The sequence below is a fragment of the Aquarana catesbeiana genome, linkage group LG02 (assembly GCF_042186555.1).
Source record: "Aquarana catesbeiana isolate 2022-GZ linkage group LG02, ASM4218655v1, whole genome shotgun sequence".
Classification (NCBI taxonomy): Eukaryota; Metazoa; Chordata; class Amphibia; order Anura; family Ranidae; genus Aquarana; species Aquarana catesbeiana.
Window position 1 is genome coordinate 716,288,737 of NC_133325.1, and position 72,089 is coordinate 716,360,825.

General features: G+C 42.4%; 1 protein-coding gene across 1 annotated transcript; it reads right to left on the reverse strand.

Moving 5' to 3' along the window:
* Nucleotides 1-1,891: 1,891 nt before the first annotated feature.
* Nucleotides 1,892-56,985, reverse strand: LOC141129168 (uncharacterized protein C3orf38 homolog). Its single transcript, XM_073617005.1, has 8 exons — nucleotides 56,719-56,985; nucleotides 52,574-52,746; nucleotides 50,591-50,782; nucleotides 34,099-34,141; nucleotides 29,938-30,005; nucleotides 24,786-24,828; nucleotides 21,180-21,247; nucleotides 1,892-3,303 (listed from the first exon to the last, which is right to left on the reverse strand). The coding sequence occupies exons 1-8, from the start codon at nucleotides 56,840-56,842 to the stop codon at nucleotides 2,878-2,880; spliced, it is 1,137 nt and encodes a 378-aa protein (XP_073473106.1). The 5' UTR covers nucleotides 56,843-56,985; the 3' UTR covers nucleotides 1,892-2,877.
* Nucleotides 56,986-72,089: the final 15,104 nt, after the last annotated feature.

Here is a 72,089-nt window from a genome sequence, read left to right on the forward strand (position 1 = left end):
AAAAACTATATCAAATGCTGCCGGTCATCATCTAATCCATATTTCGCTATGTTGGTAATGCACAATCTCTGCCTCTGTTCTTACCACATCCTATTTCTATTATTCACTAGGCAGCAACCAATTTGAATCCTCTTCTAATTTTTGGACAGGCTGTGGCCAATGCTGCAGTTTCAATCGCTAGTATTGATTGTGCTGGCGGAGTACCCTCTGCTTCAATCCCCGTTGTTTGTACCAACCATCATTGTTTATAGGCCTTTTGAATTACTGGTAAGCACCTTACTACAACTCTATTATGTGGTTTGTTTACTGCTTTATAAACTGTTTAGCATATAACAAACAGATTTATATATAGATATCCATTTATATCTATTGGATAAAACGAAACATTCTGCAAACATGCAAAGGTCCTATTACTACCATTTTTGCATTTCTTTCTTTTTTAGAATTATATCAATACCCCATTAGTGAGGACTATTTGCTTAAAGTATTCCATACTTTATCTTCACAATCTATTATACAAATCTACATAGTGTGTAAGTATCTATTTCCTTAAAGATATATTTTTTATATGCTATGGTGATTCATCATTCTTTTGTATTTCCTGTTTCAAATCTACCGCTGTGTTTAGCTATGTCCCCCTTGGTAGGTTTATGCCCCTTTATCCCCCGGTGGTCACCGGCCATGGGTCTTTGTTTCGGATGGATGTCATTTAAATCAGTAGCACCGATCACTGTATTTGTGTCACTGGTCCCCAAAAAGTGCCAGTTAGGTGTCCGATTTATCCGCCACAATGGAAAAAACTATGAAATTTACAAGAATGGACTTTGTAGGCACATATGTTAGAGTAAAAATATGAAAATGTATTTAATTGGGTAAGGTTAAAAATCTTATGTACAACACATAAAAAAAAAAAAGAAACACACGTCATAACAGATGACATAAAATTATTGACCCTGGGGACTCAAAAAACACCTCAATTATAGTTAAAGAAAAACAACAAGTGATTGTAGTAGATTGTAACCAGTAACGCTATTCAGCATAAGTAAGGTGCATGGAGTGATTGAGTCCAAACGAGGGTCACAAGAGAACTATTCGCTCGACATGTTGTGCGCCTAACAGCGCTTCTTCAGGAGCTACAAATCTAGTAAATATATAGAAAACATAAAATAGAACAAATATACATATAGATATATAGAAAATGTATCATCAAACATATAAAACATGGTGTAAATAAAGAGACACAATCATTTAAATCAGTGGTCATCAACCCTGTCCTCAGGACCCACCAACAGGCCAGGTTTGCAAGATAACTGAAATACATCACAGGTGATATCATTTGCTGCTCAGTGATTGCAGTATTCTAGTCTGCATCTCCCCAAGGTAATACATGAAACCTGGTTTGTTAGTGGGCCCTGAGGACAGGGTTGATGACCACTGATTTAAATGATTGTGTCTCTTTATTTACACCATGTTTTATATGTTGGATGATACATTTTCTATATATCTATATGTATATTTGTTCTATGTTATGTTTTCTATATATTTACTAGATTTGTAGCTCCTGAAGAAGCGCTGTTAGGCGCACAACATGTCGAGCGAATAGTTCTCTTGTGACCCTCGTTTGGACTCAATCACTCCATGCACCTTACTTATGCTGAATAGCGTTACTGGTTACAATCTACTACAATCACTTGTTGTTTTTCTTTAACTATAATTGAAGTGTTTTTTGAGTCCCTAGGGTCACGCGTTTTATGTTATCTGTTATTACGTGTGTTTCTTTTTCTTTTTATGTGTTGTACATAAGATTTTTAACTTTTTCCATTTAAATAAATTTTCATATTTTTACTCTAACATATGTGCTTACAAAGTCCATTCTTGTAAATTTCATAGTTTTTTCCATTGTGGCAGATAAATCGGACACCTAAACACAAGATCTCCATCTTCCTCCTTCACAGAACGGCAATCTGCCTTTTTTACATAGGCAGACTGGCATTCTGCCTCTTCTGTGAATGATCCGTGGGTCCCGGCGGCCATTGCAACCGTCGGACCCGCTGATTGGCTCCCGCTGTGTCCAATCACAGTGTGAGTGGGTTGTCGGCGAGACGCGCGCACATGCCTCAGACCCACTGTACGAAATCACATATCTGTACGTGATTTCGCGCAGAAGGGCTGCCTTTCGGCAGTATATCTGCGTGGGGTGGACCTTAAGTGGTTAAATAATTTTAAATATATACGGCAATGTTCAATTTTGTGTATGCTGGTATGGCCTAGATCAGTGTTTCTCAACATTTGTTCAGTCAAGGCACCCTTTAAAATTATGAACAGTTTTGAGGCGCCCCATTCTAAAATGTAAAAAATATTCTAATAGTTTTACATAACACAGCAACATCAATACATGTAGGACACCCAACGTTAAAGGTGATCTGTTCTTCCAAAGCAAATACACTTTTGCAAACTGGTACTGACTAGTATTCCAGTGTTTCTCTTCTCCCTCAGTTTTTCTCCTTCACTTAGCTAATGGGACCCCAAAGCTGATGGTGAGAGGGAAGGGAGGGTCTAACAAGGATGCTATGCAGGCAACTGACATCCTCCTTATCAACTGATGATGTCATTGGTAGTTAGGAGGTTGGCATGGTGTACAATGAAAACCCGTGGCTTTGTGTAACCAAAAGGCAGGTTTCATCCACCCACTGGCTTGTATACAATTTTAGGGCAATTTGTAGGCATTTTGCCAAGGCACCTCTGAAGAAACCTCAAGGCACCCTGGTTGAAAAAGGCTGGCCTAGATGAATAACAGTTGACATTTTATGAGCCATTACTGCAGAAATCCAGAATATTCCTCAGGGTTAGCAAACTTGTTTATATTGCAGCACAATGTTATTTACCGATTGTGAGATCAGCATTAGTAATTTGGAATTTGCCATTGTCTGGGTGCTTAGTTAATTTATAAATGTGTTCAAACAGCCCTAGAAATGATTTCTCCTTGTGAACGGTTCCAGATACTTCCACTGTTAGTATGCCATGGTTGTTAAAACTGCTCCTTATTCCTCCAAGAGCATTATAGTTAAATGTTAGTCTTGCATGTCTTATTAAATCTGAAAAGATCCAGCTAGCCATATCAGCTCCTTCACCTTGTATGTTTTTACGTTCACCTATAGTACAGATACATTGGATAGTTACATTCTCATAGAAAACTGTAGCTGCCCAATCAGTTATATTTGTCATATGTTTAAGTTGAGGAAGCATATCATTATAAAACCAGCAACAGAACCGTTCTCCAACATCTTTCTGCTCCTGATTGACCTGCAAAAAATGATAGCATTTAGTCCAATAAAACCTATGATCTCTGGGCACATCACACATTTGTGGTCTCTTTTTGTGTCTTGCAGCAGTCTTAAATCCACTTCAGCATTATACACTTTCATAAGTATAGAGCCACCATGGTTTACACTTTACACCATTTAAATATTTACCATTATTTTTACCTAATGAAAGAAGATTTAAGCCCAACTGACCCATCAGTTTTAATCAGCTACTGTAAATACATTCCAGGTAATGTTTTATAGTTTGTTCCTCTTAAAGTAATACTAAAGGCAATGGGGTTGATTTACTAAAGGCAAATTCACTGTGCACTACAAGTGCACTTGGAAGTGCAGTCGCTGTAGATCTGAAACAAGGGGAAGCTCTGCTGATTTCTATCATTCAATCATGTACAAGCCAAAATGCTGTGTTTTATTGTCCTTGCATGTCCCCCTCAAATCTACAGCGACTGCACTTCCAAGTGCACTTATAGTGCACAGTGGATTTGCCTTTAGTAAATAACCCTCAATGTCTCTTCTGCAATAAAGTACACTTACCTGCCGGTTCGCAACCCTCTGCGGAATGTACACTGAGCTGCACATGAGTAATGTCATCCTGAACTAGCCAATCAAAACAGTAGAAGATTGGCATCTGGAAGAACTGGGTAAGAAGAACCCGGCACCAGACCGTTGGAACCAAGGTAAGTAACTGTGTCTTTAGTCCTGCTTTAAGATCATTCAGAGTTCATTGACAGGTGCATCTGACCTGCAATCTACTGTGGAGTTGCAAACCAAAGAAAAGATTTCACATATGGTGGAGGTGAGAAGGCAAAATAGGGAAACAAAAGTGTAGGGACCCTTTCTGAAGTTAGGGTCCCTAATTTGTTTGTGTTGTCCTTAACCACCTGCCAGTCGCTTACAGTGATCATACTGCGAGTGGGCGGCAGGTACAGGCACAGACTTGTGTAGGTATGTCGACTGTGCATGGGTGCTCCTGTGACCGATGTGTCCACCAGACACAGCAGAATAATGTTACCGGTACCTGACCGCTATGAGAGGCTGGTGTATCATGCAATCGCTATGATTGGTCATAGCGATCACATGCTTACTAAGTAAACACAACAGTTATGAATGGTTCCCATTACTTAGTGTTGTGAAGCTGTAATTGGCTCACAGCTATCACATGGTACCCGGCTGCCTGTAGCAAATGACAGCATGTTAACAGTAACTAAGCTGTCATGAATGTTAACCCATTCATACCAGATCCGAAGGGCATGGTATGGATTGGGGGGGGCTTCAAGCTGTTTTTTTTTTTTTTTTTTAAACCGGCCTTTCTTTTGTTTTAAATTCTGCTGAAAGCAGGGAATCTGGCAGCATGGTTGTTAAGGACGCGGCAGCCGAATGGCCAACCACTTCCTATTAACCACTTCAGCCCCGGAAGGTTTTACCCCCTTCCTGACCAGAGCACTTTTTACAATTTGGCACTGAGTCGCTTTAACTGCTAATTGCGCAGTCATGCAATGCCGTACCCAAATAGAGCTTTCTTTTGATGGTATTTGATCACCTCTGCGGTTTTTATTTTTTGCGCTATAAACGAAAAAAGACCGAAAATTTTGAAAAAAAAATATATTTTTCAAGTCGTCTTCCAGGACGGCACCCTGAGAGATGACTGGTCCACCTGACAGGAAACACAATCAATCAAGAGGTTAAAGGCCCCCGCCCCTCCCGATGCTTCTCAGTTTTTGATTGTGTTTCCCCACAGCAAAACCATTTGTTATTTTTCTGTTGACCTAAAAGCCTGGGGCTGGTGGTCTCCCCCTGGGAGCCGGACCAAATGCCTGGGAAGCCGCTGGGTCCGGCTGGATGTTTCTCATCCTTCCTGGGAGGTCTCCCAATCCTTTTCTCAGGGGGGGCAGCAGAAGCTGGACCCTGGTACAGTGACCGTTCTTTTTTCCATAGAAGAGCCCCCCTGAGTGCTGAAGAACCCTGGGTACAGTGGTGTACCCAGAACTTCAGGGGCCAAATTTCCTGTTGCCCTTCCTTACCTGTGCGGTGGCCGTGCAGTTGAAGGACTTGGTGGTTTTCCTTCTAATGGCTACAGGGACCCGTCCAGTGGTCTGGCCAGGGCTGCCGTCCGTCCGCCAACCGGAGCGACCGTTCGCGGGGGTCACGCGGCAGGAAGCTCTGCATGGAGAGTATATCTCCTTTGCTGAGTGTAGCTCAGCGCCCTGGCGCTCGGCGCCATTTTCCTGTAGATCAGTATCACTTCCTCCTCTAGTGGAGGAAGTGGAAAGACTGCAGCAGGACGTGACCTCAGCAGATCAGGTACCACTTCCGGTCTTCGGCAAGATGGCGGCGGCGGTGGCAAGATGCAGCCAGTACAAAGAGGATATAAAAGCCACAGGGAACAGGCGCCCATGTCTCCTCTGCGTTCCTCTATGCAGCACCTCCAGGGAGAGATCGGAAGTAGCATGGAACATGAGAAGGAGAGACCTGCAGGGTCTGCGCCAATGGAAGAGACCACAAGGGGTGAGTCTGACCGGCCTCCGGAGGTTTAGATGGGGAGGGTACCCCAACTCTTCTCCTCCGAGTCTCACAGTGTATGCCTGTGTGTTTTTCAGGGGAAGATGCTATTGCCCGTGAGGTTGCCAGCCGTCCTGTGAAGTCCTCCACCCGCTCTAAAAGATGTGGGAACTGTAATGACAGGCTACCCCCAGATTAACCTAAGCCCTTCTGTTTTAAGTGCATACAGAAGTTGACAGGGAAGGAGACATCTCAGATTATGAAGGAGTTTCTTACTGTGCAATCTGAGATGCTGTCCACCTTAAAGTCTTTTCAGGCCTCCCTTAAGCCTAGGGATTCAGAGGCTCACTCTAGTAAGGATGCCTCTTCCCAAGAGGGTTCCGCCTCCTCTAGGAGGTATCGGGTGGATCCACTCCCCCAAGATTCAGAGGAAGAGTGTGAGTCAGAAATCCCTAATCAGGAGTTTTCCGATGAAGGGGTGGTGGACAGCCAAGAGGAGGATGGGAGGGAGGACTCCAGGTCTAGCAGACATATATTTTCTGCTGACGACATGGAAGATCTTCTGAAAGCCATTTATGCCTCAGAAGAGATTCAAGAGCCTGCTGCGCAGGTGTCTGCTCAGGATAAGATGTATAGAGGCTTGATTAAACCTCAGGCCAGGGTTCTTCCGGTACATTCCGCCTTTAAGGAAGTCATCTTGAGGGAATGGAAAGAACCAGAAAGAAGGCTTCTGAAATATAAAACCTGGAAGCGTAGATGCCCCTTCTCCGAGGAGAATGAGGAAAGATTTTTCAAAACTCCTAGACTAGACGCCTCCTTAGCACAGGTCTCTAAGCAGTCGGATCTTTCCTTCGAAGATACCGGTAGTTTAAAAGATCAAATGGATCGCAGGGCTGAAACCATTTTACGCAGAGCCTGGAAAGCTAACTTTGCGGCTATGAGCCCCGCATTGGCCTTAGCTTGCATCGCAAGGAATGCCGACATGTGGGTCTGTAAATTGATGGACCATGTATCCCGAACCTCCAAATCCAAGGAGGTCCTGGATTCTGTGGAGGTCATAGAGAATGCTGTTGCATACTTAGCAGATGCTGCGGTTGAGACAGTGCGTACAACCGCTAAGACAGGTGCCTTACTAAACTCAGCCAGGCGAGCCCTCTGGGTTAAGACCTGGGATGGGGATAGCTCATCCAAAACCCATCTATGTGGTCTCCCTTTTGAAGGGACGCTCCTTTTTGGTGCTGGCCTAGATCAGGCTCTGGCCAGATCTACTGAGAAAGGGAAAAAATTTCCTACCAAACCTAGGAGAGAGAGGAAGCGTTTTTTTCGGGGCCCCCAGGCAAAAAATCGCTTCTCTGAGAAAAAGGTCTCCCCTAATAGACGTTGGGGCGTGGGAAAAGACAAACAAAAGACTGGCGTTCTCTTTTCCAGCCAGAAGTCAGGTGACAAGACCCCTAAATGACTTTCCGGTAGGGGGAAGACTTTCCCACTTTGCCTCTCAGTGGGAAAGGATCACTCAGAGCCCCCATGTTCTTCAGATCATAAGAGAGGGTTACAGATTGGAGTTTCTCTCCCCTCCACCCCCAAGTTTCTCTTGACCTGCCTTCCCAGGGATCCCTGCAAAGCAGTAGGAATCCTTCAGAATATAAGAGAGCTGGCCAGTCAGGAGGTTATAATACCTGTTCCAGTGGACCAGCAGGGTCAGGGGTTTTATTCCCACATTTTTGTGGTACCAAAACCCTCAGGAAGGTATCGTCTTATAAATCTAAGGAACCTCAATGTTTTTCTTCGTTACAAGAAGTTCCGCATGGAGAGTGTCTATTCTCTCAGGAGACATCTCCTCAAGGACGTGTTTATGGTGACCTTGGATTTAAAGGACGCATACCTTCATGTCCCCATATTTCAGGGCCATCAAATCTTCCTGAGATTTGCGATCGCCTCTCCAGAGGGAGTGCAACACTGGTAGTTCGCGGCCCTCCCCTTTGGACTGGCATCCAGTCCGAGAGTTTTCACAAAGGTCATGGCAGAGGTGATGGCTTTCCTTCACCTCCAGGGAGTGGCATTGATTCCCTACCTGGACGACATTTTGATTTACAGTCTAAATCGGGATCAACTACTTCTGGATCTATCCAGAGTAATGGAGACCTTAGAAGCCCTGGGATGGATTGTCAGCAGGGAAAAGTCCTCGCTGACTCCTGCTCAGACAAAGCTGTATCTGGGTTTCCTGGTGGACTCCTCAGAGCAAAAGTTAGTTCTTCCTCAGGGCAAGGTAGAGGGCCTCATATCAGCGGTCACGTCGCTGTTACAGGCAAGGACCATCTCCTACAGAGGTATCATGAGAGTACTGGGTCTAATGACGGCATCTATCCCAGCAGTTCCTTGGGCACAGCTACACTCCAGGCCCCTCCAGCACTTTCTTCTATCCTCTTGGGACAGAAAAAGAGACTCTCTGGACATAGAGATAGCCATCCCGGTCGAAGTAAAGAACTCCCTTCACTGGTGGCTCCTTCCTCAGAGGCTTCAAGGGGGCCTCCTTTGGAGCCAACCTCAGCCTCTCAGGATAACTACAGATGCAAGTTCCTGGGGGTGGGGAGCCCACCTGGAGGATCTAATAGCTCAGGGGTCCTGGGATTCAGAACAAAGAAGGGCCTCCTCCAACTTTCAAGAGCTGTTGGCCATAGGAGAAGCACTAAAGGCTTTCGAGGGAAGGATCAGGGGCCAGGAGGTGCAGGTCCTGTCAGACAATGCCACGGCAGTGGCGTTTCTGAATCATCAGGGGGTACCAGATCCACAACACTCCTATCCCTATCAACAGAGATCCTGTCTTGGGCGGAAAGTCGGATTCCTTCCATCTCCACAATCCACATAAAGGGGACGTTGAATGTAGAGGCAGACTACCTCAGTCGGCAGCCGATTCTGCAGGGGGAATGGGAACTGAATCCAGAGGCCTTTTCCCTGGTAAGTCGGCAGTTCGGCTTTCCAGAGATAGATCTCTTTGCCCACAGGAGAAGCAGAAGGGTAAAGAGATTATTTTCCCTTGCTCGAGAGAGAGGCTCAGAGGGGATAGATGCGTTGGCACAGGTCTGGGACTTCTGACTGGCCTATGCCTTTCCCCCTCTGGGGCTAATTCGGAGGGTCCTTCAAAAACTGTTCCTCTCAGAAAGCAAGTTGATTCTAATAGCCCCTTGGTGGCCCAAGAGAGCCTGGTTTCCAACCCTGCAGGGTTGGTCCATAGCCCCAACGCTTCACCTGCCTGTCCGGGGTGACCTTCTCCTTCAGGGTCCAGTCCGCCACCCAGACCCCAGCTTCTTCAAGCTGACGGCCTGGCTCTTGAAAGGCAAAACTTGCGGGAGAAGGGACTGTCGGACAGAGTAGTGGATACACTGCTCCTTAGTAGAAAGCCAGTCACGAGGCGTATTTACGCCAAGACCTGGGCGATTTTCTCTCGCTGGTGTCAGGAGAGAGGGACTTCTCAAAGAGAGATCCCGGCTATCTTAGAATTTCTCCAGGATGGAGCAGATCTAGGTTTGGCAACCAAGACCCTTAAGGCGCAGGTCTCAGCCTTGTCCTGTTTCCTTGAGAAACGTTTGGCATTACACCCCCTGATCAAGAGATTTCTCTTGGTCAGGGAGAGGTTGTCCCCTGTTCAAATATCCAGGTGTCCTCCTTGGGACCTTACATTAGTACTGGAGGGGTTAACAAAGGCTCCATTTGAACCGATAGATCAGATCCCTCTTAGGATTCTGACCTTTAAGTTGGCCTTTTTACTAGCAATCACCTCAGCTAGGAGAGTAGGTGATATTCAGGCTTTCTCTATTAAAGAACCATTTTTTACTTTATTCGAGAACAGGGTTATACTTAGGCAGGACCCCCTGTACCTCCCTAAGGTAGCATCAAAGTTCCATAGGACTCAAGAAGTAGTGCTGCCTTCCTTTTGTAGTAACCCCAAGAGTGAAGGGGAAGTTTCTTTTCATTGTCTGGTCGTCAGACGCTGCTTATTATCCTACCTAGAAAGGGTTAAGGAATTCAAAAGGTCCAGCCATCTTTTAGTTAATTTTTCTGGCCAAAAGAAGGGCCAACAGGCATCCAAGGCTTCTATAGCTATATGGATTAAACATACCATTTCGTTAGCCTATGAGCAGTCAGGTAAGGCAGCTCCTAGAAATCTTAGAGCGCATTCCACGTGATCTCTGGCAACCTCCTCGGCGGAAAGGGCCGGAGCTTCGGTGGAGCAGATATGTAGAGCCGCTACATGGTCAAGCCAGAACACATTCCTGAGGCATTATAGAGTGCAGTTACTATCCCCTCAGGACCTGGCATTTGGCAGGAAGGTCCTGCAAGCGGTGGTCCCGCCCTAAAGGTAGGCCTGAGCTACTTGCTCTTCTCTCAGGGTGCCGTCCTGGAAGACGACTTGAGAAAATAACCAGTTACACTTACCAGTAACAGTGTTTCTGGGAAGTCTTCCAGGACGGCAGGCCTACTTCCCACCCGTTCTATTTAGGTAGGATGCAATGTCTAGAGTGTGGTGGTGGTTATGTTTTTCACTCTCGTGCACTGGTGTGGGTCAATACTTTGTCACAACTGAGGAGCATCGGGAGGGGCGGGGGCCTTTAACCTCTTGATTGATTGTGTTTCCTGTCAGGTGGACCAGTCATCTCTCAGGGTGCCGTCCTGGAAGACTTCCCAGAAACACCGTTACTGGTAAGTGTAACTGGTTATTTTTATACTTTTTGTTATAAAAAAAATCCAACAAACTCAATTTTAGTCATACATTTAGGCCAAAATGTATTCAGCCACATGTCTTTGGTAAAAAAAAAGTCAATAAGTGTATATTTATTGGTTTGCGCAAAAGTTATAGCGTCTACAAACTAGGGTACATTTTCTGGAATTTACACAGCTTTTAGTTTATGACTGCCTATCTCATTTCTTGAGGTGCTAAAATGGCAGGGCAGTACAACCCCCCCACAAAATTACCCCATTTTGGAAAGTAGACACCCCAAGGAAATTGCTGAGAGGCATGTTGAGCCCATTGAATATTTAATTTTTTTGTCCCAAGTGATTGAATAATGACAAAAAAATAAATATTTTACAAAAAGTTGTCACTAAATGATATATTGCTCACACATGCCATGGTTATATGTGGAATTGCACCCCAAAATACATTTTGATGTTTCTCCTGAGTACGGGGATACCAAATGTGTGGGACTTTGGGACTTTTTGGGAGTATAGCCACATATGGGGCCCCGGAAATAAAGCACCGCCTTCAGGATTTCTAAGGGCGTAAATTTTTGATTTCACTCCTCACTACCTATCACAGTTTTGAAGGCCATAAAATGCTAAGATGGCACAACCCCCCCCCCCCCAATGACCCCATTTTGGAAAATAGATACTCCCAGCTATTTGCTGAGAGGCATGTTGATTCCATGGAATATTTTATATTTTGCCACAAGTTGCGGGTAAATGACAAACTTTTGTTTTTTTTGCACAAAGTTGTCACTTAATGATATATTGCTCACACAGGCCATGGGCATATGTGGAATTGCACCCCAAAATACATTCTGCTGCTTCTCCTGAGTATGGGGATACCACATGTGTGGGACTTTTTGGGAGCCTAGCTGCGTACGGGGCTCCGAAAACCAAGCACCGCCTTCAGGATTTCTTTTTTTTTTTTTTTTTTTTTTAACATAAAGTTTATTTAATTTTTCAGACAGACAGAGAATAAATCACAGTTCAATACCTTTTGGCATAGTCATTTAACAGTGGAATAGGATAGGTGCCAGATGCTGTCCGCTGAGGGCATTGTAGTTTGGATGCAACAAAACAGAGGAGAATGGTCTGAAATACCTCAATGAAGCATACTGATATCCTGTATTTTGGGGAGCATACTGACACTTGCGTATAGGAGGTCTATACGGGATAGTGAGTTATGTGATGAGGAGTGACAGGTATACATGCGGTCTGAGGGGTGCTTCCACCACCAGACATCCACCAACCCAAACACCTGCGCCCATCTAGAGAGGGCAGACTCTGTTTGAGGGTCTGACGAGAGCTTATCCAAAGATGGGTTAGGTGGGATATTAAAATCTCCAACTAGGAGAACATTATCTGTGGGGAATTGTGACATCAGAGAGGCAATAGATTGGAGGAGAGATAGAGTAGCAGGAGGTGGCAAGTATAAACCAACAATCACCAATTCAATCATGTCAATAAGCACATGCACCAGCATGTATCGTCCCTCCGGGTCTAGCTTTCCCCCAAGAATCTCACAGCCCAGGGATTTATGTATCAAAATACTAACCCCACGGGAGTAACTCGAGTGGGAGGCATGGTAATGATGTCCCACCCAGGGACGTTTAAGACTCATAATTCTACTGCCTACTAAGTGAGTTTCTTGAAATATACAAATTTGGGGGTTATATTTTCTTATATATTCGAAGACTAAGGAACGTTTGATTTTATTGTTGAGACCTCTGACATTCCACGATAGGATTTTCAATGGAGCCATATTATAGAAAATTGGGGGGGATAAATATCAGGAGGTCCTTGTAGCCAGGACCCGAAGAGACTGACACACCCACCAAGCCCAGAACCACAGAGAGCCTACTGATCCATAATATCCAGATTAGTAGAGTAGAGCCCCACAGATTATGCCTATTTACCATTACTATACTCTGTCCGATCAGATGTGAGCAAACAAAACAAAGATGTAGAACGAAAAAAAAAGAAGAAAAAAAAAGAAAAAAATTGAAAAACCAAACAAAAAACATAAAACCGCACCCAACCCACCCCACACCCTGATAAACATATCTCAGGGTGTCTGTGTACCCGAACCTATCCCAACAAACACTTATATATCTATAGTTTAGGAAAGATTCCTGTGGGGGGAGTGCGTAAGAGGGAACACACCCAGGACATCTTCCTGAAGGCGGGAACAGGACACTCCGCCAACCGTTATGTCTGAAGGCAACTTGTGATAGTAATACACATATATAGGAACATATCTATCTAGAATACTCAGCATGTTACACTTAGATCAAACTAAGGGCTCAAACTTAGTTACCATTTAACCTGTTGTTACCGATTAACTACTCTGTAAAAAAAACTAAAACTCAGAGTAAAGAGGAAGGATAAAGTCTCCCAAAGTCCTCCATGTACACCCCCACCTTGAATTCCCGGAGAGCCACAATGTGTGACAGTGAGTCCCGACATAGCCACAATCCTTGAACAGGGATTAAAGTATAGTTACATGTGAGTCCTGCAGCTGTAGAGGTAGTAGGTCCGGAGTCCATCCCTCACCTCCCCAACCGATCATTATGGGTAGGGGGGCCATTAAAAATTCCTTCCAGGAGATTAAAAAAAATAAAAAAATAAAAAGGGGGGAGGGGGAGGGGGGGAGGGAGGATCCCCAGCTCCATCTTGCAGGGGAGACACAACACAGAAGATGTCCAGTGAACCAGTCTATAACTGTTTCCCAAACATTTTCTACTCAGCACATAGAAAACAGTCCAGTATACGGGGGAGAGTGTGTCTCAACCGCTTACCGTAAGGCACCTCATCTCAGCACCCCCTGTATCTTCCCAAATGTCGGGTCGGAAGTCTCCACTCGCCGGATAACATAAACCTCCGGTCACCGGGGGGGGCGCCTCCCGCTGCAAAGTCTCACCAAACAAGAAGGGATTATAGCCACAAGGGATCAGTGAGCATAGTGACGTCTATGCGGGCAAAGACAGCATGTGACCGGGAAGGAGAAGGGGAGATGGACTCAGGGCGGAGAACCGGATCAACGAGCTCTAGGGAGGGATTCCAGCCAGCGGGTTGCCTCTTCAGGGGATGTAAAAAATTTAGATGACTCACCATCCACCACCTTAAGTCTGGCCGGGAATAACATATTGTACTTCAGCCCCTTCGTACGTAGCTGGGCTTTTACGTGGTCAAAATTACGCCTTTGCCTCTGAGTTTCCATAGAGTAGTCTGGGAACAGCATCATTTTTACATTCTCATAGCGCAGCTCCTCCAGTTTACGTCCCTCACGGCGCACCAGATCACGGTCTCTGAAATTGAGTAGCCTGAAAATAAAGGTCCTTGGTGGAGCCCCAGTGGGCCCCTAACGGATGGCATCCGATGCGCTCTCTCCACCGCAAAGTAAGGGGAGAAAGGAGCCTGAGGCAGTAGCTCGCGCAAGAGTCTCTCCGTGTATGCAGCTGGGTCGCGGCCCTTGGCACCTTCAGGAAGGCCCACCAGGCGGAGGTTGTTCCTCCGATTCCTATTCTCTTGATCTTCCGCACGAGATTCCACGGCCTTCATTTTAAGTTGCAGAGTACGGAGGGAGGCATCATGCTCTCGAATTGTGTCCTCTGTGTCCCCAATCCTTCTCTCAGTCTCCGATAACCTGTCACGGAACTTGTCCATGTCTCTTCTCACCAGCCCCATCTCCAACTGAATCTGTTCAATTTTCGCCGTAAGCATTGTCTGGCAGCCCGTGATGGCTTGCATTAGAGCATTAAACTGCTCACTCCCCAGTGCGGACGGGTCTGACTGATCAGTTTGAGACGCCATGTTGATCGTGTCGAGAGCACGTGTACCCCGGGGCAGCGGCGGGGATTTAGGGGTAGGATCCCGCTTGCGATTCGATCCGGAGTTTCCCTTTCTCATGCCCGAGATCAGCCTGCACCTCTCGGTCAGGATAGGAAGCGATAGTCCTATGTAAAACGGATAAATTAGCCTCTCAGATGCGGAGCGCCCGACACACACGTCCTCTCAGGTCGCCATCTTAACCACGCCCCTCCATGATTTCTAAGGTCGTAAATTTTTGATTTCACTCCTCACTATCTATCACAGTTTTGAAGGCCATAAAATGCCCAGATGGCACAAAACCCCCCCAAATGACCCCATTTTGGAAAGTAGACACCACAAGCTATTTGCTGAGAGGCATGGTGAGTATTTTGCAGCTCTCATTTGTTTTTGAAAATGAAGAAAGAAAAGAAAAACATTTTTTTTTTTTTCAATTTTCAAAACTTTGTGACAAAAAGCGAGGTCTGCAAAATACTCACCATACCTCTCAGCAAATAGCTTGGGGTATCTACTTTCCAAAATGGGGTCATTTGGGGGGGGGGGGGGTTGTGCCATCTGTGCATTCCATGGCCTTCCGAATCTGTGATAGGCAATGAGGAGTGAAATCAAAAATTTACACCCTTAGAATCCCTGAAGGCGGTGCTTGGTTTTCGGGGTCCCGTACGCAGCTAGGCTCCCAAAAAGTCTCACACATGTGGTATCCCCGTACTCAGGAGAAGCAACAGAATGTATTTTGGGGTGTAATTTCACATATGCCCATGGCATGTTTGAGCAATATATCATTTAGTGACAACTTTGTGCAAAAAAAAAAAAAAAGTTTGTCATTTTCCCGCAACTTGTGTCACAATATAAAATATTTCCTGGACTCAGCATGCCTCTCAGCAAATAGCTTGGGGTGTCTACTTTCCAAAATGGGGTCATTTGGGGGGGTTTTGAACTGTCCTGGCATTTTATGCACAACATTTAGAAGCTTATTATCACACATCACCCACTCTTCTAACCACTTGAAGACAAAGCCCTTTCTGACACTTTTTGTTTACATGAAAAAGTTACTTTGAACTCCCAAACATTATATATTTTTTTTTAAAGCAAAGGCCCTACAGATTAAAATGGTGGGTGTTTCATTTTTTTTTCACACAGTAATTGCGCAGAGATTTTTCAAACGCATTTTTTGGAAAAAAACACACTTTTTAAAATTTTAATGCAGTAAAACACACTATATTGCCCAAATGTTTGATGAAATAAAAAAGAAGATCTTAGGCCGAGTACATGAATACCAAACACGACATGCTTTAAAATTGCGCACAAATGTGCAGTTGAGACAAATTACATACATTTTTAAAAGCCTTTAAAAGCCTTTACAGGTTACCACTTTAGATTTACAGAGGAGGTCTACTGCTAAAATTACTGCCCTCGATCTGACCTTTGCGGTGAAACCTCACATGCATGGTGCAATTGCTGTTTACATTTGATGCCAGACCGACGCTTGCGTTCGCCTTTCCGCATAAGCAGGGTGGGACAGGGGTGTTTTTTATTTATTTATTTTTTTGCTTTTTTATCTTATTTTTAAACTGTTCCTTTAATTTTTTTAATCATTTTTATTGTTATCTCAGGGAATGTAAATATCCCCTATGATAGCAATAGGTAGTGACAGGTACTCTTTTTTGAAAAAATTGGGGTCTATTAGACCCTAGATCTCTCCTCTGCCCTCAAAGCATCTGACCACACCAAGGTCGGTGTGATAAAATGCTTTCTCAATTTCCCAATGGCGCTGTTTACATCTGGCGAAATCTAAGTCATGAAATGCTCGTAGCTTCCGGTTTCTTAGGCCATAGAGATGATTGGAGCCATTCTGGTCTCTGATCAGCTCTATGGTCAGCTGGCCGAATCACTGGCTGCATTCTCGGGTTCCCTGTTGGGACAGGAGAGCCAGAGTAAAACATGGAAGACGGTGGGGGGGGGAACATTCCCTCCCCCTGCTTGTAAAAGCAGTCTAGAGGTTAATTAGCCACTAGGATTGCTTTTACATGAAAGCCGACCGCTGGCTGAAAAGAATGATACCAAGATGATACCTAAACCTGCAGGCATCATTCTGGTATAACCACTCAAAGTCCAGCAACATACCAGTATGTTGCTGGTCCTTGTTGGGCATATATTGTAATTTTTTTTTCATGCAGCCTGTGGGCTGAACAAAAAAAAGAGATTGATCGGTGGGTATGCCCACCATTAGAATACCTCCCTTCATCCACCCACTTCTAATGATGGGCATACATGCACCATTTATATATGCCGAAGCATGGGGGCATCCGCCCAAAAGTTAGGAGCAAATCGCTCCTCTGCCCCTGCTGCCCCCATGCTTTGGCATATATGCTCTTTTTTTTAACTGTGGTGGTGAAATAACCCCCTACAGCGCGGGAGTCACGGCTTTATGTATCGTGGGAGCAAACGCTGTTGCAGTCAAGATAAATAAATCCGCGCTGCAACTGAATGGCGTACCTGCTAAGCAAATGACGGTTAACAATAAAACAAAGTAACATTACAGTATAACAGTAAGGCATACTATACCTGCAAAGCAAATACAAAAAAAAAAAAATAAAAAATAAAACATGTTTTAATGCAACCTGTGCCTAAAATATATATAAGCCGAAGCATGGGGGCATCCACCCGCAAAAGGTAGGAGAAAATCGCCCCTCCGCCCCTGCTGCCCCCATGCTTCGGCATATATGCTCTTTTTTTAACGGTGGTGGTGAAATCACCTCCGACGGCGCTGGAGTCACGGCTTTATGTATCGTGGGAGCAAACGCTGTTGCTGTCAAGATAAATAAATCCGCGCTGCAGCTGAATGGCGTACCTGAAAACAAAAAAATGGTTAACAATAAAACACAGTAAACAGTAAAGTATAAACAAATTACATACCTGAAAAGCAAACATGATAAAACATAATAACAATAAAACATTGCAGAATAGAATACAGTAAAAAAGAGCAGAACAATAGAGAGGGAAAGAACAATAAAACGACAACTATTTTTTTTTTTTTTAATTTAAATATTTTTTTGTGTATTTTTTATTTTTTACTTTTTTTTTTTTTTACACCTTTATTTGTAACTGTAACTGTAACGGTTCGGTTCCAGGTTCGGGTCTCTCAAAATGCGATGGCATCTTGGAAGACCCTGTGAAAGTGTGCCTAGTCTATGCAATGCTGTACTCTTCGCTAAAACTCAACTAGTGTATGGTAGCGCTCAAAACATTCACCAATGCAAAGACCAGGATTGTCAGAATAGGAGGGACAATAATAGCGGGTGTCACGCCTATATCTGCACTTTCTACAGACACGACATTTTCTTTGGTGGGCTTGTTGGGTAGGGGTAATCGGGAGGACATAAGGAAAATGCCTCTCATGCAGCCGGCTTACTGCATTTGGTTGGGGAAGGTGAAATGGAGCACCGTCTGGATACAGAAGGGCTCTGACGATCTCTTCCTGGAATTTAAGGAAGGATCCAGTCCGTCCTGAAGCTCTGTATAGCACATGAGCGTTCAGAAAGCCAATTGAAATAAGTATACAGACATTTTTTATACCAGCGTCTGGTATGGCGCCAACAACTGGTCGTTGAGGTCCACCCCTCCCATATTTTGGTTATATTCGTGGACACAGTGGGGTTTCTCCACAATACCAGTCGCCGTAGTAATTTGGACAGTCGTGTCTGCATGAAGGGAGGTAAGAGCAAAAACATTCTTATTATCCCTCCACTTCATAGCGAGCAAATTATTACATCTCAAGCAGGCTCTCTCCCCCAGCCTAAGACGGCAATCTACAAGCCGCTAGGGAAAGTCCCGGCGATTAGATCGCACGGTGCCACATGCTCCAATCTGATGACTAAAGTGACTAAAAAGTGGCACGCTCGTGTAATAATTGTCCACGTACAAGTGGTACCCCTTTCCGAATAAGGGTGACACCAAGTCCCACACAATCTTGCCAGCGTTTCCTATGTAGTCAGGGCAGTTTGTCGGCTCTACGTGACTATCTCTTCCCTCGTAAACCATAAAACTCCATGTATAGCCTGTGGCCTTGTCACAGAGCTTATACATCTTGACCCCGTATCTGGCACGCTTGCTGGGAAGATACTGTTTAAATAACAAGCGACCAGAAAACTTAATCAGGGACTCATCAACGCAGACAACTTGATGGGGAGTAAACAAGTCTGCAAAATGTTGGTAAAAGTGGTTTACGAGGGGCTGAATTTTGTAGGGCCAATCGTATCCAGGGTCTCCAGGAGGACGACAGAGTTTATTGTTGTTGAAGTGCATGAACCGCAAAATCTGCTTGCATCGTGCCCTGGCCATGGAAGCAGAGAACACGGGCATATGGTGAATTGGGTCAGTGAACCAATATGACCGCAACTCACTCTTTTTAGTTATGCCCATGTTGAGGGAAAGGCCCAGAAAGATCTTAAATTCGAAAACCGTAAATGGTTTCCAATCTCTCGCAAGGGAGGACTGGGGAATAGTGGCGATGTATTGACCAGCATACAAATTGCTTTGGTCCACAATAGATCTATAGAGATCTTCGTTGAAAAACAGCGAATAAAAATCAAGTGACGTAAAATCAACTGTTTCCACCTGAATGGCGGGTTGGCCAGTGAATGGGGGAAGTACGGGTGCTGCAGAAGTGGTGGGTTCCCAATTAGGATTGACGAATGCAGCAGGAAGGGCACTACGGGCTCGACGGGCCTGTCTTTGTCTTCTTGGTGGCAGCAGGACACTACTAGTGCTTTCCACCTTGCCAGCTTGAACTGCACTTATGGGACTCGCTACGTCACCAAGTGTTACTGCAGTGCTGGATGTACGACCAGGGTGTATTAGGCTGCTGGTGCTTGCCAGTTCACCAGAAAGAATAGCGGCGCTAGTACTTCTCTGCTCCATACGAGGGACCTGCGGTTCTTGCACCTCAACAGCAGAAGAAGATTGGGGTCTGGTACGCCTGACCTTGGCAGGGACCACAACTCCGTCGTCAGAGTTATCTGTCATGGAGCCGCTGCTGTCTACAGGTTCATATTCTGAGCCTGAATCTGACAGATGAGTGACTTCCTCTTCACTATCTGTCATGCTCAGAAACGTGTAGGCCTCTTCACTACTGTACCTTCGATTTGCCATTTTTGGCTCTAAATTTAGTGGTACAGTAGTGAGACTCACAGGTAAAAAAGCTCCTGCTGTCAGCGACTGTATCAAAATGCTACAAAAAAATTAATTGTTAGCGATCGCAGGGATCAGGCCTGACTCTGTGAACACTGCAGTTTTGTGTTTAGTGTTTTGTAAGTGACAGTGATCGATCGATACTGCACTTAGGTGGGCTGGGATGGGCGGAGGGGCAAAATGCAGGTGCTAGTGGGTATCTGGGCTGATCCCGCTAACACTGCGTTTTTGTGACCCCTAAACTGCTGGGGACACTAGTATAGATCTGATCAGATCAGATATTGATCCGTTCGGATACTATACCACTAAGGGAGGTGTATGCTGCGTGCGTGGGTGTTAGCGGTACTGGCACTAACCTGAAGCTGCCTGGGGCGACGCAGACCCTATCTGACCCTAAAACCTAACTTATATCACCCGCCGGGCGATCAGGGGGTTAAACCTTTATTAGGTAATAAACGGCGTGTGCCCTGACACTATAAAAAACAAACTAACTAACCAGCGTCACCCGTAACAGTTATACGGTGATCACGGGTGAAAGGGTTAACTAGGGGGCAATCAGAGGGTTAAAACCTTTACTAGGTAGTATATGGGGGTACCCGACGCTATAAAAACCTGACGCTGAACCTAAATACTTACCTGGCTAACTAGTGTCACCTGTGACACTAATACAGCGATCAGAAAAATGATTGCTTAGTGACACTGGTGACAGGGGTTAACTGGGGGGTGATCAAGGGGTTAAACCTTTATTAGGGGGGGTTAGGGGGTACTCTAGACCTAAAGGGGCCTACCACTAACTGCCCTACCACTTATAACAGCCACAAATGACACCAATGCAGTAATCAGTAAAAAAAAAAAAAAACTGCTACTGGTGTCACTGTGACAGGGGGTGCAGGTAAGGGGAGCGGGGGGTGAATAGTGTGCCTGCGTGTTCTACTGTAATGTGTAGTGTCTTCTCTCCTCAGAAACTGGAACGAAAAGGCTTCACGAGGAGCGAGGACATCACTTCCTCCGCTTCTGTTCACAGTTCAGAAGCAGAAGAAGCTCCTCATTTGCCAGGAGCGATCGTGAGGGGGTGGCCATGAATCAGTGGCCTCCCCCCTCAGCACAGATCGCTCCTGGAGCTAATTCGACCGCCGCAGGCATCGGGGGTGGGTCTAATCGGACCCCCCGCCCGCCGGCAGGCAGAGACGTACAGGTAAGCCCTTATGCCTGCCCGTGCCATTGTGCCGATGTACATCGGCGTGCGGCAGTCGGCAACTGGTTATTGTGTGCTATTCCAAATTAAGTGACACGAATGCCAAAGATACAAAATTAATTCGGAAAACAAATCAGTCCATTATCGAATGCATCCAAAAAATAATTCTTCACTTATCAAATGGATCCGAAAATGAAACAAAATTTAACGATGTGCACATGTCTGGTCAAAATTGCCCCAGACAGCAATTGGTTAATGTAATTAAAAGTTAGTAACTTCAGGAATTTGTTATTTAAAATACAGAATTTCCAACATTCCTTGAAAACTGTTGGAAAAAGAAAGTGTTTGTGCAGCATCCACTCAAATACAATGCCAGCAAAACTCTCTGAGTAGCTTTAACTCACTTGAATTTGCCTGCCTTCATTGATTCTTGGCAATGTACTTATTTCAACACTGCTTTCCAAAACACCACCTAGGAGCAAAATAAAGAAATTATATAATTCTTCCTGACAGTAATACAGATTACAAGGGAAGAGTGGCACAATCTTGTTTCGTAAATAACCCCTACATCTTCAAAGACATTATAAAATCACTTAAAACAACAGAAAAAAATCCTAATGGCCCATTTACCCCTTTCAAATGTCTTGGTATGCTGACACACCACAATGGAACAGAAATGTTACATGCGCCTTTTTTCAATGCAGTGCACCACAATGCATGGTACAGCAGAACTGTGTGCTGCAAGGTGCGTTGGGGTGCCAATGAAAATCAACAGAACTGCAACACACACTTGTGTCCATGATGAGTTGCTGTGTAGGCATTAACAGGCCCTTATAATATTTATAGATATCTGAGGGACATATAAGCTGCTTCTTTGATACTCAATGGGCATAGGTTGCTCTCTTTACTCTCTACTATTTTGTCTCCATGAAAAAAGTGATATGACATTGTGGAAAGTGTATTGTAAATGAACTGAATGTTCTTTATAAGATTGTACAATACTTTGGTATAGTCGTTAATAGTTTCTACTTTCCTGATAGCACAGACATTCTTCTGTGAAATGCGCTAAACTGAAAAGAGCAAACAAGGTATCATCTGCAACCTAAACTGGCGAATTATGCCTTTCCTATGATTGTTCTCAGGACAACTCTCACTACTTTAGCAATCTTATCTGATTTTACGAGGATTTACCAAATAAAAAAGGTCTGTTTTATTTAATTTAGTGCTATCAAGTAAATCCCAATTTTGTTATTTGTCATATACAATGGGGATGTGTATACCAACAGAAGAATTGGTGAACCAGTCCCCAAATAAGTAGAAGTAGATAGTTAATAAAGCTAAAAACCTAGTTGTAGTTAGTCAAATTTAGAATCCCACTGTAATGCTGAAAACATTTTGTCATTCATCCAAGTAGATTTTCAATGAATGTCAGGACCATACCCAGCATTTATGGCTACACAGGTAACTCAGTCACCTTAATCCAATCACCATGGAATGCCTCAAAGCAGGACTGGTTAGTTTAGTGATACAACCATCCTCAAAGCAGGGATACAGTGCAAGTGTAAGTACTGTAGTCTAAGCACATTATTCCAAAAGTTGTGGATAGCAAGATATTGCTCATCTGTCACCATACACTGGGCCCTGTGTCTTTCTTGTCCTCCTGGTTCTTGTGGCTGGCCATCACTGCAGAGCTTTATTTCTATTGTCAGGCCTTACTATACTGTTCCCAATTAGAATAGTTTTTAACTCAGACAGCTGTTTTACAGTGTCCTCAAATAAAAGGTGATAATGCCATTTTTTCCCAGTCCCAAATTCCTAACTTTGGTTTGCCTCTGCTGGGGCATTAGAAGCTTTGCTCTTCCTGGTGCCATTGCCTGCTTCAAAGCTGACACCCTTTTCGTTACTTGTGCCTCTAACATTCTCTATTTGTGACATTTTTATTATTTGAGGGTGAGGACACAGGGTTCTCCTTAATTGCATTCAAAGATAAAAATAGTGTGATAGGTAGGGTTTTTATGACAGACTCGGTTGGTCTCTTCTGTCATAATTGCTTCCCTGCCTGTCAGCTTTTGTGTACACTGAGCTGTGCATGTGCCATTCAGCATACATTCACTGCATTGCTGTGTGCCAAGATGACTTAATCATTTTTTTGTGGAAACTTCTGTGGCTTTAATACTTTATGCTGGGGAGTCAGGACTGCATAATAATCAGGACAGTACAAAAGCAAAAAATGTCAATATGTATATACAGTATAAACTGAAAACTCACCAAAATGAGTATGGTCCTTGAGCTAAACTAAAAAAGTAGCAAAATGAGGACTGCAAGGAGACTCCGTCCCGAGAAAAGATGCTTTAATTAATAAGAAAACAACTATCTTGGTATCAAAAGATTTATAAAAATATTAAATAGACAATACCCCGCAACCCAAAAGCATTAACATGGGACAACGTTGTCTCATAGCTATAAACTGGGTTAAGACCTAGTTTAAAAAAAAACTGGGGTTACAGTCCCACTGGGAAAATATCAAGTTGAGCCCAAAACCACCTCCCCATATACCTCTCCAGTGGGACTGTAACCCCACTTTTTTGAAGTGATGTCTTAACCTTGTTTGTAGCTGTGAGACAATGTTGTCCCATTTTAATGCTTTTGTGTTAAGGGTTATTGTCTAATCTATATTTTTGTGAATTTTTTTTATACCAATAAAGTTGTTTTTTTAATTAACTAACGCCACATGTTACATTATAGGTAGCATATTTTCTTGGGTCGGAGTCTCCTTGCAGTCCTGATTTGCTACTTACTGTATAATAACCATCATCATTATCTGTTTTTTTTTGTTGTTGTTTTTTTTTTTTTTTTTTATGCACTGTATATTTTAAAATGACACCACATTTAAAAAAGAAACCGTAAAACCCCCAAAAATTTAGATTTGTATGTTGCCATCCTAATCTGTACAATTTGATTCAAGTTTAACACAATCCAACAATTGTGATCAACTCTATGCCCCTCCTTTCTTATAATGAGTGTTTGAGGGTTAACCTCTGTCAAAGTTATATTCCTTTCTGTGTTCCATTTTTGGGGATTACTTCTCATTGCCTGTCTGTTTGACAGGTTTCAAACAGAATAGATAGTGAGGGAAAATCTACCTGTTTATTGAGTGTGTGAGAACATCAGACAAAACGGAAGGTGGGCGAAAATCTCCACATTTTCTACCTATTTGACAGTTTTAGATGAAACTGGAAGTGAGAGAATACCTACCCATGAAGACAAAAAAAAAAAACATATTGAAAACACATTTTCTAATAGAATAAGGAAGGTTTAGTGCAGGGGTCTCCAAACTGTCTAAACAAAGGACCAGTTTACAGTGCTTAAGAAGTTAGGGGGGCTGGACTGTGGCCAGCAGGAATATCCATTTTTTTCTGGCATCAGTGCAGTAAACAGTGCCCTATCTTTGGTATTAGGGTGAGGAATAGTGCCCCATTGTTATTGTCAGTGGGAGAAATAGCACCCCACTGTTGATGTCGGTGGCAGGAAATATGCCCCATTGTTGGTATCAGTGGGCAGAATAGTGTCTCATATCAGTGGGATAAATATTGCCCCAAGGCCCAGTTAAAGGCAAGCAAAGGGCCCCCAGACCCCTGTTTTAGATTTATCATGATTTTTTGTTACTGTCTGTGTTTCTTTGAAGAATATTTCACTTCACCTCCCCTTCTGGGTGATGAGCATCAGGCAGAACAGGAACGTAAAATGTGTTTAAAAGGGAAACAGCGTTTAAAACTGACTACAGTTCTTCTCCATAGGGGCTCCGATAGCATTTAAAAGCCTTACCTGTTCTAACTAAAAAAAAAAAAAAAAAAAATGTTTTGATGAAAGTTGGGTAATATAAGCACTTTGTATCAACCAAGCTGAAAAGATGAGGACACAGAAGCCAGAAGTATCAGGAAACCAGTGCTCATAACCAAAAACCCAATAGCTGATATCCCTCCTAGAGGGCAAAATATTCGAATACTCACTCCTCTTGTCACCTTCATATCTTGCCCCCAAGGCAGCTACAGACTAGAAAAAAAGCATTTATATTGATGTGTAACGAGGCCCAGGGTGAAGCCACTGTTTAAAACATGAACATGTGCAAATTCCCAAATTATAGAATATTAGAGCATTCCCTAAAAAAACACAATTTTGCACCCATCAATCAGATTAATATATTTGTATATGTTAATCAAGCCAGATTACAGAAAACCTCTGTTTATGTTAATAAAATGTTGTAGTCTGTAATATTCAGGTGGAAAATAAAACATACCATTTTTTAAAAAGTGTGTTATGTCCTACAGCTGAACGTTTGTATTCAGTCTTAACCATACCAATCTGAAAAGTTTGGTCTGAATCTGGGTTCTTTCCAAGCCCTGGGCTCATCCCTAGTCCCGACCCAGCTGCAAGAAGAAGAGGATTTGTCCCTTTGATAACTTCCTAGGGTGAAAGCCCAGAGACACACACAAAGTGAACCATGCCATTAAAAATTGTACACTACCCTTTTGTGTAATGCAATACACCACAACACACTAACACATGAATGATGTAGTAACAAAACTTTACCAGGATGTGGAAGTGTAAATAGGCTCTCATGTAGCCACTAGGGAGAGTGCTGGTGCGAGAGGCAAAAACATGTGGTGGACCTACTGCAGGGGTCAGGGCAGTGAGGTAAAAGGCTTATCTACAAGGGTGGAGGATTCACATTTTGCATTACATGTCACAGTGGTGGTTGGAGTGGATTCAAATTGGATATCGTTTTCTTTTCCCTTTGATATTTTTGGATATACATTGGGCTATTTTTTTGTATACACATATATTTTTTGCACGACACTTTTATTGTTTCTTTCTTTGATATTTTTTGATACACGTTGGATTATATATTTTTTTGTACACATTTTTTGCACAATTGTTTGCACTTTTATTATATGCATGAAGATAAAAAAACCTTCTACCTTTACAAAGTCTTTAAGCAAAATCTCTCCACTGGGGCCAGGGTGATGGTAAAAATACAAAGCACAAATTGGCAACTTGATAACTCCTTAATATTATTTGGCTACATCATATACACAGGATCAGTGCTGACCTGTTTCAGCCATTACAGCCTTACTCATAGCATCAAATGCCATGAGTAATGCCGCGTACACACGGTCAGACTTTTCGGCTACAAAAGTCCAACGGACGCCGACGGACCAAGTCCGGCGGACAATCCGATCATGTGTGGGCTTCCCCGAACTTTCAGCGGACATTTCCAGCCGCAAATCTGACGGACTTTAGATTTGGAACATGCTTCAAATCTTTACGTCGTAACTCCGCCGGACCCAGAAATCCGCTCGTCTGTATGCTAGTCCGACGGACAAAAACTGACGCTAGGGCAGCTATTGGCTACTGGCTATCAACTTCCTTATTTTAGTCCGGTGTGCGTCATCATGTACGAATCCGTCAGACTTTTGTGTGATCATGTGTGGGCAAGTCCGGTCGTTAGAAAATCTGTTGAAAGTCCGCAAAAGTCCGTCGAAAGTCTGTCGAAAGTCTGTCGGACGGGCTGTCGGACTTTTGTAGCTGAAAAGTCCGACCGTGTGTACGCGGCATAAGGCTGTAATGGCCGAAACATGTAAGCATTGATCTTGTATATATGATGGAGCCAAATAAAGTGTAATACAAAGGAGTTGTTGAGTTTCCGGCTGAATTTCTGCTGTGGATGTTCATTAAGGGGAGTGGGGATCCCCCCACCCTGAGCACCAAAAAGTATTTCTCAATTGTGCGGTTGAGCCTAAGTATTTTCTGCTTGTGATGGTAAAAGTAGCTTTTTTTAAAGCAGAGCGTGCAAGATTAAAACTTGCCTTGCCTCTTTTTCTTTGCTGTCTATTCTGCGTGCTGTCTATTCTGCATACTGTCCTGGCGCTTGTCAATTTGTACCAAATTTCTCCCAGTTGGAAAAAATTTGGGTTACAGGGATGGTGGAGGGTGCAGGAAATTTGAGGATGATTTTAAAAATGTTTTTGTGCAATCTCATTTGACATTTTATCAGTTTTAAAATAAAATCCAAATGTACTGCAAAAAAAAGCTCAACTATACTATTAATCTGTTTTGCCACTGGCCACTTAGTACGACGTTGAGGACCTTAACTTTATTTTTTCAAAGTAAATGTTCCTATAGTTTTTAGATTTGTTGTGGGTGCTACTTTTTCTGTTCAAACTTATTACTGCTGGATAGAAAACCAGGTGTCACAGCCAAGGTTACCTAAAAAAGATTGAGAAAAATCAGATTGCTACTGTTAAAGTTAAAACATCAATTTTTACATTGTCCCTAAAGCTGTCTGGGAAAAGTGTACTGTTCTGTAACACCAATAAATCTCCAAAGCATGTAATTATTAGGATGAGAGTATTTCCCATGTTGACCCATGTTAAAAGGACACTCTCCCTGTTGTATGGTATCCCCATGGCAGTGCCAAACTCCCCATGCTCTTTTTTGTCAATAGCTTACATAGTAGCTTTGCTAATGGCTAGAATTTAGTATCAAGATTCACCCCCGTAGATTTTAGTGGGGTTTGCTGCTAAGTTTGGGTTTTGCCAATTTCAAAAAGGATTTGACAAACCCTTATGCCAGGGCTCAAAATATCAAGTCCTGAGATACTAGCCAGACCTCAAGGGTTACTCGTCACCAGTTGCCCCACCCAACCCCTACCCTGCCCCCCTAATTCTGTCCCTAAACACGCTTTCATAAATTATCTCATGAAATGACACTTAAAAGTTTTATGAAGAATTAAGTCACAAAAATAAATATTAACAACAACTTTATCAGTGCCCATCAATGCAGCCTCGTCAGTGCCCACCAATGCAGCCTCGTCAGTGCCCATCAATGCAGCATGACCTGTGCCCACCATTGCAACCTCACTGTGCCCACCATTGCAGCCTCACTGTGCCCATCATTGCGGCCTCACTGTGCCCATCATTGCAGCCTCACTGTGCCCACCATTGCAGCCTCACTGTGCCCACCATTGCAGCCTCACTGTGCCCACCATTGCAGCCTCATCTGGGCCCACCATTGCAGCCTCGCCTGGGCAGAGGGAGAGAGGGCAGCTGGATCATGACTGGAGGAAGAGGAAAGCCACGGGATCATAGAGCAGGATAGCACGCCAAAACAGCTTACAATACAATTGCCTCCACTCTGCTCGCTGTCACACACAGCCCCACCTCCTCCTGACCCCACGCCTGTGATAGACGGAACACATCCCAGCATTGGACCGGCGTTCTGTCTATCACAGGCGCGGGGTCAGGAGGAGGCGGGGCTGTATGTGACAGCGAGCAGAGCGGAGGCAGTTGTAATGTAAGCTGTTAGAGCTGGCTATCCACGCTCTGTGGTCCCGCGGCTTTCCTCTTCCCCCATGCTCTCTTACCCTGGGTCGATTGCTGGGAGAACAGCTCCCGATCAACCCAGCCCACTGGCGGTGCTTGCCCCCCTGCTCCCAGACAGTCCAGCTCCTCGCCAGCCCTCATTTTCCACTTGCAAAATGTGAGTAGGCAAGTGGAAAATTTGAGGGCTGCCCTATGAATCAAACCTGGAAGAAATCAAATTTCTTCCTTAGTCAGAAATGGCAGCTCTCTCATTTCTCTTACTACAGATTTCCCCTAGAGCATCTCTGTAGTTGAATCTTTGGTGTACAACACACGTCAGGGAGTGTCAGATTCTATATCCCCCGATTCATGCTGGGGTTCCACATGCCAGACCCTTTTCACAAATGTGTCCTGTGTAACTATAGTGCACAGTGTGAGTAATAAACCTGGAAGTGAATGATAATGATTCTTCAGTCGGGTTAACTCTTTAAGAGAGTAAAGATCACTGGGACAAGTAGATATAATACCTCTTCTTTTACAGGGACAGAGTTGCAATCGTTTTTTAATTCAATTAATAGTTGATAGCTCCAGGTATTTGATATTTGAAATACAGCATTCCCACATTCTTTGAAAACTGTTGGAAAGGGAAAGTGTTTTTGCAGCATCCACTCAAATGAATTGTAGTACCCTCTAGTATGCTACTAGTGGTAGTACAGGTAAATTCTAGTCTGGCTTAGGGCTAAGCCTGATCCATGGAATCTGGGTCAGGGTTATTAGCGTTTAGGTCTGGATGACTCATCCTGGCAGCTCTCTGGTGCCTCCCCCTGGTTTTAAAATGTTGGAGAATATTTTAGAAATTAGTGGGCGGAAGCTAGGAGAGCTGTCGTGCATATTTAGGGGCCCTTAGCCAATCCCCAGAAAGTGGGCCTGGCAGGGTACTAAGTGAGCCCTTAAATAGATATGAGTCATGCCACCAGGGGAGTCGGGTGGAAGATGGAGAAGCAGTGCTGAGAGAGTCTGTCGGTGGCCCTTGACAGACCCCCGCTGGGGAGGTGTTTTACCTCGGGCCGGAGCTTGGGTGGCTGGCCTGGAAAGATCCTACAACAGGAGGCAGTCGGAGGGAAACTTTTTGGAGAGACAGAGGGACCAAAGAGAGACAAAGTGAGTAGATCAGCACAGTGCAGAGACAGACAAGGGGGTAGACTGCCAGCTGTAGCAGGTCTCTCTTGAAAACAGCGGTGTGCTTAAGTCTTCATCCAACCTTGCCCTGGGAGATCTCCAGTGTGTTCGTCGGGTGGACTGGGAAGAAAAAGCAGCTAGGTGGGCTGGTGAAGAGGCAGCCAGGTGGGCTAGCATTGTCTGCAAGTAGTAGAGCTGGGACCAGAAGGCGTTGCAGGACGCAGTTCACTTCACATGTGCTACTTTTCTAAGGGACTGAGAGTTCCTAGCCTGTAAGGGGCTGTTGCTAAGCTAACAAAAGGCTGTCTCTTAAAGGCGTGAACCAAGCGGAGCTGAACAGAGGATCAAGATTTGTGCAGGAGAAAGAAGGGAGGAAGTTGTCCCTAGTTCTGCTGTTTCTGCCAAGTTGGGCATCCCATAATCCCCATCCCCATCCAAGTTATTACCCCCTAATAAAAATAACAAAAAACAAGCTCAAATACTGTTTTCTGTGTCTGGATGCAAGTTGAAGACACTATGTGCCTGGCTGTGCAGCAGTGGGGAACCCTGACATTTGCAACCCCCATGAGGGTAGTGCTACATAATCTAAATCAACAAAAATCGTTGGGTAACTTCAACTCACCTCGATTTGCCTGGCTAAATTGTCCATTTTCAGTAAGTTTATTTTGGAACTACTTCCCCAAGCACCACCTAGAAATCAAATATATAAATTATATAAGGCCAGTCTATTTAACACTGATTGCAAAGGAAGGTCAGCACAAAACCAAAAACCTGATTCACAACCTGTGTCAAGCTTATTTAGCTGAATATTCAAAAACCATTATTAAATCACTTAAACAACAGAAAACACTCTAAGGGCCCATTCACACCTTTTTGATCTGTTGCTATGCTGACACACCACAACAGGCCAAAAAATGGGACATGCAGGTTTTTTTTGCAATGCAACACACCACAATGTATGGCAGAGCATTACTGTGTGCTGCAAGGACCATTTGGTACCATTGAAAATTAACAGAACCACAACACACTGCTGAATAGGCATGAATTGGCACCTGTAGTATGAATACATATGTGGACGTCCTGTAGGCTGCTTTTTTGATACTCAATGAGCCTATATAGGGTGTTTGGTGGGTTTCTTTTCCAGCTACTGTTTTGTTCTCTATGAGAAAGGTGATATGACACAACAAACTGAATGTTCTTCATAACTTTGTACGATACTTTTGGATAATTAAAAAGAATAACCACTGCGCTTAGGCTCTACAAAGCAGCTAGCATATATTGCTGGTGACAATAAACAAGATATAAAAAGGAAGAATGCAGCACTTAAAAATCATAAGTGTTTACAGACACCATAACACAAAATAGCAAAATTATATAAGTGAAAGTCCATAAATCCTAGGATACAGCCAGGGTGGATAGCCAAATGATCTGCAAGCTGATCTCCACCGATACACAAGCACACCGGGCCTCTTACCTCTAGGTATGGACCACTAAATTGTTGGTGGTCATACAAGCATTCCAATAATCCTCTGGCTTGTCGCCGTTCATCAATGATAACATCTGAATGGATCTTGTTGGCCTCACTAGGGTATATCCTCCACAGGTTACATGTATCAGAATGAGAACAGTCAACGCCTCATGGAGCAGTGTATGAAAACAATCAAAGGCTTTATTGTAGATAAATTCAGAACACTCACATTTAGAAGCATAAAATCAAGTGTGTTATAAAACATAAAGTCGGATGGTTTCCAACCAACAAGATGGCTGCGGTCCACACGGGTTGCGACGTGACAATTGGTTACCATATGTCACGTCGCAACAAGAGTGGATTTTATGTTTTATGACACGCTTGATTTTTTTCTTTTTCTGACGAGAAATCCCGATCGTGTGTACGCGGCATTAGAAGTAGTGTGAGCATCTTATTCCAAAAATTCTGGATAACAAGATATTGCTAATTTCAGTGCTCTCAAATAAAAGGGGAGAATCCTCATCTCTTTACTGGGGAGCTCTAGAGCAATTTGGAAAGACTTTGCTGCTGCTAACCTAAGCACTGTAAGCTAGGGTAGTGCATCGGTCACCCTGTGATTGTGGTGACTATTGGTCAGTGAAGTTGGTGTAGTGGGGGAGATTCATCAAGTCATAAAGCACATTCTGCACATTCTAGGTGGATTGCGGCAGCACTGCAAACACCAAGCATGGATCTTCTGTTGCTGTTGCCTAACAAGCCTACCAGACGTGAGTCCCTTTTCTCCCAGTCCCAAACTCCAATATGGCTTGCCTCTGTGGTTGCGTTAAAAGCTTTGCACTTCCTGGTGCTATTGCCTGCTGCAAAGCTGACACCCTTCACCCTGCCTTAGCTCCTAATGTTCTCTCTTTGTGGTAAAGACACAGGGTTCTCCCCACTTAAGGACTAAGCCTATTTTTCACACTTGTTGTTTACAAGTTAAAATCAGTTTTGTTTTTTTTTTGCTAGAAAATTACTTGGAACCCCTAAACATTATATATATATTTTTCAGACACCCTAGAGAATAAAATGGTGGTCTTGCAATACTTTATGTCACACCGTATTTGCTCAGCGGTCTTACAAACACAATTGTTTGGGAAAAAGGATTTTTTTTTTTATTAAAAAATAAGAAAACAGTAAAGTTTTCCCAATTTTTTTCTATATTGTGAAAGATAATGTTACGCTGATTAAATTGATACCCAACATGTCATGCTTCAAAATAGCCCCCCGCTTGTGGAATGGCGACAAACTTTGGCACTTAAAAATCCCCATAGGTGACGTTTAAAAATTTCTACAGGTTACCAGTTTTGAGTTACAGAGGTCTAGTACAAGAATTATTGCTCTTGCTTGATCGCGGCGATACCTTACATGTGTGGTTAGAACACTGTTTTTATATGTGGGCGCGACTTATGTATGCGTTTGCTTCTGCGCGTGAACACGGAGGGATAGGGCACTTTCATTTTTTTTTTTTTTATTATTTATTTTACTTTTTTTTTGCACTGTCCTTTTAAAAACAAAAACATTTGGATTACTTTTATTCCTAGTATAAGGAATGTAAACGTCCCTTAATAATAGTAATAGTAGTAATAGTAATAGAAAAAAAAAAGCATGAGAGGACCTCTTTAATGTGAGATCTGGGGTAAAAAAGGCCTCAGATCTCACATTTACAGCTACATCTTTCTTCCACTTTGTACAGTGGGTATAGAAAATAATCCCCCCCCCCTTTAAAAATAATCACATATTGTTGCTTTGCAGTCTGAAATGAAGACAAACACAATTTTTGTTTTATCCAGCTGTATTTAAGTGCAGCTTATAAGTTGGAAAAAAGATTACTTGTAAACTCAATCAGGTGTAGCTAATCACCTGCTCAATGGCACACAAAACCATTTGACTTTCAACTGTGATCATTATGATTAGATCATTATGATTAGCTCAGCATGAAAAGAGCTTTCTTGGAGCATTTCAGTCCCTGGTAGAGCAACTGAAGTAAACAATCAACTATGTGTGGCAAGGCACCGTCAAAAGGTCTCCGGGAAAAAGTTGTGGACAGGCACAATTTAAGAGATAGTTAAAAAAATATTTAAAAGGCTTTATCAATGCCTAGAAGCACAGTGAAATCTATTATTAAGTAGTGGAAGGTATTTGGTACAACACAGACCCTCACTGGATCTGGTCGTCGCTCCAAGCTGGATGAAAGAGCCAGGAGGAAACTGGTCAATGAGTCTACCAAGAGGCCTACAGCAACTCTGAAGCAGTTGCAGAAATTCAAAACAAAGAGTGGTCATTGTGTGCATATGACAACAATATCACAAATTTTCCAAAAATGTGGTTTGTATGGGAGGGTTACAAGAAAAAAGCCACTCTTCAAGAAAGGCCACATGCAGTCACAAGCTTTACCAAAATGCATCTTGAAGATTCCACATGGCCGCATGGAAAAAGGTGTTATGGTCAGATGAGACTAAAATTGAATTATTTGGCCTCAACACCAAACAATATGCCTGGCGGAAATACAGCTTACCATCCAAATAACACCATTCCTACAGTAAAGCATGGAGGTGGTAATATCCTGTTATGGGGATGTTTCTTTGCAGCAGGGACTGGAGCACTTGTCAGGATAGAAGGAAAAAATGGATGGGGCAAAATACCATCAAATTCTTGAGGTAAATCTGCTGTCCTCTGCCAGAAAATTGTGAATGAGATGACAGTGACCCAAAGGACACAGCACACATGACCACACAGTGGTTGAAGGAGAAAAAGGTGAATGATCTTGCATGGCCTAGTCAGAGCCCAGACTTAAACCCCATTGAAAATCTGTGGAATGTCTTGAAGACTGCAGTCCACAAACAGTCACCATCAAATTTAACTGAACTTGAGCAAATCTGAAAAAGAAAGAGTGGGCAAATATTGTAAAGTCTAGATGTGCAAAGTTATTAGAGACATATCCCAACAGACTAAAGGCTGCAATTAAAGAAAAAGGCGGTTCAACAAAATACCGACACAAGGGGGTGATCCTTTTTCCTTTTTCTAAATGATTATATTTGTGAATTTTTGGATATTATAAGCTGCACTGAGTAAATACAACTGGATAAAACAAAAATGGTGTCTGCCTTCATTTCAGGCTGCAAAGCAACAAAATGTGATTATTTTAAAGGGAGCATAATACAGTAGTAATTCTATACAAAGGACACAGAAGTATGAGGAAACCAGTGCTAGAAAACCTGTGTTAGAAAACCCAATAGCTATTATCCAGCCAAAAAGGCAGAAAATTGTAATACTCACTCATCTTGTCACCTTCAACTCTTGTCTTCAAGGCAGCTGCAGACTAGAAAAATGCATCTGATCAAAAGTAAGACAAGGCTTGACAAAGATATTGATAGCCAACATATCATAGGGCAAAGCTACCCAATCAAAACACAAACATGTGTAAATGCCAAGAATCACAGAGCATTCCCTATTAAAAACATAATTCTGCACTGTCACACTGGGGCAACTGGGACTGGCCACAGCCTAGCAGTGAGAGTGGCAGGGAAGTAGTGGCCAGTGACTAGCTGAGGTCCCTGGTTGGTTAAAATTTCTGCTTGGTTTTCTGGGACCTCATTTTGTGTCCGTTTCTTTGCTGAAGAGATTTCAAGTCACAACTTGTCCTGAGAGAAAGTGAAGGTAAATCTATTCAATAGGGACAGCAATTAAAACTTCAAAGCAAAACTCCAGCAAAAATTTCAAGACTAAAGTAAATAGCACCTTGTCAGATTTATATTGCTTTAGGTCCCGTCAGGGAGATTCACCCTCTCTATTTGTCATGTTTACCATTATCACCGGAATAGAAAGAAAATCCCAAATTTTGGGTTATCCCCAGAACAATGATAGAGAGTACGTTTTCCAATGGGGACACTAGTTCTGTTGACCCTGGTAACAATCAGGGAATCCCTTGCTTTGCAGGGATTTCTTATCACTTCCTGTTTTGGCCAGGAAGTGAAGGGAAATCTTCCCAGTGCGAAAGAGGGAAAAAACTCACAGGGTTTATATCCCTCCCTTACTCTATCCGAAATAAAAACTTTGAGATTAGCTTTAACCACTTGCCACCCATCCACCTTAAAATGACGGAGGGGTGGTGCGGCTCTCGTTCTGGGAGGACATCATATGACAGCGCCCCAGAACGCTTGCATGGGCATGCAGCACGGCCATCGTTGCCGTGCCACATTGCTAGGACATGGCCCGACCCTGATCTCTGTAGCTGCGGCTTTTTAACCATGTGATTGGCTGTGTCCAATCACAGCCAGTCACATCTAAATACGGAAGTGCCGTGAATCGGCTCTCCTCACCTCACATGACAGAGTGTGTGGCGAGGAGTGCCGATCAGCGGCATCTCCTCGCACGGGAGACCTATGCAGGTAATCAGGGCCCTGATTACAGGAAAGCCCCAGCAGTGCCACCAATCAGTGCCAATCAGTGCCACCAATCAGTGCCCATAAGTGATGCCAGTCAGTGCAACATTTCAGTGCCCATCAATGCCTCCCATCAGTGCCCATCAGTACTGCCCATCTGTGCTGCCTATCAGTGCCCACCAGTGCCGCCTATCAGTGCTCATCAGTGCTGCATATCAGTGCCACCTATCAGTGTCCATCAGTGCGGCATATTAGTGCCTCCTCATCAGTGCCACCTAATCAGTGCCCATAAGTGCCGCCTCATCAGTGCCTATAAGTGCCGCCTCATCAATGCAGCCTATCAGTGCCCATCAGTGAAGGAGAAAAATGACTTATTTACAAAATTTACTAACAGAAACTAAGAAAAACGTTTTTATTGTTCAAAACTTTCGGTCTTTTTGCAACATAACAAAATTGAAAAAAGTGAAGGGGGCCTGAATACTTTATAATTGCATTGTATGTTGAGGCACAGTTGGATGTATTATATTTATGAAGTTGTAATTGTTGTTGTCATTTTTTCACTTTTAGTATTTAATTTTGATGTTCAGGTTTTTAGTGCTGCCTATATTATACAGCTTACATCGAGAGGTTTACATATATTGACCATAGTTGCTAGCAGCCTTTTGTTTCCCTAGCGCTGACTTTTCTCTTTGTGAAATGCGTTTTCAAAAAGGCGCAGGGACCTTTTCCCTGCAGAATACACAGGCACATCAGTCGATTCTAATGAATGGGCTGCCGTGCCCACGCACCCGTGGCATGCAAAGCCACATATATGTGAGTCGGGGCTGAAAACTAAAAATATATATACTGTATTTATTGGCGTATAACACTCACTTTTTCACCATGAAAATCGGGTTCAAATAGCATGTGCGTGTTATACGCCAATACTTAAATTTTAGCTGCCTTGGAGGGGACAGGGAGTGGGGCGGGATGAGCGCCGTCAGATTACATGCAGTGAGAATCTCCTGTTTACTTGGCGGCCTCTGTAATAGGAAGTCCCGTCTCCTGGGCCACCATTGGACCACTGTTCTGTCTATCATAGGATTCTCACTGCATGTAATCTGTCGGCACTCATTCCGCCCCCCTCCCTGTCCCCTCTTGCTGCAGATGGGCATTGATCAGGCTGCACTGATGGCAATGGTGAGGCTGCTGCACTGATGGCAATGGTGAGGCTGCTGCACTGATGGCAATGGTGAGGCTGCTGCACTGAAGGCAATGGTGAGGCTGCTGCACTGAAGGCAATGGTGAGGCTGCTGCACTGAAGGCAATGGTGAGGCTGCTGCACTGAAGGCAATGGTGAGGCTGCTGCATTGAAGGCAATGGCGAGGCTGCTGCATTGAAGGCAATGGCGAGGCTGCTGCATTGAAGGCAATGGCGAGGCTGTACTGATGGCACTTGTGAGGCTGCAGATGGGCATTGATCAGGCTGCATTGATGGCAATGGTGAGGCTGCAGATAGGCACTGACCCTTATTTTGCTTCAAAGTTCCTTATTTAAAATTTAAGTTTTTTTCCTGAAATTTCCCTCTTAAAATTAATGTGCGTGTTATACGCCTGTGCGTGTTATACGCCGATAAATACGGGTATATATATATAATTTCCTCTGACAATGAAATGCACTATGTAATTGAAAAGATATGTACAGTTTTACTAATATATGCCAAAGTAAATATGCAAAACTGGTTTTAGTAATAAGGGTTTGTTTGGATCTTTGCCCAAGTGTATATTGTCCACAGTTGGTTCTTGGATTAGTTTCATTGTTTAATTCTTTGTTATTCACATGAAGCCAAGGAAAATAAAGCCCACTGCTGTCATTGGAAACCTTTTTTGTATCATTCACAACCATTCATCAGGTCACTTGCTATGTTTATAAGAAAACTGTAACAACATTGCAGCATTCTTTATTCAGTATTGGATTTTCACTGTTTATTTTTTTCACTGGCTATGAGTGGCTTATGCCGTGTACACACGACTTTACTTTTCGGCAGAAAAGGTCCGACTGAATCATTTCATCGGATATTCCGATCGTGTGTGGGCTTCATCTGACTTTTTCTTTCGAAAATTCTGATGGACCTAGAAATAGAGCATGTTTTAAATCTTTCCGACGGAATCAATTCCTATCAGGAAAACTGTTCGTCTGTATGCTATTCCGACAGACCAAAAACGACGCAAGGGCAGCTATTGGCTACTGGCTATTGAACTTCCTTATTCTAGTCCGGTCGTACATCATCACGTTCTAAACAATCGGACTTTGGTGTGATCGTGTGTAGGCAAGACCATTTCAGCGGAACTCCGTTGGAAAAACCATCAGAGTTTATTCTGACGGAAAAAACGGTCGTGTGTACACGGCATTAGAGTTAGGTTTTTGAATGCAAAAGGCTGCTTTGTCAGTTTATGGCAATAGGTATTGGATAACAGATATCCTTAAAGTGATACTAAACAGAAAGTGTTAATTGTCATAATTCATTCACATAAATCATATTTATCATGCCACTGTCTTTTGTTTTCTAACCACTTAAGGACCGGGCCTATTTTTTAGACTCGGTGTTTACAAGTTAAAATCATTTTTTTTTTTTTTATAGAAAGTTACTTGGAACCCCCAAATATATATATATATACAGATATAGATATAGATATATCTATATATATCTATATATATAGATATATATATCTATACACATATAGATATGTCACACTGTATTTGCGCAGCGGTCTTACAAGCACACTTTTTAGTGGAAAAAAGACATTTTTTGAAATTAAAAAATAAGACAACAGTAATGTTAGCCCAATTTTTTTATATTGTGAAAGATAATGTAAATCTTATATTTTTTTATATTGTTAAGGATAATGTAAATCCGAGTAAATTGATACCTAACATGTCATGCTTCAAAATTGCGCCTGCTCGTGGAATAGCGACAAACTTTGACCTTTAAAAATCTCCATAGGTGACATTTAAAAATGTCTACAGGTTGCCAGTTTTAAGTTACAGAGAAGTTATCTGGTGCTAGAATTATTGCTCTCACTCTAATGATTGTGGCGATACCTCACATGTGTGGTTTGAACATCGTTTTCATATGCGGGAACGACTTACATGTGTGTTCGCTTCTGTACGCAAGCGCGGCGGGATGGGGTGCTTTAAATTTTTTCTTTTTTTTTGTCTTTTTAGTTTATTTTTACACTGTCCTTTTAAAAAAAATATTTGGGTCCCTTTTTTTTCCTATTACAAGGAATGTAAACATCCCTTGTAATAGAAAAAAAAGCATGACAGGACCTCTTAAATATGAGATCTGGGGTCAAAAAGACCTCAGATCTAACATTTACACTAAAATGCAATAAAAAATAAATAAAAATTTCCCCATTAAGACCATTGGGCGGAAGTGACATTTGACGTTGCTTCCGCCCTCCAATGTTATGGAGCCTAGTGGGAGCCCATCATTCCCTCACTTGGCTCCAGGCCTGTCAGGGGGAAGGAGGCGATCGTCTCCACCGCTACCGACGGCTCCGGTAAGTGGCGTAGACGACCAAAGCGCGGCAGAAGGGGGGCCCTCCCCCACCTCTGATAAAAGTGATCTTGCGGCGAATCCGCCACAGAGACCACTTTTATCTGAAAGCGGACCGCCCGCAGTTTAACCACTTGACGACCGCCTCACGCCGATTTACGTCGGCAAGGTGGCACGGACAGGCAAAATCACGTATATATACGTGATTTGCCTTCCGCGGGTGGGGGGTCCTATCGGACCCCCCCCCGGTGCCCGAGGCGGTCGTCTTTGGTCCCACGGCGATCGGAGATGAGGGGGAGGCCATCCGTTCGTGGCCCCCCCCTCGCGATCGCCGCCGGCCAATCAGATAACTTCCTTTGCTGCTGTATGCTAAACAGCAGCAAAGGAAATGATGTCATCTCTCCTCGGCTCGGTATTCCGTTGCAGCGCCGAGGAGAGAAGACATCAATGTGAGTGCACTAACACTACACAACACAGTAGAACATGCCAGGCACACAAAACACCCCGATCCCCCCCCCCGATCGCCCCCCAATCACCCCCCCCCTCCCTGTCACAAACTGACACCAGCAGTTTTTTTTTTTTTTTTTTTTTTTCTGATTACTGCATTGGTGTCAGTTTGTGACAGTTACAGTGTTGGGACAGTGAATATTACCCCCCTTTAGGTCTAGGATACCCCCCTAACCCCCCCTAATAAAGTTTTAACCCCTTGATCACCCCCCGTCACCAGTGTCACTAAGCGATAATTTTTCTGATCGCTGTATTAGTGTCGCTGGTGACGCTAGTTAGGGAGGTAAATATTTAGGTTCGCCGTCAGCGTTTTATAGCGACAGGGACCCCCATATACTATCTAATAAATGTTTTAACCCCTTGATGGCCCCCTAGTTAACCCTTTCACCACTGATCACCGTATAAGTGTTACGGGTGACGCTGGTTAGTTTGTTTATTTTTTTTAGTGTGAGGGCACCCGCCGTTTATTACCGAATAAAGGTTTAGCCCCCTGATCGCCCGGCGGTGATATGCGTCGCCCCAGGCAGCGTCAGATTAGCGCCAGTACCGCTAACACCCACGCACGCAGCATACGCCTCCCTTAGTGGTATAATATCTGATCGGATCAATATCTGATCCGATCAGATCTATACTAGCGTCCCCAGCAGTTTAGGGTTCCCAAAAACACAGTGTTAGCGGGATCAGCCCAGATACCTGCTAGCACCTGCGTTTTGCCCCTCCGCCCGGCCCAGCTCAGCCCACCCAAGTGCAGTATCGATCGATCACTGTAACTTACAAAACACTAAACGCATAACTGCAGCGTTCGCAGAGTCAGGCCTGATCCCTGCGATCGCTAACAGTTTTTTTGGTAGTATTTTGGTGAATTGGCAAGCACCAGCCCCAAGCAGCGTCAGATTAGCGCCAGTACCGCTAACACCCACGCATGCAGCATACGCCTCCCTTAGTGGTATAGTATCTGAACGGATCAATATCTGATCCGATCAGATCTATACTAGCGTCTCCAGCAGTTTAGGGTTCCCAAAAACGCAGTGTTAGCGGGATCAGCCCAGATACCTGCTAGCACCTGCGTTTTGCCCCTCCGCCCGGCCCAGCCCAGCCCACCCAAGTGCAGTATCGATCGATCACTGTCACTTACAAAACACTAAACTAAACTGCAGCGTTCGCAGAGTCAGGCCTGATCCCTGCGATCGCTAACAGTTTTTTTGGTAGCTTTTTATTGAACTGGCAAGCGCCAGCGGCCTAGTACACCCGGTCCTAGTCAAACCAGCACTGCAGTAACACTTGGTGACGTGGCGAGTCCCATAAGTGCAGTTCAAGCTGGTGAGGTGGCAAGCACAAGTAGTGTCCCGCTGCCACCAAAAAGACAAACACAGGCCCGTCGTGCCCATAGTGCCCTTCCTGCTGCATTCGCCAATCCTAATTGGGAACCCACCACTTCTGCAGCACCCGTACTTCCCCCATTCACATCCCCAACCAAATGCAGTTGGCTGCATGAGAGGCATTTTCTTTATGTCCTCCCAAGTACCCCTACCCGACGAACTCCCCCAAAAGAGTCGTGTCTGCAGCAAGCGCGGATATAGGCGTGACACCCGCTATTATTGTCCCTCCTGTCCTGACAATCCTGGTCTTTGCATTGGTGAATGTTTTGAACGCTACCATTCACTAGTTGAGTATTAGCATAGGGTACAGCATTGCACAGACTAGGCACACTTTCACAGGGTCTCCCAAGATGCCATCGCATTTTGAGAGACCCGAACCTGGAACCGGTTACCGTTATAAAAGTTAGTTACAAAAAAAGTGTAAAAAAAAAAAAAATATATATAAAATAAAAAAAAATAGTTGTCGTTTTATTGTTCTCTCTCTCTCTATTCTCTCTCTCTTGTTCTGCTCTTTTTTACTGTATTCTATTCTGCAATGTTTTATTGTTATTATGTTTTATCATGTTTGTTTTTCAGGTATGTAATTATTTATACTTTACCGTTTACTGTGCTTTATTGTTAACCATTTTTTTGTCTTCAGGTACGCCATTCACGACTTTGAATGGTTATACCAGAATGATGCCTGCAGGTTTAGGTATCATCTTGGTATCATTCTTTTCAGCCAGCGGTCGGCTTTCATGTAAAAGCAATCCTAGCGGCTAATTAGCCTCTAGACTGCTTTTACAAGCCGTGGGAGGGAATGCCCCCCCCCCCACCGTCTTCCGTGTTTTTCTCTGGCTCTCCTGTCTCAACAGGGAACCTGAGAATGCAGCCGGTGATTCAGCCAGCTGACCATAGAGCTGATCAGAGACCAGAGTGGCTCCAAACATCTCTATGGCCTAAGAAACCGGAAGCTACGAGCATTTTATGACTTAGATTTCGCCAGATGTAAATAGCGCCATTGGGAAATTGGGGAAGCATTTTATCACACCGATCTTGGTGTCATCAGATGCTTTGAGGGCAGAGGAGAGATCTAGGGTCTAATAGACCCCAATTTTTTCAAAAAAGAGTACCTGTCACTACCTATTGCTATCATAGGGGATATTTACATTCCCCGAGATAACAATAAAAATGATTTAAAAAAAAAAAAAATGAAAGGAACAGTTTAAAAATAAGATAAAAAAGCAAAAAAATAATAAAGAAAAAAAAAAAAATAAAGCACCCCTGTCGCCCCCTGCTCTCGCGCTAAGGCGAACGCAAGCGGCGGTCTGTCGTCAAACGTAAACAGCAATTGCACCATGCATGTGAGGTATCGCCGCGAAGGTCAGATCGAGGGCAGTAATTTTTGCAGTAGACCTCCTCTGTAAATCTAAAGTGGTAACCTGTAAAGGCTTTTAAAGGCTTTTAAAAATGTATTTATTTTGTTGCCACTGCACGTTTGTGCGCAATTTTAAAGCATGTCATGTTTGGTATCCATGTACTCGGCCTAAGATCATCTTTTTTATTTCATCAAACATTTGGGCAATATAGTGTGTTTTAGTGCATTAAAATTTAAAAAAGTGTGTTTTTTCCCCAAAAAATGCGTTTGAAAAATCGCTGCGCAAATACTGTGTGAAAAAAAAAAATGAAACACCCACCATTTAAATCTGTAGGGCATTTGCTTTAAAAAAATATATAATATTTGGGGGTTCAAAGTAATTTTTTTGGAAAAAAAAATATCTTTTTCATGTAAACAAAAAGTGTCAGAAAGGGCTTTGTCTTCAAGTGGTTAGAAGAGTGAGTGATGTGTGACATAAGCTTCTAAATGTTGTGCATAAAATGCCAGGACAGTTCAAACCCCCCCCAAATGACCCCATTTTGGAAAGTAGACACCCCAAGCTATTTGCTGAGAGGCATGTCGAGTCCATGGAATATTTTATATTGCGACACAAGTTGCGGGAAAGAGACAAATTTTTTTTTTTTTTTTTTGCACAAAGTTGTCACTAAATGATATATTGCTCAAACATGCCATGGGAATATGTGAAATTACACCCCAAAATACATTCTGCTGCTTCTCCTGAGTACGGGGATACCACATGTGTGAGACTTTTTGGGAGCCTAGCCGCGTACGGGACCCTGAAAACCAAGCACCGCCTTCAGGCTTTCTAAGGGCGTGAATTTTTGATTTCACTCTTCACTGCCTATCACAGTTTCGGAGGCCATGGAAAGCCCAGGTGGCACAAAACCCCCCCAAATGACCCCATTTTGGAAAGTAGACACCCCAAGCTATTTGCTGAGAGGTATAGTGAGTATTTTGCAGACCTCACTTTTTGTCACAAAGTTTTGAAAATTGAAAAAAGAAAAAAAAAAAAGTTTTTTCTTGTCTTTCTTCATTTTCAAAAACAAATGAGAGCTGCAAAATACTCACCATGCCTCTCAGCAAATAGCTTGGGGTGTCTACTTTCCAAAATGGGGTCATTTGGGGGGGGGTTTTGTGCCACCTGGGCATTCCATGGCCTCCAAAACTGTGATAGGCAGTGAAGAGTGAAATCAAAAATTTTCACCCTTAGAAATCCTGAAGGCGGTGCTTGGTTTTCGGGGCCCCGTACGCGGCTAGGCTCCCAAAAAGTCCCACACATGTGGTATCCCCATACTCAGGAGAAGCAGCTAAATGTATTTTGGGGTGCAATTCCACATATGCCCATGGCCTGTGTGAGCAATATATCATTTAGTGACAACTTTGTGCAAAAAAAAAAAAAAAAAAAAAAAAAAGTGTCACTTTCCCGCAACTTGTGTCAAAATATAAAATATTCCATGGACTCAATATGCCTCTCAGCAAATAGCTTGGGGTATCTACTTTCCAAAATGGGGTCATTTGGGGGGGGTTTTGTGCCACCTGGGCATTCCATGGCCTCCGAAACTGTGATAGGCAGTGAAGAGTGAAATCAAAAATTTACACCCTTAGAAATCCTGAAGGCGGTGCTTGGTTTTCGGGGCCCCGTACGCGGCTAAGCTCCCAAAAAGTCCCACACATGTGGTATCCCCATACTCAGGAGAAGCAGCTAAATGTATTTTGGGGTGCAATTCCACATAGGCCCATGGCCTGTGTGAGCAATATATCATTTAGTGACAACTTTTTGTAAATATTTTTTTTTTTTTTTTGTCATTATTCAATCACTTGGGACAAAAAAAATAAATATTCAATGGGTTCAACATGCCTCTCAGCAATTTCCTTGGGGTGTCTACTTTCCAAAATGGGGTCATTTGGGGGGGTTTTGTACTGCCCTGCCATTTTAGCACCTCAAGAAATGACATAGGCAGTCATAAACTAAAAGCTGTGTAAATTACAGAAAATGTACCCTAGTTTGTAGACGCTATAACTTTTGCGCAAACCAATAAATATATGCTTATTGACATTTTTTTTACCAAAGACATGTGGCCGAATACATTTTGGCCTAAATGTATGACTAAAATTTAGTTTATTGGATTTTTTTTATAACAAAAAGTAGAAAATATCATTTTTTTTCAAAATTTTCGGTCTTTTTCCGTTTATAGCGCAAAAAATAAAAACTGCAGAGGTGATCAAATACCATCAAAAGAAAGCTCTATTTGTGGGAAGAAAAGGACGCAAATTTCGTTTGGGTACAGCATTGCATGACCGCGCAATTAGCAGTTAAAGCGACGCAGTGCCAAATTGGAAAAAGACCTCTGGTCCTTAGGCAGCATAATGGTCCGGGGCTCAAGTGGTTAAGAGGATACTGGGGTTGTGGCAGCTATCTGCTGCTATAACAACGGTATTCCCCTTCAAACAGCCGCCGTATAATGACGGCAGGCAGTCCGTAAGTGGTTAAAAACATCCTCCAAGTCCCTTGTTTCTGCAGCACTGTTGTTTGGCCACATGATCTTTTCCTGTACTTTGGCATCTGTCAATCTTTGGGAAGGGCTTCCATTACTCTACTGATTTATGCTCTCTACAGTATGAGTCAGTGTCTGCACAGGCCTGATTGGTGGTGTGTTAGTCACATAACTAAAAAAAAAAAATTCAGAGCAATTCAAAATAAACTATAAATTAAAAATGTTTTACAGCTCCCTATAAATCTTGAAAATCAAATTTGTATTCATTTTTTTTATTGCATTTTTGTGCATTGTGTAGGCAGAGTCAAAGATGATTGACACTAGCTTTCATTTTGTTCAGACAGCATCTGCACCCAAGGCTCTTTTTTTACTATACAGGCATTAGCAATTACATTTGATATATTTAATACTAACTTATATTAAAACTAGCTTTTTTTCTGAGTTTCTTAGTGAATTTATTCATAAGCATACTATATCCTGCACCCATAGTGTTTAGCAATAGGAGGACATGGAGGAGGAGGGAGGGTGGAAAGTGTCATCTATCACTGTGTAGTGACTCTATAGTCACATGGGCTGCACAGATAGGAAAAATAAGTAAATGAGGAGCTTAGAAGGGAACTGAAACTGGAGCATGCTCAGTATATGACAACAGCACAATCTCAGGCTGCAATGGGGACACAGAGAAGATGGGAGGAACAGCTGAAGGCAGGATCAACCAGGTATATTTCACTCTACTCAACATTAAAGCTTTAGTGGCTTTGTGAGTTTGCAAACTCTGTTATATAACATGCAACAAGAGTTTTTCATAGTCTGGGTTTAATTACACTTTCACGATAGATATACTTATATATGGTCAAAATGTAAAATCATGTTTTCATGTCCACAATGTATTTCAATTAGTTGTAACCTACTTCTATTAACCTGAACAATCTTACTTTGTAAATATTTCCACACATTTACTTTCTTGAATTCTGTGACACATTCACTATGCCCTGTGAGAAGACACTACTGTGTCTGTCAGGAAATTGCTCTGAGACATCTGGCTATTAGAAATGTGCATGTGTGCATAAATCTCTGCAGAATGACAACCAGGAATGCGTGCAGGAATGTGCATGGGAATGCCAGCCTGTGCTCAAGTGCTGACTGGTCTTCAGCTGTTCCCTGTTTCCTACATACTTCCAGTATGTTCCCTTTGTTGCTGACCCGGCTTACTCCTGACCTGATCCCAGATCCTGCTTTTGTCTTGTTGCTTGTTCCTGGCCCGGCTCATTCCTGACTTCGGCTGTGCTCTTGATTTGGTACCTCACTGCCTGCCTGTTGATGACCCTGGCTAATCCTGTGACCACACTTCTATCTCTGATCCTGGCTTCCTGACCCGTTTGAGTGTCTGCCCGGCTGTCTGCTGTTGCAGTTCTGTGCCCTGCTGAGTGTCCCTGCTACAAGTCTGCTGGGAGCTCTGACCATCCACACGTCCCAGCCCTGCAGCGCAAGTGGAGTGCTTCCTTAACCTCAGCTGAACTACTGTGCACGGCTACTGTTCCTGACCTGATGGTTCTCCTCTTGGTACCACATCTCCAGCTGCAAGTCCCTCAATCTACATTTGCAGACACTCATGTTCCTTCTGTCCCTCGGTGCCCTCTGTTTCACTTCCAGGTGGGCCTGAACTGGAGATTCAAGAGAGGCCGACCTCATCATTTTAGTCTCCTGAATTCACACAGCCTGCCTTCTGAACTACAGAGGTGCTGAGAGGAGTTTTAGAAGGTGGAGTCAATGGCATGTGTAGTCATTAGTAATTGTAAGTAAACAGCAGAGGAAAAGCTGTATAGCATGCAGGGAATCCAGGGAGTTGTGGGAAGAGACAACTAGTAGACAAGCAGAGCTCACATCATGAATGTAGAATATTCAAGTAGCTTATATTGGATTATCAATAATAACTATTGTTTATATTGCTATTACAATGCTGATGTTTTAAATAAAAGTGTATACTGGGATTATAGATGTAGCAAAGTCCCGGGCCTCTTTAGGCCTAATGGTGACCTCCAGAGTTAGGGAGAGCTGACATCCTTCAATATAGAGGGGGTTACAAGGCATGGTGGGTGTAATGCAAGATGAACAGGTGGGCACCAGACACTTTTTAAATGCAAAGAGATTTATCGTCTCTTAAATTAAACTGTGGGAGAGAGGGTTAGGGCCAGGATACCCTTAGGTAGATGCAAAGATAATTAGCATACTCCGAGACTTCTATAGGTAGACAGCTGTAGTATGGGTCTATATTCATATATAACTTTAGTTATTGAATTACAAGAAACTTAGTAATAGTTTTAAGGTGATTACATATATATATATATATATATATATATATATATATATATATATATATATATATACATATATATATATATATATATTTCTATATATGTAAAATGTATGTTTCTGAGCTCACAGACGGTCATTCACAGATGGTCACATTGTCTCGGGCTAGGATTTGTTAGTACCAGATACAACCAGCTTTTTCGCGCCTTCCATCTAGCCTTTAAAAGGTCAGACAATAGAGCAGGCCGGTGAACTTCGTTGAGGGACGTGAGTGGTCCTAGATCTTGAACAGGCTGTCGGCTTCCAGAACTATCTGAAAATTCAGAAGTTGAGGGCTTCCCTGGATTGAATGCTGAATTTATCCTGTATTGTAACATCTGTAATACATCTTTAATCGAAGCTAAGTAAATCTTTTTTATTACATTCTTTGTTTTGTGTGTTTTAATCATTGCATTTACTGACCACATATATAAAAGGGTAAATATATAAATGAATCTATGAATAAATGTAACACAGAATTTAACCCCTTGTTACAACAGCTATACAGGTCAAGGTCTCCAGCCGGACACCACTTCTGTATAGGTAGGACTGCTGTCTCCTATGGCAACAATCTTGTAGCTGTTACTAACAGCAATTGAATTAAACTTTTTGCAACATGAACAGTCCTCAGTTTACTCCACACTCACTCACTATGGGCCTTCACTCAACGAGCTCCCAGTTTCTCACTAGACTTCATATCCACTAGCCACTGGATCCCCTGAGCTCTTCTACTTTAACACTCGGTATCTTCCTCAAGCATCACCCCTGCTGTCTGGCTGGGTCCCTGGCTTAGCACTCACAGATACTGCTCAAGCTTCACCCCCGCTGATATGTTAGGTCCCTGGCTTGGCACTTACTGATGCTCCACAAGCGTCACCTCTGCTGTCCTGCTGGGTCCCTGGCTTGGCACTTGGTGAAGTTTTCCCACTTCTTCACCGTCCCCTGCTGGTGAGAAGTCTGCTCTGGTACTGGCCTCAGCTTACTCACTGTAGTCTCCGGTAACAAGGTTGATGGTCCCTTAGTAGCGAAAGCTTCCCCTCTACCTCCGACCACAACTGGTTCCCCGGCCAGCGGAACTGTTACTTCTGGTTGGACTACAAGCCCACAGTCCCAATCCTATGCTGTTTTTCCTGCTTCTGGATAGGCCCTCGGACAGCCTAGCAGCCAGATGCCCCTGGGATAGGTCTTAGGTTTCTGGCCTAGCAGCCCGGGGCACTACAACACACGACCACCCAGACAGCCGTCCAGGTGGCACAGAAAAGTGATCACCTGACTCCACCCAAATAAATAGGTTCTCCCTGCAGACCAAGGGACCCAAGAAAACCCCCGCCCATTGGCTGAGGCACACCATTCATTCCTAATCTGTCCTTGCAATGCCCTTGTCTTATCTAATGTCACCAGCTACAATGCCACCTAGTAACAGAAGAGAGAAGGGCAGCAATTCCAGAATTAGGGGGAAATCAATTGACCCCCTAAAAATTGGCCAAGGCAACTATCGCCTGGCAACTAAATTTGATAGCAACCCCGCCTAAACATAAGGGTGCTACATAGATTTCCTTTGAATTTTGTACTGTAGATGACAGCACTATAACTATATAATATATATAACTATATAATATAAGTATAATGATGACCAGAGCATCTTGTATATTATATCTTATGTTTTCTTTTGTGTACTGCTTACACCGCAAAAAAAAAAAAAAAAATTACAAAAACAAAAAAAAAGGATTAGCTTTGGCTAGAGTAGGGGGTTTTGTTCTGTATCCTGTTGAAGAAACCAAACAGAAAGTGTATAGTTACTAACTGTTCCTCATTTAGAAGGATTCTTCCTCTTTTGCAACTAAATCTTTTTTGTCTGATGTTGTTGTGTATATAAATTCATACTAACGTAAAGGCACTATGTACCTACCACACGTTATACTACAGTAAAGGCCCCTTTCTCCCTAAATCTTCTTGAGACCCACAGCAATTTTTTTTTTTTTTTTATGATGTGTTGGTTCTGCACATTGTACCTTTTAGTGTTTGTACTCTACCCCAATGTACTATACACCATTTTTCTCTGGACAGATATTGCTTTATTTAGCAAATTTGAATACAAATTTGAAAAAAAATAGGTAAATATTTTTAAAAATGTTTTTCCTTTTTTCCAATGCAGCATTTACATAATTAGTGCATCCCCACATATTGACCCTTCAAAAAACTAAAACAAAGTCTGCTGATCAAAATAGTGCAAATTTTATGTAACATAGCAGAATAGTGAAGCTCAAACTAAAAATATGCCTTAAACTTTAGGAGACCTTCATTCCTCTTTAGATACTAAATTGTGACACATGCGGTGCTTAAAAAAAGGTTTGCATAAATGGTAGTTTATCATTAAGATAAGATCAATGTGGGTTGGGGAGGGCACAAATTGGCATAGCAATGACAATGAATATTCTTAAATAAGCACTTGAGGTTTGCACAGTAAATGCACATGTCATCTAGATTAGTGGTCATCAACCCTGTCCTCAGGGCCCACTAACAGGCCAGGTTTGCAAGATAACTGAAATACATCACAGGTGATATCATTTGCTGCTCAGTGATTGCAGTATTATAGTCTGCATCTCCCCAAGGAAATACATAAAACCTGGTTTGTTAGTGGGCCCTGAGGACAGGGTTGATGACCACTGATCTAGATCATCCAGCAGCATTGCTGGGACTTGAGGATTAGAAATGAAAAAGGATCAGGATACCTGAAGATTCTAAATTATTTTTTGCTGAAGCTATAAGTTATGCTCTAACAAGGGTTAATACACTTGTAATATGTATATATAAATATATATACAGTATTTTTTTGTTTTCTTTATGGGGAGCCTGAGCAGTGGTGTACAGACCACCATATGCAGCTCTGTAGCAACAGATCCGTTCTAATAGTGATCTACTGCTGGATCCAATTAGCTAGCAATAGATCACTGTACCCATGATCTATTGCTGCAAAAAGAAGCAGGAAAGAGCAGCAACATTCTATTTCAGCCTCCATTACCAAAGTGCCATTACCTAACGTGTGGACTATGTACAAATGCTGTGTAGAACTATAAGAAAAGTCTAGGAAATTACCTTTCAGCTCCTGGGTTTAATGCTGGATGCTGGGTGTCATTGACAGCTGGCAGTTCCAGCCTAATCCCCTACCTGTAGGAGCCACTGATTCCTGGTGCCGTTTAAAACGTTGATGGGAAGAATAGCCACTGCCCTATTACTGTTTTAAAATGGCAATGGGGTCTCTGATGATTAATTATTCTGTTTGGAAATTAAAAAATATATCAGTAATGAAAAAAAGGGGGGGGGGTTCATTTTATGGTTTTGCGTAACTGGCTTGATGTGGCAGGGGTGTTTTCTTTGCCTACATATTTTTTATAAAAGATGTCTGCCTTTCTGATCACATAAAGTTGAGCGTTTGCAAGTGAGAGGAAATCTTTTCAAAGTGCGCTGAAATCCCCATCTAGGCCGTTTTCAACAGGGCAGCTGCCCCCATTGGAAGGTTTCCCCTCATCTCTTGTTCCAGTGACAACTGTAAAATTATACATTTCTCATAATTTTCTGTTTCAATGATGATAGTCACCATGATGAGTAATGAGGGGTTTTGGGGATTTTGGATTTAAACACACAGGGTGATTTTAGGAAAGATTTGTGAAAAACAACCAAACATAAGTGGCATAAAAAAATAATTTGAGCTATAATGTTGCAGTACTGTAGACCTACCTGAACATCCAACATTGTAAGCAATTTAGCTTTCTCTACTTTGTTGCGATCCTCCTGGTTGCTGTGTATAGATAAACTATTGATTTGGAAGGACAGCTGTCTAAGATCAATATCAGAGGTTGTGTTTTGTAGTTTCCCGGAATTAGTTGGGGGCTTTTCTGCAGCTTTAGGTTTCACAGTTATTGAAATGTCCTGTAAAAGGAAGTACAATATATTTTTTCCTGCTTTTCTCATTTTTATTTATTCGGTATAAAGACAGAATATAATAGGACAGTGTTTCAATAGGATGGGGCAGTCTCTTGCTAGTCATTCTGTACTCACAATATAAAGTGAAGGTAGATCACAGATGTGAATATATTCTTTCTGAATGATCAAGGGTTCACATGAGTATAAATGGTCGTTCCTAAAACTTACATATTTACAATAGATGTAGAAACACTTTATTTTATACACATCAAGAACGTACACATTAAATTCTCAATTATCGCTAATATATACAGTATTTATATAAGGATGTTTTCTGATGGTGTCACCATTGCATCCTGCTTGCAAAATGTGTGTTGAAACAGCCAACTGTAGTCTTCATTGGAAGCCTGGCTGAAAACACAGAAGTGCAACTGGGAGACAGGGACAGAAGTGTAGTCACCCTATAACAGGAAGTGCCTATACAAAGACCTTCATGGTAGGGTAAGGTAGGATAACATGGAAGGCATGGCATAATAGGATAACCTGATATTATTTTAATAAAAGCTGCAATAATGAAAATGACTTGAAATTGAATGTACCTGTTAAATTTCAATGAGATGTTATAGGTATTACATAATCTTTAATGCTAAGTGTGCAGTGTTGCCATGTTTCACTACAGATTCCTAGACCAGCCATAAATTGACACAGATAATTCTGCTTATAATCAATTATGCAGCAACAGCACCACTGTTTATTGTCCGAATGGTTCCAAAAATGTGTCAAAATTGTCCAATGTGTCCGCCATAATGTCGCAGTCACGATAAAAATTGCAGATCCCTGCCATTACTAGTAAAAAAAAAAAATAATAATAAAAATATAATATATATAAATCTATCCCCTATTTTGTAGACGCTATAACTTTTGCGCAAACCAATCAATATAAGCTTATTGTGATTTTTTTTTACCAAAAATATGTAGAAGAATACATATCGGCCTAAACTGAGAAAAAATTAGCTTTTTTTAGAAAAAAAATGGGAATATTTATTATAGCAAAAAAGTACAAAATATTGTATTTTTTTCAAAATTGTTGCTCTTTTTGTGTTTATAGCGCAAAAAATAAAAACCGCAAATACCAACAAAAGAAAGCTCTATTTGTGGGAAAAAAAGGACGTCAATTTTGTTTGGGTACAACGTCGCACCACTGCGCAATTGTCAGTTAAAGCAAAAAACGCTCTGGTCAGGAAGGGGGTTAAGTAAGATTATTTGTATCATTCTTTATTGCTATCAACGTACATGTACTTTTCCTGAAATAACATGGACATTTTCTTTCAGATGTAAGTATAATGACATGACAAGAGAGCAGAGCAGAGAACACTTGTTGTGTGTCCACCTCTGTTCCCCCGCTACTGGCGCCTGCGCACAGCACCCCGCCCTCCTCCATCTGTCCCGCAATGCTTACAAACAGTCCAGAGATTCATGATGATGCACCTCCTTCCTTCTCTCCAAGCAGCTCTGGATGAAACCACAGAAAATTTCCCTGGACCAAGGTAGATTACTAAGCAGCTCCCAGGCAGGGGACCCTATTTAATGAATGGGGAGTGGGACACATTCGGGACACTTTTTTCTGGGGGCAGCCTCCTGATAACAAGGACTGTCCCCAGAAATCATGGATGTCTGGTCAGACTAGCTTACTGTATGCTCAGGTTTAGCTGCAAGTTGTTTTACATAACAGAACAACTGAAAACCCGTTCATAATCTGAACGTTTTTGAAATAATCTTCAGATCGGTATTACTTACTGATTTACTCCAGTGTTCTATCGATTTTTGTATGGCCTCTTCTTTTGTGATTTTAGTTGGTATAAAAATACGCTCACTGTTCAGATACTTCAATATTTGATCTTTGTAAACCTTTTTCCGGTTCAAGAGCTCTGAGGCCGTTTTACTCGCTTCTATGATTTTCTCAATAAGGTCTAAAAAGAAGAAAAAAAGAAGGGTAAATCTACTCAGAACTGATATTTATGGTTTGGGTAGATTTCAGTGAGTTGAATCGCCTTATGTCTATATTCTAAGTCAGACTCTAGACCCAAGCTTTCAACGCCACTGGACTCTACATTCACACCTTTATTGAGGATGGCTTCACACCTGTGCATTAGTGTGTTGCAGGTTCATTCATGTTAAATGGCACCACAGTGCATTAGAGGAACGCACCTCCAATTTACCTGCATTGAAGCAAACATCAAAGCACAGTAACATGCTACTGCGTAGTGCAAACATAGTGCAGGTGGGTTTTCTGGTGGTATGTTGGCTGCCCATTTAAATTAATAGGCTCTCTTAACAAAATGCTCATTAACATATAATCTAACACACGCATGTTATTGCACCAGACTGCACAGATGTGATTGGGGCTGTAAGGTCATGGGATTGCAGCAGCTGATTTGAGACTCTTATGCCAGGTACACATGGGCGGACTTTTCGACCGGACTGGTCCGACAAACTTTCCAGCAGACTTTCGACGGACTTTTGACGGACTTCCGACGGACTTTCTAACAAACGGACTTGCCTACACACGATCACACCAAAGTCCGACGGATTCGTACGTGATGACGTACACCAGACTAAAATAAGGAAGTTGATAGCCAGAAGCCAATAGCTGCCCTAATGTCGGTTTTTGTCCGTCGGACTAGCATACAGACGAGCGGATTTCTGGGTCGGGCGGAGTTATGACGTAAAGATTTGAAGCATGTTCCAAATCTAAAGTCCGTCAGATTTGCGACTGGAAAGGTCCGCTGAAGGTCCGGTGAAGCCCACACACAATCGGATTGTTCGCCGGATTTGGTCCGTCGGCGTCCGTCAGACCAGTCCGGTCGAAAAGTCCGACCGTGTGTACGCCTCAATAGGCTGGATTCACACCTACGCAGTTTTAGTGCTTTTTGCAATTTGCAGATTTGTACTACAGTCCACTTACCATGGTTTCCTATGGAACACGTTCTGTAGTGCAAATCTGCAAAATGTAAAAAGCACTAAAAATGCATAGGTGTGAATCCAGCCTTATATTTGGGTATTTGGATGAAAATATTTTGCTGATGATAAACAGGGAGCATTGATTGATTAAACCCGTTGTTCACCCAAAACTGGAATAGGTGTTAATACTTGTTTGCATCATGTGCAGTGAGCTGTGTAGCACTACCCCTAAAGGAGCTGCTGAATTGTCTTGTGATTTCTTTGCACACCTGAAGATGACACACTGCGCTCACCCAGCTCTTATGGAGATACCTTGAAGTATTTTAGGAATTGATTAGGCCAAACACAGCCTAAATTAAGAAAGAATGGTTTAGCTAGTGTGCTTGTACAAACAATGAATAATAAGACAATAATGTTACTCTTTTGCCGCTTACACACGATCGGAAATTCGGCCAGCAAAAGACCGATGAGAGCTTTTGGTCGGAAAATGCGACTGTGTGTATGCTCCATCGGACTTTTGCTGGCTGAATTCCAGCCAGCAAAAGATTGAGAGCATGTTCTCAATTTTTCGGTCGGAAAAAGTTCCTATCCAAAAATGAGATTGTCTGTAGCAATTCCGACGCGCAAAATTCCTACGCATGCTCGGAAACAATTTGACGCATGCTCGGAAGCATTGAACTTCATTTTCTCGGCTCGTCGTAGTGTTGTACGTCATCGCGTTCTTGGCGGTCGAAAGTTCAGCAAACTTTTGTGTGACCGTGTGTATGCAAGGCAAACTTTAGCGGAATCCCGTCGGAAAAGCCATCATATCTTTTTCCGACCAAAATCCCGATCGTGTGTATGCGGCATAAGTGATATGATTAAACACCTGCAGTATTCTGACAAACAGTAATTAACAGAACTAAACTGCATTTATCTAGCAACACAATATAAAGACAGTCCTAACTTGCTGATGAAAAGCAAAAAAACATTGGCTGGCAAAGTTGGGGCCCTTGAAGGAAGCACAACAGTTCCCAGCAGACAACAGAGTAAGTTGTATGATGTTAGTGTCTTAACCAGGGGTCTCAAACTGATGGCCCTCCAGCTGTTGCAGAACTACAAGTCCCATGAGGCATTGCAAGGCTGACAGTTACAAGCATGACTCCCACAGGCAGAGGCATGATGGGACTTGTAGTTCCACAACAGCTGGAGGACTGCCAGTTTGAGACCCCTAGTCTTACCAGTCCCAGGGCACACTCTTCTGGGTCTCTGGACATATACTCTGATTAAGTAAATGTCAAGTTAAAGTCAGACCAGGACAGAAGTTGCTGTGATCTCTCTCTTTCAATCCTGCTGAAACAGTCCCTCTTTTCCTTTCTTACAAGTGGTAGGAATGCTTTCTAGTATAGCCTTTTTAATCCAAAGGGGAACTGGATTATTCCCAAATAAAGAGGAGTTAAAGCAAGCCCACTAGGGCAGAACTATTTCACAGAACAAGGAAATAACAAAAGTCAGTGGCCAAGAGGCCTTTCACCACAGTAGGCACTCTATAAACTCCAGGCATTTCTAGGTAGGTTTGCAAAAGGGTCCTCCCTTGCAAGCTAGAACCCAGCAGTAGTAGCCGGTGGTCCTCTAGTGATGGTCAGAGGTCTGCCAATGGTCACAGTCACATGCTGCATCCAGCAAGTGAAACACTGATCCCCTGTGTGGGCTCTCAAGATTCAGGTCCCCTCACATGTAATATTCCGCAGATAATATCATATAATGGTGGCACTCTTTTCCTAGGCAGCACAGCATCAGATGGCTCCGGCAAACTCTGGCCACACACCACTGTTCCCCCTTCACTGCAAACTTGTACTGCGCTATCTCAGGTGCTCAGCACAGTAAAATAGTAAAGCTTATCTGAGATTTTAGTGATTAGGTTTACATAAACCCTGCTAGCATCTCTGGGAACTTAAAGGATAACTCCAAACAAAATATAGCAAATAAAAATATATATATGGCATGTACAATTGCGAAAAAAGCCATATTGTAATTTAACTTTTATAATATTTACCTTTCCTTTACAATCTCCAATGTGGCAACCTGGAGGTGTTCATTACACAGATGGTGTACAGAATGCCCCCCAATAATGTTATTTCCTGCTTGTGTGATTGGCTTACTGATTTTCCCAGAAGTCTGCACTGAGACCCCATACACACTATTAGATTTTCTGCAGATTTTTGTCTTCAGATTTACCAAAAACATATAATATGAGGTCAAAGCCCAGAGTTTCAATTTGTATGCAATCAGGTAGGACCTTGCACTACATGGTTTTAGTAAATCTGAAGACAAAAATCTATAGAAAATCTAATAGTGTGTATGGGGGTCTAAGATGCAAATCAGATTTTAGGCAAACTTGCATCCTCTGCAATAATTTTTTTTTTTTTGGTGAGATACTCCCAAAAGTTTATTCGTGTTTAAAGGGACGCAGGCCCTGCCACTTTCCTCATTCGAGCCCTGCAGGTGAAGAAGCTGGTTAATAATTAAAAAGTCACATTCACAAACAAACTGATTTTTCTTCATAATAACAAAAGGTAGGAATATGCAACAAAGTTTGTGAAAATCCTTGTAATGTCAATAGATCACCCAGCGGGGACTGTTTTTTTCTAAACAAAAGTGGTTACTGTTTAAATTTAGCAATATAGCTCAACATACAGTTAAAGAGACATTTAGTGGTACAGGATATTTCCTGGAACAAAAATTTCCATTGACAAATCCCAGGAATTCCTGATTAGGAATGGTCTGTGATATATTTTTTTTAACTGAAGAAACATACCGTAGTTTTGTTACGAGCCAAGTCACTAAGTCACTCCACTGTTCATTGTTCAAATTCTAACACTTCTATACCTACCTACTGTATATATAGGAATGAACGGTGTGTGTTGTCTACAAAATACATGTGCCCTGATTATTAATCTGTGTATTGTTTAATGTCTCACTTGGCTTTAGGAACATCTCACCTGCTTTGCCATAGTTTGCTGTTTTGGTTTTGCTGACAGTCTTGTACAGAGAGTCTAAATCAGACATATCCAGCTGCTGCAGTATTCTCCGGCAACCCATTCTCTCAGAAGTACTGAGATCCATGATGAACGAAGAAACTCAGGAGAGAACCAGACCGATGTTCTATACTTCCCTCAACTAAACTAACTACGAAGTAAAGGATAAATGAAAGTGAAACTAGTCACTGCAGTCAAATGCCAGATCAGGGCGGATTATTATTTCCTTCCAGATGTGCTTATCGTGACACAAAGATTCTAATTCTGCTGGCGTACACTTACTTACTGATCCACCTACTGTAATAAAGTTTTGGCGATTCTGCTGGTGTACAACTACTGATCCACTTAAAGTGGATGGCTACCTAAAATAAAAAATTTGCATCAAAAATCTTTAAAAAAAAAAAAAAAAAAAAAACATTTGAAAAAAAAAATGTAACTTACCTGAAACCCTTGTTGCTAGGCAGTCTTCCTAATCTGCCTCTTCCTATTCCACGACGTTACCTCCTCTTCGGTGAGCGTCCCCGTTGCCTTCTGGGAACTGTGTGTGTCCCAGAAAACCACGGGGCCATTCACAAAGCACCGCGCGACACGCGCATGTGCAGTAGGAAACGGGCAGTGAAGCCGCAAGGCTCCTCTGCCTGTTTCCCTTCGTTAAGATGGAGGCGCCGGTGGCTGATCCGATGGACGGATCAGCCTCAGGGGGCCGACATCGCGGGCTCGCTGGACAGGTAAGTGTCCTTATTAAAAGTCAGCAGCTACAGTGTTTGTAGCTGCTGACTTTTAAAAAAAAAAAAATATTGCGGCCGGAACCCCCTTTTAAGCCTCATAAACATGATCAGATTTTCCGACGGGAATTGTGTGATGACAAGCTGACCATGTGTATGCTCCATCGGACAATTGTTGTCGGATTTTCCACGGACAAATGTTGGATAGCAGGTTTTAAAATATACCGCGGACAAATGACAAAACAAGCCAGAAGCGGTCTGTCTTGTAAACTAGCATTCGTAATGGAGAATTAACATTCGTGACGTGGCAAATTATGAAATCTCGAAATGCAGCGCACATTCTCTTTATCTTTAATGGGATAATAATGAAGCTGCTTTGCTGGTGATACTGATGGAGTTATTGCAAACAAATTTTCAAAGGCTTTTTTTTCTAGTGATATCAAGAATAATATTATTATGCCTTTTTTTTTTTTATTTGGGCAAGTTACCACAACACCATTATCCCGTAGTTTTCAGATCAAAGATACAACTATCTTGGTGTCCCTTGTCAATTTTACATTGTATTTTTTAAATGTAACTACCTACTCCCAAACTGTCATTTGAAGTAAAATACATAGCCAAGTATTATTCTCCACAATTTTTTTATTGTGCATTAAAAAAAAGAAAACAAATAGAATTAGACATGCTATCTGCCAATAGAACTTAAACAAAAAGTGAATTCTATGCATCCAAAAATATAGAAAATATACCAAATCAAATCATTATTATTCGACCAAAAAATAAAATAAAAGCTTCATGCATGTGTCCTGCTTCTTAATACAGGGGGTCAACAATGCCAAGAGTTGGTGACAGCAGTGGTCCGTCATCAGGAGATAATTCCGAAAATCATCTGGATTATTCTCCTGGAGCTTCCGCAGCAAAGGCATATGACATAATTGGTCACGATTAATAAAGCAACCAATTTTTGGTCCAAGAACTCCTCCTCCTCCTGTTCCTGGACTGGACTTGGGTCAAAGCAATAACTCCAAGGCCAAAAATAATAACACGTTATCTCCTCCAATTCCGCAACATGTATGGTTGACGAACGACCGTTCAGAAAGGAACTGAAAAGTGTATATGTGAAAAAGCACAAAGCGCTGTGATAGTTATTTAAGATAAAAAACCAAACTCCAAACTAATCAAAAATAAGTGAGGCTGCTATCAATAAAGAGTGTTCAGAATCCCTACACATAAATAAATATACAAAAGATTGAAGCGCTTCACTGCGTGATCAGTGGATTGAAATTATGTATGTGCATCCCACACATGAATACACGACTAATGTGTAATGAAGATGCAACTATGATATATAACCACAAGTGTCAAAAAACAAATAAAAATGCCTATATCAAAGTGAAATTGTGTTACAAAAATAAATAAATAAATAAATAAATAAATAAATAAATATAGAGAAGTGTAAAACCTGGACAATTAGCCATCAAACATTAATCAAATAAATAATGATTATTACCAAGTGACTATAGTAAAATAGACACACAAATGATGTAGTATAAAATATGAAGAGAAACAGGACAATCAATTCTACTGAGAGATAAAACTAGTCCCAGTATTTGAGGTTCTTTAATTGCTTAATTGGAGTATTCACTTGTTATTCCTGAGCGATAGTGTCTTTCAACTCCAGCCTCATAAGATGTGATTTTCAGCACCGTATGTTATATGTAAAGTAAATAAAGAAAAAACTTCATTGCGCAATGATCTAAAGTATAGTACACCAGCAAAATGCTATGAGATCCACTCACGTGCGCCCCGTATTGAGAATAACATATGCAGATGTGAAAAGCAGTCAGCCGCCGTGGACGAGAGCAAGATCGCTGCAGTGCACAGCCAGACTGACAGTCTGCACAGTGCGTCCTAGGCTCCTCCCACGCGTTGCGTAACCGTCACGTGACTTGTCTGAAAAGTGTCTGAAAAGTGTGAAATGAAAAGCGTGAATCAACACTCACAAAACTTCTACTAACACGAAATTAGCAGAAGGAGCCCAAAGGGTGGCACTAAAGAGCTGAAAAACCACGTAGTATGTCAGTACGTTCATGTTTGTTGGCCGACAATTCCTTGCCGTTTGTATGAAAGACAAAATCCAGGCACGTGCCTTCGGACAAAAGTCTGAGGTTTTGTCTGCGGGAAATCCGATCGTGTGTACGAGGCTTTACAGTTGTAGTGCTTACCTCCAAAGGAGCTGGTAATGTATGGGTTCCCTGATTTGACCCGATTCCGGCAATGCCGGGAAATTTATTTGGGCTGCACACCTAACAAGCCAACAAAAATGGGAAAAGTATTAAACAGTCAGAAAGTAAAGCAAATTTGTGCAGCACAATAAAAACAATGCATGAACCAAATATGTTTGGGTAGGCACAGCGTGATGCGGTGGGCAGAAAGCACATGGAGTCCAAGTGCAGTAAAACGAATATATAGTAACAAAAGTCCAGCAATACACAACAGGCCCAGTGGGAAGGCAACCCCACCAGGAACACTCACAAGATGTAGCAGTGATGGAACAGTTGACTGCAGACTCAGAGATGCCGACAGCAGAGCAGAATGCGGTCTGGCCTGTTCATACTAAAAGGGGAAGCTTTTCAGAGGTTTGGATTGGTCTATGCGCTTTCCCTACTCCTCAAGAACCTTTTCCTGACTCTATGTATTGTTCCTGTCAGACAGGTGACCTGTCCCTACAATAGGCACACGCAAAATGTGTGCCAAACCCATGAACCAGGGTCTTAAATAGACTTTGCCTGACCCAAGATGCTCAAAATCACATGGGGTGTCAGCATCCAATCAGATAGCTGCCTTCCTGCGACTGAGGAAACCATAGAGGAACTAGGTTCCCTGTGACTTCCTCCCCCATCTGCATTGCTGCTGTGGACAGGTGCCACCTGCAGTGGAGAAAATAGACTGTACCTGCCTACATACATCTGGACCCAAACCCCAGGAGTACCTGAATCCTGGGGGGGGCAAATAAAGGTAATACTCATTTAGAGGCTAAAAGTCTTAGAACCTCTCTACAACTTCTCCCACAGACCAGTGTGGTACTAGATGTTGGCTAGTGTTGGGGCCCAGAGTCCTACATTGGAGCTCTCCAATCAATTTTGTTATCCAACGGTAAAGGGGGTGAAAATTTCAAAACTAAACCTCATATCAGGATAACAAGATTGAGACCAGTGGCCTCTCACTACAGTAGAGGCTCTCCAAACTCCAGGTGATCCCTGGTAGACTGGTGAAAGAGTCCTCCCTCTGAACCGAGTGTCCAGCAGCAGTCTCTCTACAGGTCTCACCAGCAGGCGGTGTGCCAATTGTCTGTACCACAGGATCAGAATTCAGCAAAGCGGACTAGATAGAGCAGGTATGCTGGGTTCCGTAGTTCACAACAGCACAGCATGAGATTCAATGACAGATGCAGTCTCTTAGCCCAGCAGCCAGCAATGTCTCTCACTGCCTTCCCCCACTCAGCAGTATAGCACTCAAGTGTAGCACATCATCCACTCACAGACTATGTGTGTCTGCCCCTTAGCACAAGGCAGAGGTCCTCCCACACAAAACTGCCTTGAGCTCAGGTTTCTCCTTCCTTTTCCTCCTTTCATGCACAGGTGATGATTTGCTAAAACTGGAGAGTGCAACATCTGGTGTGGCTGTGCATGGTAGCCAATCAGCTTCTAAGTTCAGCTTTATAAATTAACCTCCCTGGCGGTATGATTATGTCAGATTTTTGGCGTTTTATATTGTAGGCCTGTAATTCTTAGGAATAACACACTTAAATCTGTCCAAACAAGAGTCTAATAGACAGCCCGGGTATGATAAAGTTTGAAACACAAAATTATAAATTATAATATAATAAATAACTATAAATAAATATAACAAATAATAATATAATAATAATGAAATGTATTCAATATTGTAATCAAATCGAAAAAAACACTGAAATTTGCTCAGTTGCAGAATTGTCGCTGTCATTACTTTCAGTGTTTGATGACAAATTTCCCCACAAATCATTATCACTCAATTCTGCAAATGATTCTAATTTATTATCGCTGTTTTCTAGCTGGTCTAAAACCGTTTTTGATGTAAAGAGACACTTTTTGGTTGCTATGGACAATCTCCAGTTTCCAGGCAGAAAGAACAGTATTTATAATATAAAACTGCATGCAGGGCAGCGGACAAACCACTAGGGACAAAAGGGATGTGAAAAAAATGATACAGTAATGTAATATGTAAGATTACAGTATACTGTATGTATCATGTGTTTTTCACTTTTTGAATTTGGCGCCGTTCTCCGTCCCCATGTGTCGCAACGCTCGCAGGGAACGGAGCTGGCACTGTGATAGATTTGGCGGAGGACACGGCTCGCACACACAGCGGGAGGACATCGCAGGTTCCTGGGGACAAGGTAAGTAACTTTGCCTGGATCCTGCGATGCGATCCCAAGTGTGGCTCAGGGTTACCGCTTTTGGTACTGAAAATTTATTCCAAGCCATACTAGGGATTACTGCCAGGGAGGTTAAGCTTTGACAAAAAAAAAAACTGCAAGCTGATTGGTTTCTATGACCAGCGGCAGAGTAAATATATGTGTGGTATTTACTATGGGAGGCTGACATCTAGTGGCTGCTCTGAGAATAGCAAATTCTAATTAACAATGTGGTTTTCTCATCACGTGCCCGGGTTGAATGTTGGGTTTATGTTGTTCGATACTGTTGTTGTTTTTGTATAAAAAAGTGACAATAAAAAAAATTAATTGATTAAAAAAAACAATGTGTTGCACATGAATAGTATAAATAGATGCTGGCCACTGACCACTCCCATCCTTGATAAAACCCATGTGATTGGGTGAAACATGTCGGACCTTATACCACGACGGTGACGTTTTTGTCGTCACGGATGATGCATCACATCGGCGCATGCACAGTACTCTGGTGTGAAGTGAGCAGCAGCCATATTTGGCTAGGCAACAGGACGGAGCCTGGCATAACTGACAACGCTACATAGCGTCCAGCAGAACCCCCAGCCAAGCCATCTGGATTGAGAGTCGGCAGTATACTACTTCAGCCGCAAAAGCCCCATGCAGTGCATGACCCTCAGCCATCTGTGGACATCTGTGGAGACACCGAGACACTTGTCTGTGCACCAATGTTCTTTGTGTACCTTGGCTGGATGAGAGGAACAGTGGTCCATGTGATTCTGCTCTATACCTGTCATTATCTTGCGTGTTCTGTTTTGAGGCAACTGTCCTCAGCTGCTCATATCCTGGGACTGTACTGTCCTTTAGCTTTGAACTATTTGGTCTTACTAGTGACTGACTATCTAGACTGTCCAGCAACTAGTGGCTATATGCCACCTTCTATACAGCACCTAACAGCCAGTACAAGGGGTGGGCGAGAGGGGAGGTGCCCTGGGCGGAGTGTGAGAGGGGGCGGATTTCTCCCCCTCCATCTGCTCGCTGACTCTGAGCATAATACGAGAGCCGCTCTGACCGATCTGCTCCCTCCCCCTGCATCCTCATTGGCAGGAAGGAGAGCGACTTCAGGAAGGACTGAACCAGCAGGGTGGCAGGTGGACAAGCCTCCCATTATCTCAGTAACTGTGAAAAAACAGACTGATTTCTCCCGTCCATAGGACAGGAGAATCAGTCTGTAAATTCTGAGACTGGTGGCTGCAGTTCTGTAAGAGTGTCTGTGACACTTACACAGCCCAGCGGTAAATATGAAAACAGCAGCTGCAGATTCCTCTGTGTGCCGAAGATGCCTGATCTTCCAGCCTGGACATGTGGGTGAGTGTGCACACTGCAGTACACTGTAATAACTGAACTGTCCTTATCTCCATCCCCCATCCGTCTCCCCCCCACCCCTCATGTTCTTTTAAGACATTCATTAACTTTCACTTTCAGTTAGGCAGGTAATAGATGGTACAAATTTCTTTCCAGCAACCACAGATTGCAGGAAAGAAATTTGCATGATTCCCCCGTCAGCACAGTCAGTGCTGACAGGGGAATCCCTTCCACTGAGCAATTGTATTCTCCCGACAAACAGTGATTATCACTAGCAGATATAGCAACCGCTAGTGATAATCATAAGAGAATTCAGCAGGCTGGTTGTACCCAATTTGATCGATCAACTTGGAACATTCAGCCTGTCTATTAATGGTTCAAAGCTTTTAGGCAGCCCATACATTGATCACTTTTTTCATTCAACTATTAGGTTGAATGAAAAAAAAAAAAGAATGTTCCAATTCCCCCATCTACACATTCCAGGTGAAAGGGGGAATCCTCCCACTGTGGACCAGTGGTGGAATCCATTGTGGTGGTGTATAGAGCCAAAAAGATTAGAATTGTGTCGATGTCCCAGTATTTATGGACTTGACAGTACATATAATTAAAATGTGTGAGTGAACTCTGTTTCTATCGCATTAAACCTAATTGAATTTGTATTGTTTTAAGTATATTCTTGTTTTGAAACGACATTGATTTTTTCTTAAAAATGGTTGTGGGGGGGGGGGGGGCGCAGTTTGCCATCTTTGTCCTGGGCACCAAATGGCCTTGTCCCAGCATTGGGACCTAATACCAGTTCATCACTCAGATACCTAGCGGTACACCATCCCAGGGACTTCAAATGTACAGCGAATTCCATCATTTCCCTTGTGTATTCCCCAGTTGGGGGGCCCTTTGAGCACCACTAACGGGCTGTGCACACTGATCAACGGTGATACTCACCGGGATCCGTGAGCTAATTGCCTGCCATTTTTTGTATCTCATTAGGTAGCTTTACAGTGGGTATCTGATGCATGCATGCACTATATGTGATGTAATTGATTTTTACTAGACAACGTTGTCTTATTAACTTTCAAATGAGCTAAGGTGTTGGTGATGGGTATTTAGTGTTTGTAATATGTACAACTAATTTTCTTTTTGTGCAATAAAATTAAACCTTTTTCAAGCAGCCTGGTCCGCCTGTAGCTCTTTTTAGAGGATTCCTTTTTCCTCTCTTTGTTTTTGAGTTTAAGGTTTAGCTTACAGAGACCGCACCAACCTGGTGAGCCTGCAAACTAAGGGATGCTGCACCAGTAGGCACATATTCAGCATGGTACAGCGGCTACTCAATAGTGAGCTGATGACCTCCATACCTTTGTTTTATATACTGATTGGTTTCTATGCAGAGCTGCACCAGATTTTGCAATCTCCAGTTTTAGTAAATCAACTCCACAGTCCTCCTGGAATCTGTAGTCCCAAAATGTCTTTCAGTGCAAAGTCTCCAGGTGAGGACTACACTCCTCACATATTGCTGGGGCTGGCTTTACTCGTCCCTATATAGTACTGCAGCCAATCACCACACTCCTAATACTGTCCTGCAGTGGCGTCAATAGGTGGTGGCTTTTGGGGCTATAGCCCTGAGTCTCTGGAGGGGTTCCCATGGAGAGGGGAGGTTCTCTGGGGACCACGATGTAAGTGGGGGGCTCTCTGGCGACCCTGATGCAAGGGGGAGGCTCTATGGCGACCCTGATTTAAGAGGGAGGCTCTCTGTGGACCTTAATGTACGGGGGGCTCTCTGGGAACCCTGATGTAAGTGGGGGACTCTCTGGGGACCCTGATGCAAGGGGGAAGCTCTCTGGGGACTCTGATGTAAGGAGGAGGCTCTCTGGGGACCCTGATGTAAGGGGGGCTCTCTAGGGACCCTGATGTAAATGGGGGGCTCTCTGGTGATATATACACACACACGTATATTACTGTATATACATGTGTAAGCATGCCCAAGTGTATGACTTTCTTTACTATGCTGCTATGGGCTCCAGCCCCAGATATTTTGTAGACCTAGCAACGCCCCTGCTGTCCTGGTTGGTGGACAGGGTTTGCTGTGGGTTTGGCCTTTTTGTGTCCTCCTCTCTTCCCTCTCCCTGTAATGCCGCGCCACACAATTGCGGCAGGGGAGACAGAGAAAAGTCTGCAACAGCTCTGTGGGCAGCTTTTTCACAGCAGTGCTGCTGCCTGGGGCTACACATTGATAAAGGTCTGGCAATTCTGCTTTAACCAGTTAAAAGGGGTTTAAAGGCAGAAGGTTTTTTATCTTAAGGCATTCTATGCATTAAAGGACAAATACAGCCAAAGTTTGTTTGGACTGACAGTCCACCAGCTCCTCTGCTCAGGGAGCTGTGAGAACCGAGCGATCAGCGGTGTTTGATCGCTCCGCTCTCAGTTTTAGAGGTGCACAGGGGACAGATGCAGCATCGGAATAATGCTGCATCCACCTAGGTAAGTAGGAGTCTTAACCCCTCCCCCCCAAAAAAAACCCATACATCTCTTCTAAAATAAAAAAAAAAAACCTTTTGTGTGCAGCAGCCCCCTAATACCTGAGCCCCATCTCGATCCAGTGATGTGCATGACAGCCTTGGCTGTCCAGGACTCTCCCTCCTCACTAGCTGAAGCAGCAACGGGCGCCATTGGCTGCCACTGCTGTCAAATTCAGTGAGCCAATGAGGAGAGAGAGGGGGTGGGACCGATCCACGGCTCTGTGTCTGAATGAACACATGGAGCAGCAGCTCGCCTTGGGTGCTCCCATAGCAAGCTACTTGCTGTGGGGGCACTCAGCAGGAGGGAGGGGCCAGGAGCGCCAGCAAGGGACCCAAGAAGAGGAGGATGTGGGCTACTCTGTGTAAAACCACTACACAGAACAGGTAAGTATAACTTGTTTGTTTTTTTTTTGTTTTTTCTTGTCAAAAGAAGTTTATTGAGTATACAATATTATAAAGATACATAAAGTAAGTTTACAAGGATCTATAAAGTAAGCTCATTGTTTTACAGTAGGGTTTATATAGGTAAATATCATGAAATTTCAAATATTAAACATTGGGTTCACGTAAACCTAAATTAAATATATATATCATTTCCTTAGTTACTTTTGTAGGTATTTAAATGATTTATACCTACTATACATATTGTTTACAGGTAGAGTGTATATAGGTCAAATAAATTCTGATAATGAGCTTTAATCGTAAGGTGGAGAAAAGGAAAGAGAAAGAAGAAAAAGGGTAGAAAGGCAGAGGTATGGTCCACAAGGTTGTCCCGCTCGTCAGTTTATTATTCTTTTTAGTTCTCTTTGAAGCCTTAGAATGGGTGTCTCTGTAAGTCATTTAATCTGTTACCATGGCAACAGGACAGAGTCATTGAAATTTGACAGGAACTGTTGTTTTATCCAAGGATGCCAAAGTTTTTCAAATTTTGGAATTTGATTTTGATCGATGGCTACCATCTTAGCATGGGACATTGTATTATTCATTCTGTGAATTGTTTCTGCTAGTACCAATGTAGGAGATTTCCATGCCTTGGCCACTGTTTGTTTTGCAGCCGTTATTAGTTGGATCATAAGTTTGAATTGAGAGAGTGTTAACCATTCCGGTTTTAGATTAAGTAAAGTTATATATGGATCTGGTTGTATTATTTTTTTAAATATTTTAGATGCAATCATGAAGACTTCCTTCCAGAAGGTTTGGATTACTGGGCACGTCCACCATATGTGTAAATGTGTGCCTATTTCTGGGCATCCTCGAAAACAAAGAGCTGAGGTATTAGGTGAATATTTTGCCACTCTAGCGGGTACAAGGTACCAGCGAGTTAGGACTTTATAATTTGTCTCCAGTGCTAAGATGTTGGGTGAAGATGACTTAGATGTGAGCCATATGTTAGACCAGTCCGTGTCTTCTAAAGTTCGTCCCAGGTCCTCCTCCCACCTCTGAACGTAAGAGGGTCTATTAAGATTTACTACTCCATATAATTGATTATAAAGTGATGAAATTGCACCTTTAGCAAATGGATCTTTTGTACAGATTGATTCAAAAATGGATAATTGGGATAATGGTGTATCCCCTTTAGGAATGGTGTATAGAAATTTTTGATTTGGAGATATCTAAATATCTCAGAGTTTGGTAGATCATATTTTTCTCTAAGCGATGGGAATGAAAGGAATGATTTAGATGCTATGAAGTCATTTAGTGTCTGAATGCCTGATGTTGTCCAAGCTTTAAAAGAATTTGGGTAGATCCATGCCGGATAAAAGGCCGGATTTCTGATAAAAGAAAGGAGAGGATTGTGTGGAGATTGTAACTGATATTTGGTTTTTAGTTTATCCCAGAGAGATAAGAAGTGTTTAGTTATGGGATTATGAATTTTAAAGCGGTCTTTAGGATCAAGCCATAACAAGTTTGATATTAGTAGAGGGTCATTTTCTGAAGCCTCTATAAATACCCATAATGGGATTTCCTGTTTTGCATGGTATTTGGACAGACTGGCCAAATGTGCTGCTCTGTAGTAGTTAGTAAAATTAGGGTATCCCAGGCCTCCTTTATTTTTGGGAAGATGTAGTGTGTGTATAGGTATACGTGGTTTAGAAGAGCCCCATATAAACGAAGTTGCTCTTTTTTGTACTATTCTCAAAAAATAGGAAGGAATTGGAATAGGGAGGACTCTGAATAGATAAAGCAATTTGGGTAGAATAGTCATTTTGATTGCATTAATCTTCCTTATCCAGGATAAAGGAAGTTGCGACCATTGTTTTATTAGATTTGTGATCTGTCTTAATACAGGAGGATAATTGGTTGAGAAAAAGTCAGAATGAGATGCTGTTAAATGAATTCCAAGATATGGGATTGATTTTTCTGCCCATGTGAATGGGAGTGCAGCCCTAGCCGGGATCAATTCCATGTTTGTGAGCGAAATATTAAGCACTAGGCATTTCTTAGGATTAATCATAAGGCCGGATAGGGCTGCAAATCCATCAAGAGCTGGTATTAAGTTAGGACCAGAGACCTGTGGTGATGATAGAAAAAGTAATATATTGTCTGCAAATATACATAATTTGTGTGTAATACCTCCTACTTCAATGCCAGTTATAGTTTGGTTTGTTCTGATGTATTGGGCCATGGGTTCGAGTATAAGGGCAAATAATAAGGGAGATAATGGGCAACCCTGTCGGGTACCTCTTTCGATATTAAAGGCATCAGATTTGTATCCAGCATATTTTATATAGGCTTTGGGTTTATTATATAATGCTTTGATCCATGTTAAAAAGTGGTGTCCAAAACCCCATTTTTGTAATGAATATTGCATATATTGCCAGGATACTGTGTCAAATGCCCTCTTAATATCGAGAGATAGAAAACATAAAGGGATTTTCCGTTTTTTAGCAATATGTGCCAATAACACTGCCCTGCGTATATTATCGCCTGCCTGTCTATTTGGCATGAAGCCTACTTGATCTCTATGTATTAATTTTCCTATAATGCTATTGAGGCGTTTTGCTATTATTTTTGCTAATAATTTAATATCAAGGTTTAACAGAGAGATAGGCCGATAATTCACACAGGAAGTATCATCAGAAAGGGGTTTTGGGATCATACAAACAATTGCCATTAGTGTTTCTTGCCGAAAAGAATGTCCTTCTAGAAGTTTGTTAAAAGTTTCAGTGAGAATGGGAGAGAGTATTTCTGAGAATGTTTTATAGTATAAAGCCGAGTAGCCATCTGGGCCTGGTCTTTTGTTAAGTTTTAGGTCTTTTATGGCGTTAGCAACTTCATCTATAGTTATAGGCTCATCCAAACTGCTTTTTTGATTCTGAGATAACTCAGGTAAGGTTATTTTTGAGAAGAAGGATTCAGCCTCTGTAGGATTAAATTCATTGTTTGTCTTGTATAAAGTTGCGAGATGTGAGTGAAATTTATGTACTATTTTAACTGGATTACAAGTATAAACATTTTTTGATAATTTCAAACGTATTGGTTTGAAAGATTTGTTAGTTGAATTTAATGCCCGAGCCAAGTATGTACCTGGTTTGTTTGTATTCATGTAGAAATTGTGTTTGGAGCGTTTGAGGGATTTATCAACTGACTCGGTGAGAAATAGATCGTATTCCAATCTAGATTTTTCCAGATGAGATTTTGTACTCTGAGATGGATTATCTTGGAATGATATGTAGGCTGCATTAAAATTGAGTTCTAGTTTTTTTGCTAGATTTTTGCGTTCCCGTTTAAATAGTGCCATTTGTCTTTGTATTGTACCACGTAAGACAGGCTTATGAGCTTCCCACAGTGTTATTGGGGAGATGTCTGTTGTATTATTAATTGATATGTATTCCTTTAAAGCTTGTTTAATGGCCATCTGATGTAGTGGGTGTTTGAGCATTATGTCCGGTAAGTACCATGTTGGGTCATGCGCTTTTGGTATGGCTGAGGCTATAGTAGTGTATACTGCATTATGGTCAGACCATGGAATCGGAATTATATCTGATGCAATAATTTCTGGTATCATTCCTATTGTTAGAAAAATATGATCTATTCTGGTGAAGGTTTGATGAGGGTGCGAGAAATAAGTGAATTTCTTTTTCATTGGGTTACTTTCTCTCCACGAATCTACCAGATTGTATTTGGAAAGAAGTTGAGAAAAAGGTAATCTAGAGGTTATTTTGGATGGTGTAAAAGGTGATTTATCTAGAAATGGGAGGAGGACCTGGTTCGAATCCCCACACATTATGACTGTTCCTATTTTGTGTGTATTAATCACTTGTAATATATGTGAGAGGAATGGTGTAGGTTGTTTGTTAGGAGCGTAGTAGAAAATCACCGTGATTGCTGTATCCATTATATAACCCATGAGTATCAGGTATCTACCTTCTGGGTCTTTAATTTCTGATGATAAGGTGAATGGTGTGGATCGGCGAAATGCAATTAGAGCTCCCCTTTGCTTGGTACAGGCAGAAGCCGTGTAAATTTGTTGATAAAAAGGAGAAATATATTTTGGAGTAGAATCTTTGGTGAAGTGTGTTTCTTGGAGGCATACTATGTGAGCCTTCTTGTTATGGAAAGTACGGAAGGCTTTGGTCCTTTTTTGAGGGACATTTATTCCCTGAACATTCAGGGAAAGTATATTCAGTGGTGCCATGGCAACAGATCAAATAGTTTTGACTTACTTTTTGTTATGCAGAGCTGACTGCGCAGATCAACCTGTGTGGACTGAAGAGATGAAAAGATAGAAAAGAAACCAGTGAATTCTGGAGTAAAGAGTAAACAAAAAACATATGAGATTAGATGATACATTGTATAAATTATTTTTTGCAAGTAATCACAATTTACCCGTGAAAGAGAATAAATATCTCTCTCAGGGGAATAAGTGCCTTCGTCACACTCCCACATAATATGGTTGGGAGAATGAGGAGGGCTAATGGGGGTACACGGATCTTTCGCTTACAGGAGAGAAGTGCTATGTCAAAAGACATCAAAATGATGTTTCATTAATTGGAGTGCAGAATATAGTTTTTGTTGAAATTATTTATTCCAGGGTGGTTGTATATGGTTAGTCTTGCCCTAGGCTAAATAATTCAGTTAGAAAGGTACTGTTAATAACTTTGGTATTGATGAAGATAGTTTGAATTATTTTGGGATTTTAACCCTTTTAGAGTAAACAATTACATATTTTATTCATATGTAACTGTTTAGATATGTTAACTCATAAAATTGAGGTTGTATTGCTTCAGATTAGAATAAACAAAAACATAATTTTAGGAACTAGTTAGGTAATAATATATTTGTTTTAAGAAAAGAAAGAAAAAGCTTCCATTACTTCTGGATTATTGAACATATTTGTCCTAAAAAGTAATAAATCTATTGTTATTACCTGAAAATATATAACTGAACAAGAATTTCCTTATTTCACTGATATATTCTAAGGCTATATGAATCAGAAGTAATAAGAAATATAACTGGAATGTAACATGATCCCACACAGTGTGTGACTATCAGAATGCAGTTACATTCAGTTATAAATACAGGTTTTTTATAGAGAACCATCTCTTAGTATAATAAATGAAGAGATATCAGGAATTAGGATGTCAGTCCATTGAATCTTCTTGGTCCATGGATGATGTGGCATAACGGCCTCTTTTGTGAGAATGATGATTCCCATTTTGTTCTGAAATTTTCTGGGTGCTGCCTGAAGGTGAAGATGATGCCATTCTTCTGCGTGTGGGAGAGTTGCTGCTTGTGGGTTCTGTCAGATTTAATTTTAAAAGGGTTTGTTGTAGTTCATCTGCTGATCTGCTTCTGTAAATTGTACCTTGGTAGTTAAATCTGACTGAAAAGGGGAAGCCCCATTGATACATAATGTTGTGGCGTTGCAGTTCCATTAGTTGGGGTTTCATGGATCGTCTTTTAGTAATAGTAAGTTGGGATAGGTCAGCAAAAATTTGATAATTGTGTCCTTGAAAATTAAGTTCTTTTTTTTCTCTTGCAGCAATTAGTATTTGTTCTTTCATTCTGTAATAATGAAATTTTGTGATTATATCACGTGGGGGTCCATCTTTCTTTTTGGCTGTGAGGGCTCTGTGTACTCTGTCCAGTTCTAAACGTTCAATAGGGATATCTGGCTTTAGTTCTTGTAATAGAGCAGTAATAGTAGATTGCAGGTCTGTCACAGTTTCAGGTATTCCCCTTATGCGCAAGTTTGAACGTCTGGCTCTATTTTCGTAATCTGCGAGCTTAGTTTGAAGTATTAAATTCTCTTCTTTTAATTGTTCCAATTCTGTTATATTT

Excerpts from the sequence above, each read along its gene's own strand:
- LOC141129168 (XM_073617005.1), bottom strand. The coding sequence starts at position 56,842 with ATGGATCTCAGTACTTCTGAGAGAATGGGTTGCCGGAGAATACTGCAG. Across the intron at positions 52,747-56,718 it reads AGCAAACTATGGCAAAGCAG|ACCTTATTGAGAAAATCATA; the intron begins GTGAGATGTTCC and ends TCTTCTTTTTAG. Across the intron at positions 21,248-24,785 it reads ATATGAAGGTGACAAGAGGA|GTGGTGTTTTGGAAAGCAGT; the intron begins GTGAGTATTCGA and ends TTTTGCTCCTAG.